Source organism: Vombatus ursinus, unplaced genomic scaffold (genome assembly GCF_900497805.2).
Source record: "Vombatus ursinus unplaced genomic scaffold, bare-nosed wombat genome assembly UNPS02014941.1, whole genome shotgun sequence".
Classification (NCBI taxonomy): domain Eukaryota; kingdom Metazoa; phylum Chordata; class Mammalia; order Diprotodontia; family Vombatidae; genus Vombatus; species Vombatus ursinus.
Genome location: NW_020954719.1, coordinates 2,501,200 through 2,573,288, shown reverse-complemented (window position 1 = coordinate 2,573,288; position 72,089 = coordinate 2,501,200). Strand labels below are relative to the sequence as shown.

The 72,089-nt window shown below is 35.4% G+C and overlaps 1 protein-coding gene across 4 annotated transcripts; it reads right to left on the bottom strand.

Annotated features, from left to right (window-relative positions):
- Window positions 1–13,087: 13,087 nt before the first annotated feature.
- On the bottom strand, window positions 13,088–67,899 carry ERGIC2 (ERGIC and golgi 2). 4 transcript variants are annotated; one of them, XM_027844447.1, is made up of 15 exons: window positions 67,794–67,880; window positions 60,237–60,287; window positions 56,144–56,289; window positions 50,442–50,550; window positions 41,238–41,284; window positions 39,576–39,646; window positions 33,045–33,085; window positions 29,958–30,059; window positions 27,922–28,017; window positions 25,306–25,361; window positions 24,043–24,141; window positions 21,571–21,668; window positions 16,120–16,282; window positions 14,872–14,954; window positions 13,088–14,455 (listed from the first exon to the last, which is right to left on the bottom strand). In XM_027844447.1, the coding sequence occupies exons 3-15, from the start codon at window positions 56,247–56,249 to the stop codon at window positions 14,390–14,392; spliced, it is 1,137 nt and encodes a 378-aa protein (XP_027700248.1). In that variant the 5' UTR covers window positions 56,250–56,289; window positions 60,237–60,287; window positions 67,794–67,880; the 3' UTR covers window positions 13,088–14,389. The 4 variants fall into 4 exon arrangements, with proteins under 4 accessions (XP_027700248.1, XP_027700247.1, XP_027700249.1 ...); XM_027844446.1 differs by lacking the exon at window positions 60,237–60,287 and having other exon boundaries at window positions 67,794–67,899; XM_027844448.1 differs by lacking the exons at window positions 56,144–56,289; window positions 60,237–60,287 and having other exon boundaries at window positions 67,794–67,890.
- Window positions 67,900–72,089: the final 4,190 nt, after the last annotated feature.

Sequence of the window (72,089 nt, the reverse complement as noted above, 5' to 3'; positions counted from 1 at the left end):
GGGGTTAAGAAAAGGGCAGTGGTATGATAGAAGGGAGGGAAGATTAGGGGAGGCGGTAATAAGAAGCAAACACTTTTGAGGAGGGAAAGGGTCAAAGGAGAGAGTAGAATAAACAGGGATAGGATAGATGGAAATATCGTCTTTCACAACATGACTATTATGGAAGTGCTCTGCTTGACTACCCATGTATAACCTATATCAAATTGCTTGCCTTCTCAATTGGGTGGTGGGAGGTGGGGAGAGAGGAAGGGAGTGAATTTGGAACTCCAAGTTTTAAAAATGAATGTTAAAAATTGTTTTTTACCTGTAACTAGGGAAAAAATAAAAAGAACATATTGAAAAAAAAAGAATTACTAAAGCTGGCCAAGATGGCAGAGAAATGGTAGAAACTTGCCTCACTCAAATTCCCTGCCAAATAACTTTAAGTAATGCTTTAAAATGAATCCTTGAGCAGCAGAACCCACAAAAGGACAAGGAAAAATAAATTTCCATACCAAAACAACTTAGAAGGACTGCAGGAAAGGTCTGTCTCAATCAGGTAAAAGAAGAACATAGTCCAGTGAAAATGGTGCTGGAAAAGCTAGTGGGAGGCTTCTAGCCCTACCACAGGTCAGAGAACAAGGCCTCAGCCCTGGCACAGCAGGCCAGCTGTGAGGCCAGCAAGGCCCTGTGCATCAGGCAAGCAGCCAGGCCCAGAGGCCCTGGCCTCTGGTACAGGAAGCTTGGGACAGTTCCCCCTATAACCCAGGAGCAGAGCCAAACTTTAAAATCATGAAATAGGTTGGAAAAATGAGCAAAAAAAAAAAACAAACTTGAGCACAGAAAGTTACTATGGTGACAGGGAAGAAGCAAAACACAAACTCAGAAGAGGACAACAATGTCAAAATGCCTATATGTGAAGCCTCAAAGATAAATATTAATGTGTCTCAGACTCAAAGAGAACTCCTAGAGGAGCTCAAAAAAGATTTTTTTCCCCTCCTCACTCCCACCCCCACTTCAAAAAGGATTTTAAAAATCAAATAAGAGATGCAGCAGAAAAATTGTAAAATGAAATGAGAGTTATGCAAGAGAATTACGAAAAAAAAGTCAATAGCTAGATTTAGGAAGCAAAAAAAAAATGGAAAAGGTGTACAAAAATTCAATGAAAAAAACAAATCCTTAAAGAATAGAACTGGCAAAATGGAAAAGGAGGTACAAAAATCTACTAAATCAAACAACTGCTTAAAAAGCAGAATTTGCCAAATGGAAAAGGAGGTACAAAAGCTAACTGAAGAAAATAATTCCTTAAAAATGAGAACTGGGCAAGTGGAAACTAATGACCACACAAGATGATATGAATCAATCAAACAAAATCAAAAGAAAAAAACAGAAGAAAATGTGAAATATCTTATTGGGAAAAAAAAACGGACTTGGAAAACAGACTGAAGAGAGAAAATTTAAGAATTATTGGACTACCCTGAAGCCATGAATAAAAAAAAGAGTCTGAACATCATATTTCAAGATATTATCGAGAAAACTACTCTGATATCCTAGATCCAGGATGGTAAAATAAAAATTGAAAGAATCCACTAATCACCCCCCAAAAGAGATCCCAAAATGACGTAAGGTATCTATCTAAAACTAACAACAAGCACTATCTGAAATGGGTATAAGCTAAAAGCTTTCCTAAGAGAATCAGAAGTGAAGCAAAGATGTCCAGTATCACCACTATTGGATTCAATATTGTACTAGAAATGTTACCTATAGCAATAAAAGAAAAAGAAATTGAATTAATTAGAATAGGCAATAAGGAAACAAAAAACTATCACTCTTTGCAGATAATAGGATGGTATACTTAGAGAATCCCAAAGAATCAACTAAAAAACTATTTGAAATAATGAACAACTTTAGCAAACTTGCAGGATATAAAATAAGCCCACACAAAAAAATCATCAGCATTTCCACATATTACAACAAAGTCCAGCAGCAAGAGAAAAAAAGAAAAATTCCTTTTAAAATAACTGAAGACAATACAAAATACTTGGGATCCTACCTACCAAGACAAACCCAAGAACTATGTGAACACAATTACAAAACATTTTTCACACTAATAAACTCAGATCTAAACAACTAGAAAAATTAATTGCTCATGCATAGGCTGAGTCAATATAATAATAAAAGTGATACCTAAATTACTTATTCAGTGCCATACCAATCAAACTACCAAAAAGTTATTTTATGGAGCTAGAAAAAATCATAACAAAATTCATCTGGAAGAACAAAAGGTCAAGAATATCAAAGGAATTAATTTAAACAAGTGTGAAAGAAGGTAGCTTACCAGTATAAGATCTCAAACTGTATAATAAAGTGATAATCATCAAAACTATCTGGTACTGGCTAAGAAATAGAGTGGTGGATCAGTGAAAAAGATTAGTTATACAAGACACAGTAGTAGATAACCATGGTAATCTAGTGTTTGATAAACCCAAAGACCCCAGCTTTTGTGACAAGAACTCATTATTTGACAAAAACCTCTGGGAAAACTAGAAAACAGTATGGCAGAAACTAGATATAGACCAACATCCAACACAGTACACCAAGATAAGGTCAAAATGGGTACATGATTTAAACATAAAGAGTGATGCCATAAGCAAATTAGGAGAGCAAGGAATAAGTGTACCTGTCAGTTCTATGGAGAAGGGAAGAATTTATGACCAAACAAGAGACAGAACACGTGGGTAATTTTGATTATATTAAATTTAAACGTTTTCGCACAAACAAAACTAAAGTAATCAAGATTAGAAGGAAAGCAAAAAGTTGGGAAACAATTTTTATAGCAAGAAAAAGCCCTCATTTCTCAAAAATATAGAGAACTGAGTGAAATAAGACAAGTCATTCCCCAATTGATAAATGGTCAAAGGATATGAACAGCCAATTTTTAGTTGAAGAAATCAAAGCTATCTTACAGTCATATGAAAAAGTACTCTAAATCATTATTGATTAGAGAAAAGCAAATTTAAAAAACTCTGAGGTACGACCTCACAACTATCAGATTGGCTAATATGAAAGAAAAGGAAAAGAATAAGTGATGATGGAGATATGGGAAAATTGGGACACTAATGCACTAATGGTGGAGTTGCGAACTCATCCAACCATTGCTTACCAAATCAAGGTGAAGAGAAGAAGAAAATCTGGAACTCAACATGTTTTTAAAATGAATGTTAAAATTTTACTTTACTTGTACTTGGGAAATAAATTAAACACTTTTTAAAAAAAGTATTGTACTACCTGAAAGCCATGATAAAAAGAGCCTACACATCACACTTTAAAAAATTATATAGGAAACCTGATTTCGTATCTTAGCTTTAGAAGGTAAAATAGATATTTGAAAGACTCCACTGATTACCTCCTGAAAGAGATGCCAAAATGAAAACTCCCAGGAATACCACAGCCATATTCCAGAGATGCCAGGTAAAGGAGAAAATACTGCAAGTAGCCAGAAACAAATAATTCAAGTAACATGGAGCCTGTCAGTACCAGACAAGATTTAGTAGTTTTCATGTTAAAGGAGTAGAGAACTTGGATTATATTCCAGAAGGCAAAGGAGCTAGGATTACAATGAAGCAAAAGTGAATATAATCCTTTAGGGGATAAAATGGGTATTTCATGAAATAGAGAACTTCCAAGCATTCCTGATGCACCAGAGCTGAATAAAAAAGCTGACACTGAAACACAAGGCTCAAGAGAAGCATAAAAAGATAAACATAAAAGAGTAATTATAAGGAACTCAATAAAATTAAACTGTTTACATTCCTACATGGGAAGATGGTATTTGTAAATGCTAAGACCTTTACCATTATTAGGCCAGTTAAAAGGAGTTTATATAGGCAGAAAGTATGAATGTGAGTCAGTTATGTTGGGATGATCTTCCTTTCCCCTCAAAAAAACCATAGGAAATAGGAGGAGATGGGGATAAGAGAATGGGAGGATATTAAAGGAGGCAGTGGTCAGAAGCAAAGCAAACTTTTGAGGAGGAATAGGATTAAAAGGAAAAATAGGATAAACAGAAGAAAATAAGATGGAGGAAAATACAGTTAGTAATCATAATTATGAATGTGAATGGGATGAGCTAACCCACAAAATGAAAGCAGATAGCAGAATGGATTAGAAACCAAAATCCAACAATATGTTGTGTACGAGAGATACATACAGAATTAAAATAAAGGACTGGAGCAAACTCCATTGCGCTTCAGCTAAAGTAAAAAAGGCAGGGGTAGTATTCATAACCTCAGAGAAAATAAGAGTAAAAATAGATCTAATTAAAAGATATAGTCAGGGAAACAATATTTTGCTAAAAGGTAACACAGACACTGAAGTAACATCAAAAAATTTTGCAGGTGGTTTCTCTGATAAAGACCTCATTTTTCAAATATATAAAGAACTGAGTCAAATTTACAAAAATAACAACCATTTCCCAGCTGAAAAATGGTCAAAGGAAAGAAAAGGCAGTTTAGGTACACTAATGAACTGATCCAACCATTTTGGAGAACAATGTGGAACTACGACCAAAGGGCTATAAAACTGCATTCCCTTCGATCCAGCAGTACCTACTACTAGGCCTGTATCCCAAAGAAATAAGAGAAAAAGGAAAAAGACCTATATGTATAAAAATATTTGTAGCAGCTCTTTTTGTGGTAGCAAAGAACTGGAAACTGGGAGGATGCTCATCAATTGGGGAACAGCTGAACAAGTTGTGGCACATGATTATGACGGAGTATTATTTTGCGATAAGAAATGACAAGAGGGAAGTGGTCTCAGAAAAACATGACAAGTTCTGTAATCAACCGACGCACAGTGAAGTGAGAAGCAGTTCACTGTGCACAGTAGGAGCAACGTAGTAATGTTGATCAACCATGAAGGACTTGGCTACTCTGATCAATACAATGACCCAAGATAATTCCAAAGGATTCGTGATGGAAAAATGCTAACACACTTCCAGAGAGAACTGCTGAACTTTCAGTGCAAAGTGAAATATGATTTTCTCACTTTTTCTTGGCAATACCGCTAACATGGAAATGTTATGCATTTCACATGTGTAATTGATGTCATACTGCATACTTTCTCAGTGGGTGGGAGAAGGGTGGGAAAGGGAGAATTTGGAACTCAAAATTTTAAAAGAAAACTAAAAATAAATGTTTTTTAAAAGGTGAATGCATTAAAACAATGGTCTCCAAACTTAGATTCTGTATCTCTGCCAGTAAAAACTTTTGAGCACATATCCCTCCAAAGTATATAGGCAACTGAGTTATAAATTACATATATACTTTTAAAAGGAATATTTAAAAAGAAATTTATTTAAAATATTTAAATAATATAACTAAAAATAAATTTAAATAAAAATATTTTCAAAGAAATAAAAGGATTAAACATGATCACAGAGCTAATCAAAGGCTACCGTAAATACTGAAAAATCACTTGAATGGAGAAAGACTTAAGGCAGAAGATTAACTGAGAAGCTAACAGCATACTAGCATAGACAAGAGGTGACAAGGGTTAGAACTAGAGTTGTAGCTGTGTGAGAGGGCAGATGTGAGATGGGGAGACAGAAACTAGATTTGGTAATTGGAAATGTGGATGTGGGGTGAGGAAGTTGAAGTGGGAAGCTGAATGACACCAGAGGTCCAAAAACATGGAAGGTCATGACCTCAAACGTAATAGGGAAGTTTGGAGGTTGGACAGGTTTGGGAAGAAAGGTAATATGGAAAGAGTGACCAACGTCACAATTCACTCACGCCTGCTCACCCTGTAAGACTCACTGTCACACTCAAAATGTCATTTTTTCCAAGTAAAGCCTGCTGCAACCATGAAATTTAGAGGCAGAATATCCTCAATATCACTTGTGTAGTCCCTTGTCTTGATTTATAAGTGTTCTGAGGTGCAGCAGGCTCATGAGGAGTTTGTAAGGCAAAGTCAGAGATAAGTATAGGTGTGCTTGTCTGTGTCAAAGACAAACCCCACAACTGGCTTAAACGTTCTATAATAGATGTAATATAATGTCCTAGTTTTAAATGTTATATGTATTTAAGGGCAGATAAACGCCTAACCCTGTAAACTGCAAACAGTCATATTTAGTAAAAGACTTAAAATAATTCACTTCTGTATTTGGTTATTACTCTATCAATACAAACAGAGGTACTCACAAGTTATAAAGAAAATACGTAAGCCAACATTTTTATTATTCCTATGAAAGTAGGCCTACAAAGGCAAAATTACAAAATGGAATTTAAAAACAAGATAGTTAAAATCTATTGCCCTTGATGCTAACATCACAGCAACCAGGAGACCACTGTATGAGTTGCAAAACAAAATGCTGACCTTCGTATTTTAAGAGCTGTTAAGTAGAAGAGTTAGTGAGGTACTTTGAGTTTCTGTGGATCTTATTGAACTTCTAAAGGCTAAGAGATCTCACTGGGATCTCTATTACTTTGCCCAAAACGGAGAAGTCCAGAGACTTCAGATTTGTATGGCCTAGAGGGCAGAATCATGTTGGTTCTTAGGGGGGAACGCTTAGTTGGTTATTGGGGTTACTGGGGGAAATAACAATGCAAAAAGAGAATAGGATAACTAATTTTGAGTTCCTCATCACTAAAGGTCTTCTGAGTGGGAAAGCTATTAACTGGATTGGGGGGAGGGGACTGGGGGAGGGGAAAGAATATCAGAGGCAGCTTTTCCTGAAGTGGCATGTGAATTTATCCTCTAGAGGATACACAGAAATTAAAAAGCACTTTTTCCTGGCAAATAACCAGAGCTTAAATAAAGATTTCTATTTTGGGGGAGGGGAGACAATGGAAACTTAATTTAAAAACAGTTGACTTTCAGCATGTATTCCTCATATGCTTTTATCTGGAAAACTACAAAATACAAGGGTCAGTTTCTGAAATGTATTTAGTATTATGCAGCAAGTAGACAAGACACCAAGTCAACATTAAAGAGAATTATGCTTTGAGTTGCTTTTTCAATGGTGTTCCTGAGTTTTTCATCTAGTCAGTCTCTCGCCTTTGTTGTTGTTTCAGTCACATCTGACTCTTCCAGACTCCATCTGGGATTTTCTTAGCAAACACACTGGAGTGATTTGCCATTTCCTTTTCCAGGTCATTTTTACAGCTAAGGAATTGAGGCAAACAGGGCTAACTGACTTGCCTAGGATCACACAGAATTATCTGAGGCCAAATTTGAGATCAGGTCCTCCAAACTCCAGGGCCAGCACTCTATCCACTTCACCACCCTCTTGCTCAAGTCATCTCTTTCAGTAATGAAAATTCCTCCAGCTGTGTGACCCTGGGTAAGTCACTTAACCCCAACTGCCTCACCAAAAAAAAAAGAAAAAAGAAAAAAGAAAGAATGAAAATTCCTGAGAAGTCAGGTCAGGCTTAGTAGTTTGTACTGACAGTATGTTCGGTTTTTATCTGTATTAAATTGACTATGCTGAGCACGTTTATGACCTCTGACCTTATTAGCAACATTCTCCAACCAACTCAGGCTCATACTTATAAGAATTGTTCCATATTAAAAGAGATGCTAACAAAACATTGAAGTAAGTTTTGAAGAGATAAAAGCAAAAGAATAACTGAGTTCAAACTATTACTTTTAATTTTTCAGTAGCTCATTAGTCACTTTGTACAACAACAGCATTCAGGCAGCTAGGTGGTGTAAAAGCACTAGCTCTGGAGTCAGGAGGCCCTGAGTTCAAATACAGCCTCGGACACTTACCAACTATATGACCCTGGGGAAAGCACTTAACCTTGTTTGCCTCAGTTTTCTCATCTGTAAAATGAGTTTGAGACAGAATGGCAAACCACTCCAGTATCTTTGCTAAAATCCCAAAAGGGGTCATGGAGAGTCAAACATGACTGAAATGACTAAACAATATTAATAGCTTAGATTTATATAAAACTTATGTATCATTTCATTTAATCCTCACAACCTTGTATAATAGGTACAATTATTATCCCCCTTTATAAATAACTAAGGATGAGAGGTTAAGTGACTTGTTTGTCCAGCTAACAAGACTAGAAGGTAGGTTTATTTTTTTGGACTCCCAAGTCTATTCAGTGTTCTATCACTGAATCTATCTGAACCACATATCCCTCCCATAAGAAGCATCACATTATATCACTGTGATGGTCCCACTTACCTTTCCATTCAATTTCTGACGTCTTGGCAAACAAACCTTCACTTACTGCCATCGCCAATTTCAAAAGATAAGGAGAAACCAAAAGGTTTTTTTTTTAAATTTTCTTTGTCTTGTAGTTTGTTACATAAACTCTTTGCTGCATAAGTAGAACATAGTTTTTTATGATTGTCTAACATCTCTCTCTTGAATTTCAAGAAAATAAATTATAGAGGTAGTGTGGTACAACAGAAAAGCACAGACTCTAAAATCAGAGGATTTAGTTCGAAATCCTGCCTTTGAGCTTTCTACTTTAACCTCTGGGCCCAGTTTCTTCATCTATAAAATGAGATTCAACTGGAAGGCTAAGATCCCTTTCAGCTCTAAATCTATGGTCCCAGGAGTAGTCCATATTCTAATATATCAGGGTTCACTGCATGAACCTGTTTATTCTTTGAATTTTACGTTTTATAGACTTTGAGCCTCTCTCTTTTCTGAGTCTTCATCTTTCCAGATGAAAATAATTCCTTCTAAAGCAGATTGCCTGTCTTTTTGTCATTTTACTTGTGGGGGACATTTTCCAGTTCACATTTCTAGAAACAGAGCGCCTACAACAGTACACAGTTGTCTATTTGCCTTCATTTTTGTGTTGCTAAGCTACGATGGAATATAACGGAATAATAAGTGGACTTAAGAACTGAGACATTGGTTCAAGTCCCAATTCAGACACTTATTAAATATGTGACCACAGGAAGCCTCGTTTCTTAATCTCTAAAAGAGCTGTTACCAAAAAAAGGTCCTTTATAAACCTTAAAGGACTATACATGTAAATTGTTATGGGGAAGAAAGTGCCTATCAGTGATAAGAACTTTTTAAAATAAAGTCCTGCCTGGTTTGGTAGTTACTCAATATTCTATTTTATGGCAAAACATATGGCTCAGAAACAGAGCTAGACGAGACCCCAGAGGCTATCGAATCTAACACCTTCATTTTACAGAGGAGGAGACCAAGGACAGGTATGAAACAAAGATGAGGTTTGAAACCAAATCCTGACTCCAAAGTCAAAGCATGGTCACACTAAATGGCATGGAAGCCAGTAAACAGTTATTGCCTTCTAAGTTCACAGGACAAATCAGTCAAGTGAGATAACTCTACAGCTAAGAATAAGATGATTCTTAGCTATTCTAGTTCATATGAGTTCACTAGCACCTTGTTATTTTATTTGGCCTACATTTCATAATAAATAGATGTGCTCTGTAAACAGAATATTGCCTAGACCTCATACGTTGTTATTTGACAGTATATATAAACACTTTAAACTTAGTCTCAAACTTTCTGATTTTTTTTTGGTCCAAATTTATCTACGCCCAAACTATAGTGAACTTCCAAGGGAGAAGGTTCCATCTACCAAAAATCAACTATTCTGCAACTTAGCCTTTGAGAATGGCCTGGAGGTACTAAAGAGATTAAGGGACTTTCCCAGGGTAATACAGCTAATGTTTATGAGGTTAGGCTAGAAAACAGATCTTCCTGATTTTAAGGTAATTCTCTATCCATACACATGACAATCTCACTCACACTTTTGTCACCTCCTACCTAGTGTTTTGTCATACCTAATGTTAGCTACAAAAGGTAAACAGGAACAACTGTCCTAGGATCCCACCAACAAAAGGGCCTAGAAAGAAGCTCATATTTGATTTAAGGGTCTGGTATCATTAAATTAAAAAAATAAAGAAAACCAGCACTTGGCCATTCACTATAAGTGGGAGTGGTGCCTTTTTAAACTGCTTACTCAGCATGGCAGGGGATGCTTAACTGGAACAGAGTTGAGCCTCCAGATGCAACTCTTCTGATATCCAGGGGAGCACTTTGAGAAAGTGTTCCCCCAATTTATTTGATCCACTGCTCCCAACGTGGAATTACACATAGGTAGGGTGGGAGAAAGACAGAACCAGGCTAGTCCCAAGTATTCATATTTTTAAAAACTAAAATAAAGGATTTATTGGAATTGTGACTTGTTAAAAAAATAAATAAGCACTTGTTTTCATTTATAAAGGTATCCTATAGTACTCACTGCTCATAAATGTTTACTTAGCTGCTTAGGAAAAGGGATACTAAGGCTTTTTTTTCCTTCTTATAAAATATTACAGACACAAGGTTTAACAAGCTTTTAGTCGTTTTATCAAGAGTTCTGCAGATATTCGCTTTCATTCATTTAGGACTGGTATTTTTTTCTTCATACCTCTATGAAAACATTTTTCCCTGAAAACTTAGAACATATACAGCTTTGTGCAAATTAAGTATCCCAGTTCCCTCTTTTTAAAATGAGTAATAAACATAATCCAGTGCTACTAAGGCACAAGTACTTAAAGGTTTTCTTAAACAGTGCTAACTTCCTATATCCATTTTACTCAACCTTGTTCACTAATTCCCAGATAGACAACACTAATAATCCCCCCCCCAAATTTCCCACATGATTTTTTGGTGCCAATCCTTGTTATAAGAAAGGAAAAAATGTCTTTATCCATATGAGGAGTTAGCTCCACATGTAGGAAAAAGGTACATTAAGTATCACATTAACCTTACTAGATTTTACTTAGGTAGTTGTCATGAGAGGGAAGAAGTTAAGGTGTATCTGAAGATTTACTATTTTCTTTTTGTTTAGATCAAAAGGACAAATTAGTCATTTTGATAGTTCACCATTTTATTTATTCACCTAGGTCATAAGGAAGAATTTTTTTTTATTTTTTCAATTCTTCCTACTTTCCCTATAAAACAATACAAACCCCAAAAGCAAACAACTAAAAACAAGGCATTTTGGTCTCTATTCACCAGAGGTTTTTTAAACATCACAGGTTTAAAAAAAATAACTACTGACCCTAAAGAGAAAACACAGGGTTTGGCACAATTGTAAAACACAAAAAAAACTCCAGAGGAAATGATGTACATTGTCCCTTTTTTTGGAAGCATCAAAAAAAGTGGCTGAAGGACGACTGCCACAATTCCAAAAATTGAAGAGGAATGCTGTGTGGGATTGAAACCAAAATATGAAATGTTTAAGTCTACTTTAAAAGGATGGTTTCTTGAAATCTTGTATGGTTCTAAAGCTCAGTTTAAAAATTTTTCTTAAACTACTTATAATGTATACAACTTGAACATGAATCTGAGTTTTAGACTTAAATCAAAAGGGTCAATAGTAGAGTAATAAAAACCACTTCAAGTGTCATTCTTGAATTACTGATAAGTTAAAGAGGAAAACATAGACATATAGAAAACATGCAATACTGTAGGAAATTTGTTAATTTAAAAATTATTTTTAAATAGATTATTAGGGATTAAAACATGTTTGTTCAAACTGATGCATTTTTAATCATATAATTTAATTTCTCTATCTTGTGCTTATATTGTTTATGCTGTGTGATAAGTTTCTAAAAGGAAGATCTGAGGATTAACAGATATAGTAGTAAACTACATAAATGTAAGCAGTTCATTTTTATCCAGAAGAAAAAAAATTTATAGGGCTAATTTTTTGTTTTGAGTCAACATACAAAACTGATGAAGCAAAGAACAAACTGACTTTATGGAAACTGAAGTCTCAAATTGAGAAATTCTCAAACTACAACACATCATGTTAGCAGCATTTTCAAACAGTGGATGATGTTAGACAAAAGTTAATACTTCTGCCTACTTATCTTTTTAGACACTTTTAAAATCTAGGCAAAAAAAAGGATTAATAAACTTCTAAGAACTGAAAAGAAAGATCCAGGTTAAGGGGAAATACAATAGGTATAGGTATAACCACAAAGTGCAAAGGAAAAAACTACTTGTTGAGGACAACATCTCACACATGTATTTTCCTGATTGTAACAACTGCCAAGCAGGTGCCCCAGGCCACTACCTTACAATCCCTTTTCAAAAGGTTTACTTATCTGCTTAGGGAAAAGTCAGTGGGAAAACTGGATTTGATGTGGAGAAACTAACAATTCAACTTTCTTCAGACAGATTTAGTCTTTAAAGCAAGAGCTATTTGCAAAACCTTAAGTATTATGACAGAAGGAAGAAAAATTTATTTAAGCAATTTTTAAATGCCTTAAAAAAAACCCTATATGCCATGTTTCCTATACCCTTGAAACCAAACTGGTGGATCGAGGGTGTTGTGTGGGGGATTTTTCCCTCAAGGATAGAGACACATGAGAGGAACAAAACAACTAAATTCATTTTACTGGATGAAGTCATTCAAAAATTTGTAGTATGATAAAGTTCTGATTTTTTAAAAAGGATTTAAATAAAGCTCACACTACAAACTGTTCTTTAAAATAAAATTCTATTTTGTTACATGACTCCAAAATCCTACGGTCAAAATCTTTTTTTTTTTTTCTGGTGAGGCAATTGGGGTTAAGTGACTTGCCCAAGGTCACACAGTTAGTGAGTGTTATGTGTCTGAGGCCGGATTTGAACTCAGATCCTCCTGACTCTAGTGCCAGTGCACTATCCACTGCCACCTAGCTGCCCCCAGCCAAATCTTTTTAAGAAGAGATAAAATGAGCTAATTAAGGGGTTTTCACCTTTTTTTAATGCATTACTTTTCATGGTAGTACTTTAAATTTCTGCACAGTGCTTGCTAGTGTGAACTCCATTGCAACCCTACACTTGCTTTTCCTGCTATATTAAAAGATTATCCACACTATTTTCAAAAAACTCCCTCCCCCTTCCTTTTTCCCTAAGTATACCAGATAATTCTTAGTTTATCATCTTTTAATATGCCACTCTCTACAAAGCCACCATTTAATTTCCAGTTTATTATAGTAGCATATATCTGATTTGGGCTATTACTTACCTGTAAGATTTCCACATTCCTTTTTCCCTTAATGGTTTGAAATTTGGGAATGAATAAATGCTTCCTCCAAAGTCCTCAAGTATTTATTAAAAAAGGAAAACTAAAGTTTGGCATGTTTATTGAAAAGGAAAATATAGTTTTCAATGGCAGTTCAGATCACAGTCCTCTTTTTACCTTCAATTTCATTGTATTACTGCTATTTTTAATCAGCCTAAGGTTACAGCTACATACTGTATACTCTGCAGAAATGTAAACCTGAGGCCTGACATTCTTAATGTTAATAAAGGAATTTGTTTCTTTGTCCCATGGAATTTTAGGGTTGAAAGTGATTTTAGTTATACCCCATCATTTTACAGAAGAGGAAACAGAAGTCCACGTATGTTACAAATCATATTTCTTCATTTGGTATCTAACAACCCTGCTTCTTTTCTTTAACCATAATGTTGGTTCCTTTTGACTTGCTCTTCAACTTTACATTGCTTGGATAAATTAACTTAAATCAACATAGAACAGATATAAATATAATAAGCCCATGTCTTAATTCCTTTACAAGATTAATTCTCATTAGTATAGATGCACTGTTTTTGATTTGAACTCCTTAAACTTTATATTTTCAACTATAAACTCTCTGCAGAGAAAGGAATTGATCAAATAAGGAAAAATAGCACTTTTTTTTTAAAGGACTAGTTTTCCCTACTACCATCCAAAAGAGTTCTCAAATTTTGTCAGTAAGATACTGCTTAGTTACATTTCTAATCATCAATGTCATCATACTAACTTTCAATTTTTTCTTCCTGGCTTGAGCAATGTTAGATAATTAAAAGATCCAATTATAGCGAAAAGCAATGAAGTCACATTTCTTATTTTCGATCAGTCTTAATTAATGGAATCTTTGTATTAGTATGGCTTAATATTAATAAGGCTGTATCACAGGAACTATTTCTGTTCTTTTCCTTTGTTAACAGCAGGACTAATGACTGATTTTCAATGCCTGAACTAACCTTAGACATGTTTTAATTCCAACATGTCTTTATAAAAATAAAGGGATTCACCATGTCCACTACTTTTTTATTCATAATGCAGTTTGACTTTTTTCTTTTAAGAATCTACCTTACCAATAAGAATGGCCTGATTTTAATGTTGACTGGGCATCTGCTGTGAAAGTAGTAGTTGGGATTTTCTTCACAGAAGGTCTCCTGTTCGGTTCAGTCAGAAGATTGGGCCCCACGACCTCTTCTAACAAATTTGTAACAGACACAACACACACAAGGTTGTCATTTTTTTTTTTTTTTAAGGTGTGATTTCTCCTTCCCATTCATATTTTCTTTTCTTTGAACATATTGCACAATATTTTATTATTAAAAAAAGATTTTCTGTCAGGCAAAAAAGTTTTTCTCCTCTTCTCATGAGGTGCTATGTATACTATTTTTTGTAAGAGGTAAGTGGTTGTTTGTGTGGCCATCCTGAACCTAGAAAATATAACAAGAAAAAGATCAGATTATTAGTTTTAGTACTTGTAAAATGTATCCAATGTAAAAATAGAAACTTTATTTTCATTCAAATTTGGATACATTGGGGGCCCTCAAAAACTTTTGCCTTTTTTTTTTTTGCCCACATCTGTGATTTCACTGGTTTGAGTAGTACTCAAATAAGCAAAATTCACTAAACCAATGCAGATCAACAACTGCTCTATCCTAGACAGATGCCTAAGGCAGAGAAAGGTTAAGTAACATGCCTTAGGTAAAGGGTTACACAATCAGCAAGTATAAGAGGCTAGATCTGCACCCAGATCCTCTTAATTCTGATTCTGCCTTCTCAACTTCTATGTGAAATATATGAAACACAATACTGATACTCAAATGGCTGTTCTACTATTCTTACTTACAGAAGTAACAGGTTTGTAGGCTCCAAGTCTGAAATGACAACAAATTATTTCAACTATGGATTTTCCAATTCCATGTAGCATGCCTGTAAGTTAAGAATAAGCACATAAAAAGTACATTCTCAGAATACACGACTTTTTTAATTAATTCCTGAATTTAAGAATAAATAACAACTAATTGGACCAACATAGCTTAAGGTGTGAAAAACAGTAAATAATTCTATGGATGACACCTTTTACTTACCAGCTAATAAGAATTCAGCATTGTTACTTTCAAGGATAATGGATTTTAAAAAATTATGACGAACAAATAAAGTCACATAGCTCCTAGGCCTCAAAATCCAACTTCTCCAATTACACAATTACACTTATGAAAAGTTACCAAAGTAAAAAAAAACAAACAAAAAAAACATTGGGGGCTGTTTCCATATCTTCTGGGAAGTTGATGATATTGTAACATTACATTTTATGCAAGTGGCAGTATGGTTTTATATAAGGAAAAAATGGTATGCCCATCATCACAACTTAAAAAAAAAACATGATGGGCAGTAAATATAAATTATTTAATTACATGTTATTTTGATTGTTCAATAAGTTAGAAGCATATAATTTAAATTCCATACAAAATTGTATCCTTCCTCTATTAGCATTTCTTATGAAAATTACACAAATTTATCAGGATTACAATCTCATTAATCTTTGTGATAGCAACTTAAGTAACAATGAACTCATGATATATTACCTATTTTCATTACAGGGTGGTTTTCCCAATTAACTCTGAAATTAATTTCTACATCTCCTCTAAATAACACATTTTCTAAAATGATAAAAATTATTATAGGTTGTTGATATTGGCTCAAATTTATATGGTGCTTTTACGACTTATAAAACTTCCTCAAATCAGGCTTGTAAGATAAATTATATAGGTATTAATATCCCCATTTTATAGACAAGAAAACAGAGGATCAGAAAATCTTGTCCAAAGATCACACAGTTTTTGAACCAGGACTTAAACCCAGGTCATAGTATCACAGATTTAGAGCTAGAAGGGACCACAAATGTATAATCCAAACTTTTGGCTTTTTGCTCAAATAAAGAAACTGAGACCCAGAGAAGTGAAGTGGCAAAGGACTTCTGTTGCTAAATCCATTATTCTTTCCATTGTATCATGCTTCCTTTATGACTGTGAATCAACACTTTTTCCCATCATAAACAGCATTCCAAAAATAAGATACAAAAGTGTTATATTACCTGTTGTTGAGAAAATTCCTCCAATAATACCACACAGTCTTACTAAAAACTGCCAGAACGGCATATGTTCTTCAGTCACTGTTACCATAAGGGAACTAAGATCGTATTTCATAAATATCCCAGATACCCCATGGCTTCCTGCTGCATGGTTAATGGCACGTTCCTAAAGCAACCAAATTGGGGCAAAAGATAAAAGAGAGAAAGATAATCTATGTCAACATTATGTAGTCAATTTCTATTGCTTCTTAACTTTTTGACTCATAAGTTAGCGATAAGGAATTCAGGCAGAGAACAGTTCCTGCAAATTAAAAGTGGGTAGTAAATTAGAGAAGAAATTTGTTTCACATCAACCCCTCAGATCTAATGCTGCAATTCGCCAATGCTTCTATTCTATTTCTTCTCCCCTGCCCCAAATAATTTTTAAAGAAGCTTACAATTACTAGATTGCATTTTACTTTGCTTCAGAGCAACTGATTTCATTAGAGAGGGGATGCCCAATGAAGAAACTCCCTTCACAAATGCAGATCAATTAATTAACAAACAATTGGCTATGTACCAAATATTGTGACAAGATACAAAGAAAAAAATGACAAAAATGAAGCCCTGGTCCCTGCCTTCAAGTCACCATGTAAATATAAGGACACAACATGTAACTATAAAAACCATATATAAAATTTTTAAAAAGTAATTTTTTGAGGAAAAGGCATTCTCAGTTGAAGAGGGGGTGAATCATGAAAGGCTTTAAGTAGAACACAGAGCTTCAAGTTAAACTCTGAAATTAACGATTCTAAGAATAGGAAGTATAATTTCATCTATGAGGAACAGCCAATATAAACATTATGGAGAAGGGAGAGGAAATGTTTGTTGTGTGGAAGTGCAACTGGCTAGACCATAAAGTGTATGCAGTGGATTAATTCATAATAACACTGGAAATGTTGTCAGGAATCTAGTAGTTAGGGCCTTTAAATTCCAAACAGAGGAATTTATACTTGATCTTAGAGGTAACAGGGAGCCAAACGAATTTATGGAGTATGTGATCAGATCTCTTATAATTTAAGTGTATTGCAATAGCAGCTGGATGGAGGATAAAATAGAAAAAGGAGAGTCTTGAAGGAGGAGGACTAATAAAATAATCCAGGGGAGAGATGAGAGCCTGATTTATGGTGGTGGCCATGTGAGTTAAAGAGAAACCTGCAAGACTTGGCAAATGATTAGATCTATATGGTAAGAGGTATGACAAGGATGACACCAAGACTGAGGACCTAGTTGGCTGGAAGGATGGTGGTATCCTTGACAAAAATAAGGGGGGATGAGATAATTATTTATTATCATTATTATTATTACTAACATTTATATAGTGCTCACTATATACCACGCACTGTGCTAAGTGCTTTACAATTATTATCATTTGATCCTGGGAGGTGGGTGCTATTATTACCCCCATTTTACAAATGAGGAAACCAAGGCAAATAGAGGTTGATGACTTGTCCAGGGCACATAGCTACTAAGTGTCTGAGGCTGGATTTGAACTCAGGTCTTCTTGACTCCAGGTACACACTATCTACTATGTCACTCAGGCATCCAATTCAAAATACCCAAAAATCTGGCTGAAGTAAGACAAGCTCAAGAACAGAGTCTATAAATAGAGACTATTGAGCCAGAGATGATCTAGGAAATCTGTATAAAGACGATAAACTTTCAAGTTAAGAAGGTCACCAAGCAAATATAAACAAAGAAAATAGTCCCAGAACAAAGCCACGAGGAATGACTACAATTAGGTGTGGTACAATATGGGTGATCCAGCAAAAGAAGCTTAGAAAAAGCAAAGAGAACACTGGCATAAATCCAAATATGAGAGCATCCAAATATGAGAGTAGGAGATGGTCAGCAGTGTCAAATACTAAATACTAAAGAGGTCTGCCAAAATAATTTTCATAATGCAGAGGTTTAATCGTATCATTTGATTCTCAAAATTCCTCAATGACTATGTTATAAAATACAAACTCCTTAATATAATGTCCAAGGCTCTCCTCAGACTAGGCTACTTGTTCTCAAATTTTGTCCTACTCTTTTCTGCTTCCTCCATCTATAGAAAAAGCACTCTCAACCCATCTCTGCTAAACTTCTTCTTCTTCAAGGCCCAGCTTATCTGCTACCTTTTTCATAAAGTCTTTCCAAATATCTATTGCTAGACAGGATCCTGCCCTTCCAAAAATCTCCCATGCATTCTCCTATGCATCAATCATATTCTTGTTTATATTACAATTAATTATCTGTGTATCTGTCTTATTCCTCTTCCTATAGTATGAGCTCCTGAGGGGTAGGTAATTTTTTATTAGCTATATCTCCAGCACAATGCCCTGCTCAATGTTTGTTAAAGTGAAATAAATATTCCCATGTCAAAAAGTCCAATCAAGTCCAAGAGTTTTAATCTCACAAAGCCTACTGATCAAATTAGTCTAAGCGTTAAAGTTTATAATCTGCCACACTTTCAGTAAGACTTCATAGCCAGAAGTATATGAATGTTGAACTCTACATGCCATCACTGAAGTAAGAGAGTATCACTGGAACAAGCTACTTACACTCATATTTTCATTACAAGACATTACAAGAATTTAAGGTAAATAACTATAAGCGAGTTATTCAGATTTTCTGAGTCACCCAAATATCAGGAGATATTTTGCATCTCTTTCTGAATTAAATATAAGCAAGTTTTAAAATTCATCTTTTATCTGCAACACCAGTATTTTTTAACCAATCAATGACATTCCATTGTTTCCATCCCTATATTGTCTCAAAAAAAGTTCATTTTCTAGAGTAAATGCTTTCATTTTGAGTACATTGTTATAGAACTACAATTATCCCTTCCATATCATGACTTTCCCCATAACCACTTTGATATATCATAGGGGGGCATTAAGAAATTAAATGGGAATCTTGGAGTTTTGTAGAAGCCACAGAAAACATGAAAAGTCCAGCAGAGGAGAAATGTATAAAATATATGTATGGTATTATATAACATCAACCCAAATTTTACAATAAGGTACTGTAAACACTCTATAAAAGTAGAATGTGGAAGGGATAACTGCACACTCCTTTTCCATGACCCATTTTAGCTAAGTTATAATTAGTGCAAGGGTTTAAAAGAATCACAATAATGAGGTCAACTCTTTTCCTAAGGAAATACTAAGTAAAATGCGAAATAGGATAATACAATGCCTCATTACCTATTAATATTACTCTCCTAAGATACTACAGCATAATTTAAAACATTACAGTTCAAACTTTTTTTTAAAGGATTCTTTTTTATTACAGGGAGGGAAGGAGAGACACAATCAACACAGGGGTTCCCTATCTTGTCCAGGCTGGAAGTACAGCAGCTACTCACTGGACTGATCCCAATACTGATTCCCATGGAAGCTCCAACTTGATGTTTTTCCTACCTGAGACAGACCTCCTTCTTAGGATGCCAGGTGGCATTCTTCCTTCAGGGGCATACCATATTGGTGCCATACTTAGTGCAGACACCGATTAATTTTTGGCCCTTCTGAAGCTCAGAACTTCTGAAACTCAAGCAATACATCAACCTCCCTCATCAGCAGGGACTACAGGTATGTTCCACCACACCCAGGGAGAAAAAAGCATTTATAGACAAAGCTTAAGAAAACAGTTATCACTGTGCCATGTGGCTGAGTGGTAAGAGAAAATATTTTTTCCAATATTAGCACATCAAGCTAACAAAACATTTATCATTAAGTGGCAAGGCCACTCAGGAATCCACTACTTTATCCTGTTTCTTCTCTAAATAAAACATAACCACTTCTAGCCATGTTTTCACTATAACCTATGTCACTGTAGAGGTCAACTACTTAAAAATCCCTCTTTTACTCACCAGAATGGGTAGAAGAGAAAAGGTATGATTCTACTCAGTTCTTTTTCAGGCCATGCTATGAACATAAGAATGAAAACTTACACGTCTTTTTCCAGCTTCAAGACACAAAGGTACTTTAAAGCAAATCATCTGTTCTCAGATAACTACATATCTGAGGCACTACATATAACTACATATTTAAGGCACTAAAATTAAATTTCAGTTGAAGGTAACCAAAGTTTCTCTATATAAGATCCTATTCTGTAATCTCATCATGGCATACAGGTTATATTGGGTTCGCAAAGTCGATCTATGTCACTAGGATATAAGATCTGGCAGGTCCTATCACAAATCGGAAAGGTTTTAAATATGGGTCTATGTTCATGGAATTTAAAGATCAAACTAACTAACCACAGAAAAGTTCATTAATTACATGGTTGGCCACCAGGTAATGGATTTTTTAAGCCATTTTCCTCCTGGTCCTATTCCCGACTTCCTCTGGACTTCAAAACCATGCCTCTTCTACTGCTGTCCTAGAATTTCACTCAGTGCTTGAGGTCTCATTACCCTGAAACAGTCTATTACTCTGAAGGCCCACGTACCATGGAATATTCCTCCATAAGGCTTGCCCCTCCCCCCCTTCTCCCATTGTGAATTCCTCCTGAAGCCTCAACTTTACAGGAGATAAGGCTGGGCTGCCTTCATTCTTCTCAAGGCTCCTGTTCCTGATTTCCTCTGGATTTCAAAACCTTCACGTGGTACCTCTATTCCAACCACCCCCACCCCTCCACTTTTCAGCTCCCCCAACAGATTTTAAGATCTTTGAAGGCAAGTGCTGACTTTTTGTTGCTATTTGTATCCTCAATGCTTAGTGTGTTCTAGACACATAGTGAGTACTCTCCTTCAACCAGGAAGGGGCTGTGATCTCTGCTGAAGGGCATATACATTTTAAGAATGTTTTAGAGTAATTAATTAGTTGAGATTAAAAAAAAAATTCGTTGTTCTTCAGTTGTTTCTGACTTTGTGTGACCCTATCTGGGGTTCTCTTGGCAAATATAGGAAAATGGTTTGCCATTTCCTTCTCCAACCCATTTTACAGATGAGGAACTAAGGCAAAAAAGCCTAAGTTACTCAGCCAAAGTCACACAGCGAGGAAGTGTCTGAGACCAGATTTGAACTCGTGAAGATAAGTCTTCCTGATTCCAAGCCCAGCACTCTATCCATTGCACCACCTAGCTGCCCTAAAATAAACTACTTAAGATTAAATATAATACAAAAAGTTCTGGATTTACTAAAATTTCTGGATTAACTAAAAGGCATTTTAGGAGGTAAAAAACAAAATCAATTCATTTTTCCATGCACTGAAATTTTACAATGTAACAAATACAGGAAAAACATTTACACTTAGTGTTAAATTATCTACCCAACATGAACACATATTGCTTTTGATACATTTCCATTCTTAAGTTCTGAGCTTAAGAAAAACCTCACTGAAGTTCAAATTTTTCTTCCACTAGAAAAAACAGACTATAAACTAATAATCATCACCAGATCATTTTGCTAGTCTGGAATTAACTTACCCTTTCTGTCACTGAAAACTGGTGAGTGTCTGCTGAGATTTTGTATGTATTGAGTTTTGTTGGCACAACTGTGATAAAGTATTGGAACATCTGGTTGTCTAGAATAAAACAAGAAAAGCTTTCCAGAGAGTCAATCAAAAAATCAATACTTAAATCAAAAAATCAATACTTAAAAAACACCATTCACTACCTATTTTTTCATGAAAGTTAATACCTCCCATCAACTACCAAATAGTAACTAATAAACACTACTTATTTATTAATGACGTACATAAAACCTGGTTAAACAGTTTCAAGGTACCAAAATGATCATCTATATCTCTGGCTGTATACTGTGTAGGCCTGCCCAAGATTATTAGGCCTCTTAATCACTTCTTCATTAAGGGTCAGTGAACCCTATTAGCTCTCTCCGGGAACAGCCTTGGGGCCTGACTTGGGCTATAATTAAAAGCTCTACATTTTTTGCGGGCTGCCTGAAATCCTTTAGTAAATGTGCAGGCCTGACCTATATTTTTAAACAAATCTGAAGAAAAAACTAATCAATTTAGTACGAAAAATGTTTTCTTTTTAAAGCTGCATCAACATTTATACATCATTACAAACACCATGTATGGTGGGTTAAAATACAGTTATAATGGGATTAACACAAAACATAAAAACTTTTAGCTATTATCATGAATATCTTCACATTTCATACATCAAGCAAAATTTAGTCATAGCATTACTAGATAAAAATATGAGATATCTGGGATTATGTCAAGTACTGAATATAATAAAAACCTCTACCAGTTTTTGGAGTCACTGTAAAACCAAAAAAATTGCACTTTAACCAGCCATTATCTTAAAGAAAAAAAAATCAATACTGTCCATGAAAATATAAAAGTAGATAAAAATAAATAACCTGGGCATAACCAATCGTTCCCTCAACCGAGTTATTTGCCCTACTACTTAACATCTGTTTTAGATTCGTATCACAATCCAAAATTAACAAAAAAAACTACTGATTTCTATTTTCAATCACGTTTCAATTAGGTAACCAATATTACATAGCTCCTTTATACTTTCATCATAAAAGCCACTGGCAAAATCAAAGTAAGCCTGAAATAACAAGTATACTTAAAAAAAATTTTTTTGGGGTCCAGATCTGTGATGTCATTAACATAAAGAATTACAGGTAAGAAAATTGCTTCGAGCAATGAAAAATATCAAATGTTTGCAACTTAGAACCTTAGAGATGACTGAGGAACACTGAAAAGATTAAATGACTCACCTAGAATTCTATATGTAGTACATGTGTCAGTGACATGACCTCAAAAAGGCAAGCTGGCTTTCTTATCCACAAAGCCAAGCTGCTTAAAAAATGATATGCAAATCTAATTTTAAGAATTTCATAGTTTAAAATGTTTTAGTAGAAACTATTTAGATGAAGCCTATAGATTCTTACGCAAGCAATCTAGCCATCATTCTGGATCAGGAACCATGAGACCTTGGTTTTAGTTCTGGGTCTGTTTCTATGTAGCAATTCATTTAAGTTTGTTTTCCTCATTTATAAAAGACACAGGGACTTAGTGCGAGACCTAAAAATCTGCGATCCTTTGATAATGCCAAAAATAGTTAGGTATAGCCTTAAGAGAAAAGTCTCAGTTTCAATCTGGCCACTGAGTACTTCACATTTGTCTAACTGTTAATTTTTAGGGGCATTACATAATTTCAACTGTCAGGTACATTACTGAAGATATATATTGTATGGACATGAAGATACATGCAATTTGTGGTTTAGTCTGACATCTTGAAACAATGACCAATGTAAGTTCTCCAATTACATATCTGCTATAATACATATTTAATATTTTTATACAATTTTGTGCTTAAGAGACAACAGTGGTTCAGAGATCCACTAACGAATTTGTAGTCCGACTTCTTTTTTTTAAATACCTGATTTTTCTAAAGTGTAGGTAGTGTATCTATGCCAGAAATACAAAGCCCTATGGATTGAGTGCTACAAGAAATAATAAGAGGTTAGCTAATCTATTTTTCTAACTCTGTGACTACAACTAAAACAGCCCATAAAAAGAAATGAATAAGGTTTATAAAAATTCCACAAGCACTTTTGAAACTAGCAGTGCACTTTTGGACCTTAAAAGTCATAAGTGAAGTGTTTCTTCCCAAACCTTCTGTCCCAGTTCTTATTCTGTCTGTAATGAGCAGAAAACAGCAACATCAATTCAATACAATTTCCACATACCTGAAAACTCTATGTTGTCCCTTTTCTAAACTGAATAATTATAATTTCTTCAGCATTTCCTTCTAAGGCCTGTGTTCTAACCCTTCAAAACTATTCACTGCTATCTTCTACTTTTTTTTTTAAACACATTTGTCATTCAAATGAGGAAGAAATCTGAAATTATGTTATTATTTAAATGACATTAGTTCAATGAATACAAACCTCTATATCTATTATAAAATACTTACGATCTGTAGCAATTTTTTCAGTTCCATCTAACGGATTAATAATTCCTGGAACAAGTTCACCAAAAGACAAATGATCTATTCTATGGGAAAAGTTGTACGCTAAAAGAGAAAAAAAAATACATAAACCATAATATTGCAAAACATAACTTTCTAGAAACAATCTTACAACTCTCTGTTTTGTTTCTGGGAGGGAGACAACTGGGGGTAAATGACCTGCCCCGGGCCACACAGCTAGTTAAGTGTCTGAGGCCAGTTTCAAACACAGGTCTTCCTGACTCCTGGGTCGGTGCTCTGAGTAGGTGCTCACTGTGACACCTAGCTGTCCCCAATTTTACAAGTATTTTGCCCTAAATATAAACTCTAAAAATCTATATGCTCAAAAATAGTTTTATTTAATACAAATTCTTAAACATTTTCAGGAAATCTAAAGAAATGCATAAAAATTTCCTATAAATTATTATAAGCCAACATTACAAATTGCCTTCCAAAGGATAATGCACTTCACTTTCATATCTAAATATCTATTTATCCTGAGTTCAATTTTAAAAATCAACATATCTCCAAGCCCAGTAACTTAAAACTATTCTTTTATAATTGTGATGGTATCTTTTATGCAGTCAAAAAGCAAAACTTCTTAAATCTACTTCCCCAGCAAAAACCAAAAGATCAAACTAAATTTCAAATGGTAGTGTTGAGGAATTTTAGCATTATATTTTCTTCATCTTCAATCTAGTGGTTTCAGTTTTACTAATGCTGTTACACAAATTATTTTAATTGAAATACATACTTAAAATATAGTATACATATTATGGATGCATATATATGGGTGTATACATATGTGTATGTTAGAAGTAACTGAATGAACTTAAAATATAATCATCCCTTGACTATCCTAAAGAATGAAAAGGAAGATTAGTGCATGTAACATGACACAGTACATTTACAGAGGTTTTTGTTGGCTAAAACATATTCTGAATTTAGTCAACAAAACAGAAATAAGAAGTAATGGATTGGTAATCAGTCCTTGGGGAAAAATCCGGACTGAGAAAATGAATCCAAAGTATATATTTAGAGAAATTTTGAATCTACAAAATACTGACTTTTTTTCTCTCTTTCTGATGTCAAACCTAACGAAGGGGTTTGACCCATCTAATGATTTGTCTACATTATTTCTTTTCAATCTTGCATTAGCACCAAAACCAAAATCACTTTTTCTTTTAACAACCCTAACGAATAGGGGAGAAAATATCATAAATATCTTACAGTCATGACTGACAAGTGCTGCCAGGTGTGCATGACCTCGAGGATGTGGAATTGCCCTATGAGGATGAAAAAACAATGATTTTAATGAAAAACAAATTGGATTTTCTCATAAACTAATTACTGTGATTTTTCTTAATGTACAATAAGAGAAAAAAGCTTTTAAATTAAGTTTGACAACTCCCTGGGCCGATACATCCACTCTTCTCAAATGTGGTCTTCATCTAACTACTCTTATCTTATTGCTATAACTTCACTCATGCCACTATTTTGAATTTCCTCAAATTCTCAGCATAGTTCTTTTTCTTTTCCTTGGACCAGCAACTTGAGGCTTTTACTATACTTGAAATTATTTCTTTAAATGAATATAGATGTCTTCCTATAAGTGAAATTATCACTGCAGTGAAATGCTGAAAAGTCATGGCATAAAACTCCCTAAGTGATGAAATGGTAAAAATTCAGCAAAAAAAATTTTTTTTTTCTGAAAGCTAGAATTACTTTAAACTTTTAACTATTTGCCTTACTACCCAGAGTTCTGAGCTGAGATAAAGGGAGGTTTAAAAAAAAGATTGAAAATCAACCAAAAAAATCCAAAAGCAAATTCATAAAGCATATTGTTAAAATAAGAATAAGATTTGTTTAAACACAAAACTTGAAATTACTTTTATTTCTCCCTATTACGTGTCTGCACTGAGCTTCGAAGTAACCAAGTAAAACGAAATCTCCAAATGACAAAACAAGGTTTCAGAAGTCTAGATGTATTTGTTTTTATTTTGTGAAAATGTTACAGCCATTTTTGTTGGTCTATATAAGAAAAATCCTGAGGGTTAAAAATGAGCTTTTATAAATAAAAAACAAAACCAAAACAACTCCAAGAAACAAAACATTCTACACTTTGAGTAGGAAAATCAACAGTAACATTCTCACTGAAGGTTGTAAATTACACTTTTCTTCATAAAAGATACATAATATTCTACATGTTCCACCAAAAGCAATGGTGTAAGTTATAATTTTAAAAAATATAGATATGGAAAAAATCCCTAACTGGGAGAGCTTGTGATAGAAAGCACTTTCCCTCTTCTCAAAGCTCTTCCCTACAAGAAGGGATGCAGAAAATTCCACCTCTTCTTTCTCAAGCTGCTGGGAGCATGTCTGTTTCAAAAGTTAAAACAAAATTTTTAACTTATCTTAAAATATTATAGTTAATTATTATCTTCTAATAATGTTTGTGAAAAACAAGTGTTAATTACCATGGACATTTAAAAAAAAAAGCTATCACATTAATTCTACACTTTGAACCAAGTATATGAGTTTCCTATTTTATTTCTAGTCATATTTAAAATATTTTATTAAAGTAACAGTTGCTCATATCCTAGCAAATTTTTCATGGGGGCTGTTGCAGCATTAAATATGAACAAAATAAAATGTCATATATTTAACATTATAGGATCCTATGAGTACATATGTTTAATGAGGTAAAACCCAAAGTAAATGATTAGATCTTAACTCACTCATTTTACAAACATATAGTTAAGATGAACTTACAGTACTAAAACTACCTAAAAATTCCATGAAACGGGGAAAAAAGCTTAAAAGAACTTTAAATAATCACAAAACATTTATGGTCTGAAAATTTCTAAACTAGTTCTACAAATAAAATGTTTAAATGTCAAGGAAATGTCTTTTAGGTCTGTCATCTGACTTTAAAACACTTTAAAAATTTATCTAATTTACCTAAAGTTCCAGAGAACACTAAATTCAATAGTTAAGAGTGAAATGCCATTATAGCTTTAGGTAGGGTTCAGACCTATCCAGCACTATTACCATCCCCCACTATCAAACACCATCTACCTAGTCCAACCTAAAACCTAAACAAGAATCCTCTCTAAATCTTCCACAGGAAATGAGCATCCAGCTTTTGCTTAAAGACCTCTAATAAGGAGGAACCAACTAGCTCTTTAGGTAACTCATTCCACTTATAATTCTAATTGTTAGGAAGTTTCTTCCTAACCACAAACAAGCCCACATTGTGTTTCTTTGCAGCTTTCAGTCTTGGTACTGGCTTTGCCCTCATAGACTGAAGATAATGATCACATCCCCCCTAAGTCTTCTCTAAGCTAAACACCTATATTTACTTCTCTCAATCCATATATGGCATGAACTCAAGGTTCTTCATCCTGTTATAAATATTCACATACTCACTAAATGTGGCCCCCAGGTTTGATCTGACCAGGGCAGAGGTATAATAGTATCCCTGCCTTCCTAGTTAAGGGTACATGAATCTCTTAATGACAAGCTGAATTCAATTTTGAAATACCAGGCTTCCTGAGATAACTTAATACCCTCTAACCTGACTATTAAAAGATTTTAAAAAGCTTAAATATTTACAATTCTTTTTACTCATGATTCTAAACTCTGAATTTCAACCAAATCTTGTGACAGTGAAAAAGTACATGTTAAAACATACTAATAATATTAATAATGCTTATTTTAATTAAAATACACATATTAAGAAAAGTTGTTAATTAAGCATACAAATGTATGATCAACTTAACACATGACTTATATCCAAATCCCCATTTTTATGTAAAGTATTTTCAATAAGTGAAAAGAACATACTTGCCCACAGTTATGTGAAAATTCCCTGCTACTTTATTGACATATAGATGACCATGAATTCTGCATGCATCTGGAGGTTGTAATGAATTATCTTCCCTGTTAGAACAAGATATGGTAAGACTGCTTAAAGCATATCCATCACAGAAAATAACTCTGCATAAATATGTGAGGTATTTGGGAGAATAGTCAAAAATTTCAGAAAGACCCTAAATTAAAAAAAAAAATTTGTTTAGTGAAAAACTGAACTGTTAGCATTTATAATGAGAAACTTAGAAGTAGGAAAAGATAATTTAAATTGACATTTACATAATACTTTAAAATATGCAAAGTGATTAAATTTATTACTTCATTTGAGCCACACAACACTGTGAGGAAAAAGGAAATTTAGGCTTAGAGAGGTTGTGATATGTCCATGATCACAAAGCTATCTGCTTTTAAGGGTAGGATTTGAGCCAAAGTCTTTCTGATTCTATCCAGCACTCTAACCACTACAGTACAAATGCCTCCAATGTAACACAGATAATAAAAGTCAATCTGAAGTTCTACAATTCTTCATAGCTAAGCAAAAAACTAAGCTACTACTTAGAAACTATGTATAATTGGGCCAATAAAAAAGATGGCATGCATTTTTTACCTTAACTTCCATCACTTTACAGGAAAAAAAAGGAGGGAATATACATGTGTATACACATATGCATAGACATATGAGACAGAGAAATCAATCCGTACTTTTCAAATGGGAATTAGAAGAAAACACAGATCTTACACAAAATGTAATTATCACCACACCAAAGTATTTAGCAAAATATCTGCAGTAGGTAAAGTGCCAGGCCTGGAGTCAGAAAGACTAGAGTTCAAATCCGACCTCAGAAACTAGCTGCACGAACCTGGATAAATCACTTAACCCTGATTACTCACTTTCCTCATCTGTGAAATGATCTGGAGAAGGAAACAGCAAACTACTCCCATAACCTCACCAAGAAAACCCCAGATGGGGTCACAAAGTGTTGGACACAACTGAAACGACTAAAATGTGTACGACTATATACTTCTACAAAGTTACTGGATATTTCAAATCAATAGGAAAAGTAAAAACTAACCCAGTAACTGGAGAATTCATACTGGGAGAACACCTTCCATCCAAAAAGATCTTCACCCCACCTTTGACTTAACAAATAAATCCTTTGGAATTGCCTAAGAGAAGCAGACAGAGCAATTTGGTCTGGGGTCACACTGAGAGTGGATGAGATGGGATCTAGATCCAGGTATTCCTGACTCCAGGCACAGTACTTTACCCCTGGACCACATTGCCTATATAATGCACCTCTGTACTTGTATCTATAAATTAGTAAATCAACCATAGGAAGGTCTCTAGTGTGTTAAATAAACACCTGACAGGAGATCACACCTCCATTTATGTATTTGAGCATACTGTTACAGCAAAACCCTCAAAAGGCCCCTGAAGTATATGAGCATTTGGAATCAGAGAACCTAAATTCAATTCCAAGCTCTACCACTCAACATTATAACAGTGCCCTTTTGGGTCTCAGGTTCCTCCTCTACAAGAAGAGGGATTAGGATCTCCACAGTCCCTTCCAATTCCATAACTATCTTCCCATGAACTCCAAAATATTTTGTAGACTTACTTATTTAGCCCAAACAAAAAATTTCTGAAATGATTAAGGGCAGTTTTATAACAATGATGTTTCTATTATGTTTTCAAATCTTACAAACACAAAATTTTATTCAAGAAATTAGAGATATTGCCCACCCCATCACACAAAAAAAAGTAAATAAAACTATACCATATTCTTTGAATTATAATGAGAAAATGGGTTTGTAAAATTCTTGGTCAATGCTAACATTCCTACTAGTTCAAAAGTAAAGAATGACATCATAATATAAAATTATTCTAGCTCCCATAGCCTTAGACATTAAAGAAAACTGAAAACCATATTCACTCTTTTACTAAAACTCTCTAACAATAAATTCATGAAAACAGTTAGAAAATAAGATAAAACGAATAACCATCTCACCTTGGGGGTAGTGCTGTTGAGGCACTTTTAAAAGCACTTTTGAATATGACATCTTGTAGTGAATGTTCCTCTTGCAGCCTACTCTGAATTGTCTGTAACATTCTAAAAGCAACAACAAAAATTACTGAAAAAGTTCATAAGGCATAAAAACATAAGTAAAATATAACTGAATACCTCAGAGATCATCTGTGACTTCACCAAGATGTGCAAACTGCAATCCCTCTAAAAAATTTCATCATCTGTGGCCAACCAAGTGATAGGCCTCTCAGAGACTCAAATGTATCCAGCTTCATCTTAGGATAAAAAATGTACCACACGTAATCACGTCCATTTTTTAAAACCTTTTCAACTTGTCAGGACCTACTGCACATTGTACTCCTTTGACACAGCAGCCAGTCATAACAACCTGAGTTTGAGTCCTGCCTCAGGCACTCTACTAGCTGTATGACCCTGGGCAAGTCATTTAATCTCTCACAAGCCTGTTTCCTCTTCTGTAAAACAGAAATAATAACAACATCTACCTCACAGGGTTTTTGTGAGGACCAAATTAAAACATGGGTAAAGTTCTGTGCAAACCTTAAGATACTACAAATTATTATTATTATTAACATTAAGAACCAAAGGTCATTTTAACAGGACAGTGTAGCAAAAAAGGAGGGGCTTTATAAGAGGAATCAAAAATACATTCTTCATTAAATGTTCATAAAGTAACAGTTGGCATCCACAGCAAAACTATACACTGATTTAAGAAAATAACTATTTTGAAAAAGACATGTCTTCATTCATTTTCTTGAAAAAACCAGGGAGTAAGGTGTGAGACAGTAGTGGTAGCAGCCATTTGAAAATACAAATGTGGAAATCCTGAAATTCACTATACTAAAGGAGAAATACTCCCAAGTTTTGCAATCCTGCCAGTGTAGCAGAGTCCAGACATAGCCAAGAAAGGGAAAAGCAGACAAGGAAGTTGGGAGAGGCAGTTCCCATCCCAGTCCTGGTCACCATGCCATTTAAAAAAGCATCTCACATGCAAAAAGTTGACAACTCTTATTTCATAACAAAAATATTTTAAAAGCATATTTAAGTCCAGGATTCTAGAGCACAAAAGTGGTAGTTTTTTGGTTCAGTTGTTTCAGTCATGTCTGACTCTTCATGACCACATTTGGGGCTTTCTTGGCAAAGACACTGGAGCAGTTTGCCATTTCCTTCTCTAGCTCATTTTACACATCAGGAAATGGAGGTGAACAGTTAAGTAACTTGCCTACGCTCACAAAGCTACTACGTATCTGAGGCAAGATTTGAACTCAGGAAGGTTAAGTCCTCCTGACTCCAGGCCTATATTTTATCCATTGCACCTCTACCTGCCCTATTTCAAAAACATGCAACAGATATGGTAGCACAAAGCAAAGAAGCTGCATCAAAAAGACTACTTCTAACAAGACTATGCACAAAGTGGCTTATACATCAAGATAACTTATAATACAAAATTAATGATATTCCTATTTCTTAATCAGGTGTGTGAATTTAAGCCATCTTTGATACAGTAACAAAGATAGGAATGAAATATTCCTGCACTTCTCAAGAAGTCAAGTTTACTTCCCACTACTGTTAGGAATACCTATATATCTTTATGTCTATTCCACCTCTATCTCCTATAATTTTGTACCTTTGAGTATACATCAGCAGCCAATTTTTGCCTAACTCAACAAATATTTTTTAAAAACAAGCCTGAAGTATTTATCTTTTTTTAAAAAGGCAACATATAAAATATTTTTTAATAAATTGTAAAAATAAATTTGAATCTTCTACATCTCTAGAACATGCAATAAGATTTTTTCCAGGTGTTCAAGCAGGTAGGAATGAGGTTTAAAAATAAATAAATAAATAAAAACCAGCCAGTTTCTTCACCAGATGCATGCAACCACAGCAAAACAAGTCTATTTAAAATAAGGCAAATTATTTTCATATTTTATGGTTATTTCAGCCTAAACTAGAACTTTAGGAATAAGAAGAGAAGGCCTAGAAAAACTCTAAAAACTGGAAGTTCTTTGATAGAGGCAAACAGAGATTAATTAAGGCATTTGGATATGATGGGAAAATGAAATAGCAGTATAAAAAAGTCAACATACTTCACATTTTGGCATTTTCCAAGTAGACATGAATATGTTCAGATGTTCTTATTAACAACCAAGAACATAACATGCCTTGAGATGTTACTGTTCATTCCAGAACTATTTGGGGACTTCTGCTCCAAGTATATAGGTCTTCCCCCTTGCCAGAATTTTCCAAGAAGCTGAATCTAATTTGGGATCTGACCTAAGGGTCTTCCACCTAGCTTTAGGGTATCTGAAAACTTCTTAAAGAAAGATCTCTACTTCCAGAGTCCTGCTCTTGGCATGATGCAGAAGTCAAGTAAAAACTATCTGGTTATCTTGTTTGATGACATCAAGCTGATGCCAAATCTGCCCCCAGAATACTAAAAGGTGTCTTGCTAACATGCTAGACTTATAATCAGAGGTTAAGTTTGAATGCTAGCCCTGCTGCTTGAAAGGTTGGGACATTGGAGAAGTTACTTAACTGCTCTGGACCTTAGTTTCCTCATGTGTAAAAATAACATGGCTTGGTCTCTTTCTAGCTCTAAACCCATGTGCCAACAATGTTGTGTATAAACCGTTCAGACAGAGTATATAAAGTGTGATGTGAAAGATCTGTCATTCTCAAAACAAGGGGAGGTGGGGAGAAATTACCACTTTCTCTTATTAATTCTGAGTATCAGGCAATTTCAGTTGAACTAGAAATACCAATTTCCAAATACTTCAAGCTAATCTAGAATACACTTAGTCTTTCAATGGCCAACTTTAAAAGGGCTAATCAATGCCCAATGGGCTTTAATTGCATTAAAATCCTAGAGTGTAAAATTTCTATAGACTTAAAAAAGGAACAAAGAACCTTGAAATCACAAGTGATATTCTATAACATAATCTCTTATACAAAGGACTAGTTGCAAGTAGTTTATAATAAGCAAAATAATAATAATAATAATACCCTTACAAGTCAATCAAGAGGTACAATACTTCAGTTACTTATTACCTCTGCCACTCTCTTTGTTGTGGTGAGAGATCAAATATTACCTGTAATAAAGGAAAATAATCAACAGCAAAGTCAAAATCTTTGGTTTTCACAAAAGAAAAATTATTATGGATAGATAAAACACTTTAAAAAAGGTTTTACTGATGTCTTTTGTTTTTATATTAGTCACTCCCAGATAAAATCCCATCATCCATTGCTCTTTTAAATAAATGAACAAATGAATAAACAAATGAGTGAATGAATGAACAGAAATGAATGGACCTTCCTCTTGAGGCTGTTGCGAAGATCAAATGACATAATGCTCATAAAGTACTTTTTAAACCTTTAAAGTATCATATAAGAAGACAGCATAATATAGTGGAATACATTGGTTCTAGAATCAAAGGACCAGAATTTGACTGACACCTCTGACCCTCTCTCTAGCTTAATATTTGTGTGGACAAGGAACTTAACCTTCTTGAGCCTCCCTTTCCTCATTTGTAAAGCCCCATTTGCAAAATGAGGGAACTGAATTAAATAACCTCTGAGGTCCCTTCCAGCAGTAGCTCTATGTCATATGATCAGAAGCATCAGCTTCTTTTTTGGGGGAAGGGGAAGGAGTAGAAGAGATGAAGAGGGAACTATAATTTGCATGGGGTACTAAGAACGGCAATGATTTGCCAATAGTCACAGAGTTCTACTTGTCATTTCTAGGTCTACCAGATTTCAAATCGGGTCCTCAATCCACTAGTCAAAATCTGCTTCTCTTTGTTTTGAATAAAAATTCTATTAATAAAGTAAATGCCATATTGTTTTGGGGGAAATAGACAAAACTAGATGAAACTACAATATTAATCAAAAGGGTGTCTTACATGGATTAAAATCATATAAAACACTGTTAATCTTCAAAAAACCAAAAACACATCAGAGTTTTTGCTTAAGTACAAATGCGAAAAGTACTCAAGTGAGGTTAAAGTTTTATTGTGGGGGAGGGATTTTGGTCTGGCCCCGGATCTCATCAGTGTGAAAAGTGTGGAAACTTAAGTATAGCACCATAATTCTTAGATTTGTAAGTCAGCTAGGGTACTTTTCCCCATCAACTCAAAGTAAAAATTATGGCCACTTAAGGAACAAAAGGAAAAAAATATATACTTTCAATAGGATCTGATGTTTGTGGACATAATTTAATTGTTTGAAATGCTTATTAGATATAACAAAATGTGTCAATTCCACATTACATATTCCATGTTATTGATACCAACCTAGTTTTCTAAGCTAATCTTCCACTACTACTCTACATCATTTCCCACAAAAGACTAATCTAGTCAATACCACCTATATATAAACATTTCATTTCTATACTTTCTGATGCCATTTTCTTTATCAGGAATGCTTACCTGCATTTTTATTTCATGTAATATCTACCCCTTCAAGGCCCTGAGAGAGTCCTCCAATAAGCCTATCAGATCACTCCAGGACACAGTGATATCCTTAACATTTGCACCACCCAGTCAGCATTTAATCATATACTGCCTAGTAATGTTTCTTGGATGTAATCTTGTGTTGTTTAACTACTGTGGAAGCATGCTAAAGTCACCACCCCTCCCTTTTAGAAATACTAATAAAGTATTTTCTAATTATCTTAGTCTGAAGCCTTCAAAACCAATGTGAAAGAGAAACACTCTTATCAGTCTTTTTTCTAACTATAAATTCCCAAAAAAGGTCCTATTCCCCCTCTCAGATCAGCCCAGGAAGGACTCCTCCCTTGGAAGTAAGGCAGTAAACAAACAAGTAAGAAGGCAAAGGACCTTTGACTGATCAGATCAACCTATGAGTAGTAGCTGCTTTCCCAAAGTCCTGAAATAATGATCCACCTAAGAGAAGTCTGAAAAGTCTCTTTTTGAGGAAGTGGGGGTGGGGGAGTGAAGACAAGAGGGAAAGGGAAGGAAAGGGAGATACTGAGGAAAAGACCACAGAGGGGCTGAGTGTTTCTTGTTTTGGGGGGTTTTTTTGGAAAATGATTTCCCAAGGGCATCCCAAAAGATTAAATGACTACTATTCTGTTTGATGAAGCAAAATGTTAGGTTTTATCATATTGTAATACTTCCTCATTAGAATCTTATAAAGGGACTTCCAAGATGATTTATGTGGAAAGATGTCCAAGGGTAGAAAGGAATTCAGTCAGTTAAGATATCACTCCCTAAATTTATTGTCTTCACCAAATCCTTCAATCATACCACCCACCCCTCAGTACTATGTCAGCCTTTACCTCTGCTCTGACTCTACTGTTTCCAACAAAGGAAACTCTTCCCAAACTCAGCCCTACAGTTAAATAGTTCAAGTCACACTGTTTTCTACTTTCAAATTCCTTACCCCCTTGACCACGGCTTGCTAAATTACAATATTACTTCCACCATTCACATTCTCTGTTCCTACTCACATGTTAAGGAACAAAGCCAGAAAAAGTCACAGTTGACTGGGTATAGTACAACTTTACATTTTGGGAGAAGTCATTCACAGATGACTGGGTCCACTATAAATTTATATTCTCTAATTTCAACTGAGAGGATAGGCAATTGGGAAGTCTTACGAATTTTGAGTTAAGAAGAGAAATTTTGGAATAGCATTTATGGGATATAGGATGGAAATTAATTAGGAAAGAATAAAAATCACCTTGCTAAAGGGAGACCCAATTGATGTATACAGGATAAATTGGAGATAACCTCAGAGGGAAGGCCCTAAGAGAGGCTTTTTTGCAGAAGATGGAATATGAAGGAAGCAAGTGAAGCCAGGGGGCAGAGATGAGGAGGGAAGAGAACTCCAGGCACAAGAGACAGCCCATGGAAATGTACAGTTGGGAGACAAGAGTACCTTGTTTGAGATCAGTATTAAAGGATCACGCAGCATATAGAAGGATGTAAAATATGTAAAGATAGGAAGAGGACCTATTGTGAGTGTTTTAAAAAATGGAGAGCTTTATATTTGATCCTGGAGGTAATAGGTAGTCACCAGAGTTAATTAAATAGGGGTGTGATATGGTCCTTTAGGAAGATCCCTTTGATAGATAAGTGGAAGATGGTTTGGAGTGGAGAAGGCTTGAGGTAGTAAGACCAACCAGCAGGCTACTGCAATAGTCCAGGTTTGAGGTGATGAGGGCCTGCACCAGGGTGGTGGCAGTGTCAGAGGAGAGAAGGAAACGTAAAGGAGAAATATTATGAAGGTAAAATCGACAGGATTTGGCAAGTGATAAATTGAGAGGATGAACAGTAAGAGAGAATGAGAAGTTGAAGATGATACCAAGGTTGAGTCATGGGTGACTGAGAGAATAGAGAAAATCTTCAATGTAGGGGAAAGATAAGTTCAATTCCAGACATGTAGAGTTGCGATGACTTTGATAGACTTAGCTCTTCTCAGCAATGCAAGAATCTTAAGACATCTCCAAAAGTCTCAAGATGGAAAATGCTAACCACATCCAGAGAAAGAATTATGGAGTTTGAATGCAGATCAAAGCATACTATTTGCTCTTTTTTTTCTTCTGTTTTGTTTCTTCATTTTTGGGGTTCCTCCTATGGGTTCTAATTCTTTACAACATGACTAATGTGAAAATACATTTAACAGGAATATATATGTAGAGTCTATATCAGATTGTACACTGTCTTGGGGAAGGAAGGAGGTAGGGAGGGAGGGGGAGAAAATTTAAAACTCAAAAGCTTATGGAAGTGATTGTTGAAAACTAAAAATAAATTTAAAAAAAAAAGAGATAATTGGTAACCTTTGGAGGGTTAAGTTTCATTTGAATGATGAGGTCAGAAGCCAGAATGCAGGTTTTGAAAAGAAAGGAAAGGAAGTATAGGAGGATTTCTAAAGTTTGGCCATGAAAAGGAAGAAAGACAGAAGATGACAACTAGTAGGGATGGTAGGATCAAGTAAGGGGTTTTTTTTAAGGATGTGGGAATGTTTTTAGAAACAAAATGTTTCTAAAACATTTTTTCTAAAACAGATGTTTTTAGAAACAAAAAAGGTGCAGGCAGATAGGGAGAAATAAAGGTAGTAAAGGCAATTTGCTAGAGAAGTCAAGATGGGGTGAGATCAAGGGAGTACAGAGAGATATGGTCCTCTCCAGGGAGATCAGCCTATTGTGGTTAAGAATACTGCCCAGATTAAGACATACAGTCCACCATCTGTCTTGGACAGGCATTGCAGATGGACAGTGAGTGGGGCCCAAACATGAACCCATTGGGGTGGGGGACTGGATTACAATTAGGAAATTAGTGCTTTTAAGGACTCCAAGCTGTTCTCTGACACAGAAGACCATCTATATTAAAAGCATTATTTTTTCCAAAACTGCTGGGAAAATAGAGCTATCAAAATTACAGATGATTCAAGGGGAGCAGAAAGATGCAGGTTAAATAGGCTATAGGTTATTACATACAAGGTTATGAAAAGTAACAGATGCACAGGCCAAATACTATAATCGTTTCCATAAATTGCTGAAAGACCTAGAGGAAAGCCTCCAACACACTGAGCAGATCTTTTATGAGGATTTATGAAAGAGCATAGAAAAGAATTGTCCAGGATGAAACACAGGTAAGTTGTAATACACAGTGGTGGTAGGATTCACTACACCAATGAAATCAGATAACCTCTGAAACAGTGTTAATTAACTTTTGTGGGTTTTCTCCCCATCTGCTTCATAAACTTTAAAGTGGTACTATGTGCCACATTTCTATTGTGTCATGAGCTACACATAATATAATGCAGAAAGTAAGCAAGGAATAAATGTAATATCTAAGACCATACTGTCTACATTAAGGATCAGATCAAAAGAATGAACTAGAAGAGATTTCCTATAGAGATTTGGTCCATACTCCTACATTCAGGTAAGCAAACATGTTAACACAAAGACAACAATTTATCTATTCCAGGAGGCAAAAATATTTTTAAAGTGGTATGTTAAAGTGGGAGAGTTTTACTTAGTCACACTAACTCCTAGTGAGGTAGAAATGCATGCTGGCTACCAATTCATGAGGCCAATATCCTTAAAGTAGCAGGGAAGAAAAGAAGTTATGAGTATACCCATCTTCCTTGAGACATCAATATCTTTGAGACAGCCAACTCTAGTCTGTCCTATTTTAAAAAAAAAAAAAAAGAATTCAACTGCTTTTTATAAGTGATAACTTGGCAATCAAGAAATTTAACTTTGTCTTATCATTATCCTTATCAATAAAATGGCATAGTGGAATAAGCTCTGAATTTGAAGTCAGAAAGACTTACATTTAAAACCCCACCACAGCACTTACTACAAACCTTAGTGTACTTATTAGGCACTGAGGACCAAAAAAAGTGCTTTAACATTATGGAGTTTACAGCCTCTTTGAGAAGGTAGTAGCTGTACATAAAAGAATAAAGCATTACACCACATTTAATAAATATTGAAGGTAGTAAATCATGTGAACAAACAAAATCACGAATACTTAATTCCATTTTTAGTTAGGTATGGAAAAAACATGACTGATTTGTTCCTCATAAAAATCAATTATAAAGTTAAAATCAGACTATAAATACAAAATTACCTGCCTTCTCTTCTCTAAACTACAGTGCCCCACTTATTTTAACCTTCTGTCATAGGAATCATTTTTCTGTCCCTTTAATGACCTATTACTCTTCTCTGAACTCATGACAGTTTTCCCATATGTTTTAAGTGTGGTGGCCAAAAGCAGACATATATTTGTGTTTTTTTGTCTATTTTAAGAGGCATACATGGTGGCTCTAATTTGGGAATATTTTCTGACCACAACTGGATACTTCCAGCAATTTAATATTTTTTTCAAATATTCAAAATATAAGAATTTGAAATGAATAATAAATTTTTCCCCAACAATTTTATATGAAAAATAGAGGAGAAAATTAAGTGTTTTTAAAGATGATTTATTTATGGGAATTTTTGGGGGGGGGGTGAGGCAATTGGGGTTAAGTGACTTGCCCAGGGTCACACAGCTAGTGTCAACTGTCTGGTCGGAGACCAGATTTGAACTCAGGTCCTCCTGACTCCAAGGCCGGTGATCTATCCACTGCACCACCTAGCTGCCCCTATGGGAATTTTTAATAGCATAAATTAAAAACTTTAAAGCAATGGACATAACTTTTACTAAACGGAAAAAAATTTCACGTCTATACACAGTGGAGTCCTAGCTAAATTAGTTAGATTTAATCAAATCTACATTCCAAGAAGAGAAATAGTCTACTCTTCTAAACACTGAGAATATATAAAAAGTACTTGAAAGTTTTCAATGAAAAATTTTCTAGTATAACTAAAGAAACATATACTGAACACCTACTATATAGGAAGTATGATGCTAGGCAATTTAGGGAATATAAGTGTTTAAGCCTTCAAAGAATTTGGAACCTGGCTGGGAAAATAAGACAGACATGTGAATAGGTAATTAAACAATATCAGGTCATATAAGCACCAAATATAACATATTCCACAAGAGTTTAGACAGTAAAGAAAATCTGAAACATGTTTTGAAAAAACTGTTGAAGAAAACTTACTGATTCATAAACTAGACCATCCGCAGCTGCAACCATTGTTTCTGCTAAATCCAATACATCAGCTCCAACATCTGTATAAAAGGAAGTATTAACATGTTTGCATTCTATACTCAATCAGAAACAAAATATATAGAAAATATTAGAAAGTGAGAAAGAAAAAATAAAAGACATGGTTGTAAAATCACTTCCTACACTGCTAACATTTTGCTCAAAAGCTACAAATTGCAAGATTACAAGACTCAAAGATCTGCGGTATCTTTTTCATTTCTTCCCTGGTAAACTGATGATGCAGAGATCTATATAATATAAATTTTTATTAAACCAAAGGATATCTAACACACCTATTGAATAATTGTTTTACATGATACCAAATATAAGAATCATATTAAAAACTAAAACAAATGTCTTTTAAATTTTTTAGTCTCTTTTAAGTCATATCTGATTCTTTGTGACCCCATTTGGGGTTTTCTTGGCAAAATACCAGAGTGGTTTGTCATTTCCTTCTTCAGTTCATTTTACAAATGAGGAAATTGAGGCAAACAGGGTAAAGTGACTTGCCTAGGTTCACAGAAGTAGTAAGTGTCTGAAGCCAGATTTGAACTCAAGAAGATGAATCTTCCTGACTCCAAGCCTGCACTCTATCCACTGTGCCACCTAGCTGTCCCTTTTAAATTACCCTTCTGCTTTAAAGAAATATTATTTAAAAATAATTAATTTTGAAAAAAAGAAACGTCTTTTGATATGTGGTATGAAAACACTCCCACATAAGGCAATAGGTACAACCAAGTAAATAAAATATCAACCATTCAGAATCAAACACTGGTACAAAAACTATCACCTTTCAGTGTATAGATAAGTTTAGGTACTCAGCTTCACACATCCCTTCATCAAATACACTAGTATATACCTGACATATCTTCTTATCAACCATAGGATGAGGTCACTGAAAAATAAGAATTGGTAAAGAACTTGTCCAAAATGAAATTTTTTGGGACTTCTCCAATTCCATAATGTTCTCTGATACCTTTTAAAAAAAAAGTCCTCTAATAATGGAGTTTTTACTTCCTGTCTTTTAATCAAGAGGAAACTCAAGCATATTTTCTGTGTAAAGGCTTCCCCATTTTGTGAAACAACCTTAACATGAAAAAAATTGCCTACTTTGTAATACATATATATATATAAATTTCTACAACTTGTACAAGTATCACTAAGAAAATAACCATGGAAACCACAGATGCTAACAGAATCATTAATTTACCACTTTTTTCAAAAAGATCTAGATTCCTGATATAAAGGAGGCCTATACATACAGAGGAGTAAGGTGAAGAGGTAAACAGGTGCATGGAATTTAATTAAAATTTTAAGTATTTCACCTCCCCAATCCTTTTATTTTGATGGTTCCTCATATGCCAATGATATATAACTACACTGGAGGAATTAATAGACTCCCTTCTTTAGAGGAGAAATAAAAGAAAGATTCTATGAATAAAGAGCCAAGTTGAAAATATTTCTACTATAGGAAACTGACAGCAAATTTGAATAATCAAATTAATCATGATGAAAATTAAAAAACCTAACAGGAAAAACAAGAAAGGGAAAATGAAATTGCAATTGTTTAAAATAAAAAAGCACTCTGAGTCATCAAACAGAAGAGATACTTACACTGACACTTCATAGCCACAGTAATATCTACATTTATTCTTAATTTGCTGGAAGACAAAAACAAAAAACAAAAAACAATTCATTGACAAATGCCCACATGCAATAACAAAGGTACATGGAAGTAGTCTGGTATAGTGGAAAGAGTATTCACTGATTTCAGAGTCAGAGGACTGGCAGTCCAAGCTTGTCTCTATCACTTTTAATAGGTGTGTGACACTTTACCTTTTATGGCCTGTTTCCTCATCTTTAAAATATGGGAGCAACTACATGGCTCTAAAGTCCTTTCTAACACTAAATCTATGATCCAGGGTCCTAAGTATGGTTAGATTCAGAAGTACATGGAAAATTTTAGATTTCCAACAGAATTAAATATGGCTGAATTAGTAGTATCTCTAGCATTGAGAGCAAGATAGTTTAAAGTCAGTTATGTTTTGAAATCATTCCAAAGAATTTTTTTAGCTTCACAGGTTTTGGCATTTTTATCTCTAATAATCATAATGGTAAATATAAGAGCAAGAACGCTAGGTAACTCTTAAAAAAGCAAACACATTCTGAACAGTAACCTTCTAAAATAAAGTTCTTTGTAAGTCTATACAATTTAATTCAAATGATAGTGATACAGTTAAACCCCTAGAAAACAAAATATTCCCTGAATACACTTTGCTTTAAAAAAAAAAAAAACTTATACCAAATGAATTATCAAGATGCACTGTAAATAATCAAATAAAAGACTGAACCCACAGTCAAATGCCCTATGGCAGAGGTATTGTCATACCTTGGCCTGCTGGCCAAGTAAGTCAGCAAATTCAGCTTGAACCAGATTAAAATGAAATTGGGAAATGTGTGACAAAATAAATAAAAATACAATAGAACACAGATTATATTAATTTGTGGTTTTCTAAACGAATTTGCAGTCCACAGGGAGTTTCTATTTGAGTTTGACACCCCTGCTCAACACTACGCTGCCTCAAATTTGATACTTTTACTTAGATACATGCTATTATCAGTGTGGATGTTACCTCCACTTGTACAAGTCATAACTATTCTAAGCCTTCTCAATCAAGTACCCCACTGATGTTTCTCCCATCAATCTCTTTTTGTTATGTGCCACAGAAGGACTAACCAACATATTGGTTCTTAATATGAACGGGGTTGAATATATCCAGGCTGTCTATTTATTACTGATTTCTTTCTACATGATCTACATACTTCCCTTTTCATTTACTCAAGTCCTTTCTTTTCTATTACTTCTCATTCATAAGTTCTCTCTTTGTTAATATAATATACTACAACCTGGTTATATCCCATCATGTGTCTTCTCAGTAAAGTCATTTGCGATTTTGATTGTTTTGACATCATAGTAGTACATGATTCACAGCCAAATTATCACTAAGAGAAAACTGATGTTAAAGAAATATTTTTGAAGCAGCAAGCACCTCAAGATCACTGAATGTCAAAATCTAGGTAATATGTGCTTTTCAACGAATACTTTGTTCTTCCAGTGTAGATGGTTAAACTAATATCACTCTTCAGAATAATTATGTATTTTATTGGGGACGCTTTGTTTCTGGGGTTGATGCAATTGGTACATCTTTTTGGCATATCTTTTGTTACTAGAAACATTTGGAGAACCTTGTCATGAATGGTAACTCTTCTTTTGTGGGAGGGGGCCTGGGCAGAACTAGGTAGCACAATGAACAGAGCACTGGACCTGAAGACAGGAAGATTCAAGTTCAAATTTAGCCTCAAACACTTGTTCACTATGTGACCCTGCATGTCACTTAACCTCTGTTTGCCTCAGTTTCCTAAACAGTGATAATCATAGCACCTGTCAGGTTGCTGCGATGATCAAATTAGAAAATACTTCTCAAAGAGCTTACAATAATGATCCAACCATTTTGGAGAACAATTTGGAACTATGTCCAAAGGGCTATAAAAATGTGCATACCCTTTAACCCAGCAATACCACTTCTAGGACTGTATCCCAAAGAGATCATATAAACGGGAAAAGGATCCACATGTACAAAAATATTTATAGTGGCTCTTTCTGTGGTGGCAAAGAATTGGAAATTGACAGGATGCCCATCAATTGGGGAATGGCTGAACAAGTTGTGATATATGAATGTAATGGAATATTATTGTGCAATAGGAAATGATGAACAGGCTGACTTCAGAAAAACCTGGAAAGACTTGTATGGTCTGATGCTAAGTGAAGTGAGCAGAACCAGGTGAACATTGTAGACAGTAACAGCCATATTGTGCAATGACTAGACTTCGCTCTTCAGATCTAAAACAACTCCAAAAGTCTCATGATGAAAAATGCTATCCACATCCGGAGAAAGAACAATGGAGTTTGAATGCAGATCGAAGCATACTATTTGTTCTTTTTTGTTTTTCTTATTTTGTATTGTTTCTTCTTTCTTGTGGTTCCTCCTATGGGTTCTAATTCTTCTTTACAACATGACTAATGTGAAAATGTGTTTAAGAGGAATGTATATGTAGAGCCTCTATCGGATTGCCCACTGTCTTACGGTGGGAGGTAGGGAGAGAAAATTTAAAACTCAAAAGCCTATGAAAGTGAATGTTGAAAACTAAAAATAAATTAATTAAAAAAAAAAAAGGAGCTTACAATAATGCCTGTAACACAGTAAGTGCTTAATAAATGCTTGTTCCATTCTTTCCTTCCTAGACAAGACAACCTAATGAAAAACACTTTCAGAGGACCTGCATTCAACTTATCACCTGTGTGACACTGAGCAAGTCATTTAACTTCTGAGTCTAAATTCCATCACCTATAAAACGAGTGGTTTGAATTAAATGATTACTGATGATTAAATTGAATGATTATTTCAAGTTCTAAATGCATACAACTATGAAATCTTAAGAAAACACTTTCAAGTCTCTGTTTTACAACTCATAAACGCTTAGGATATTGATGAACAAAGTTATCTCATAAGATCATAAACCTTATAAGTTAAGCCATTTATTTTATACCCAGGGTCACACAACTACTTAAATATCAAAGGAAGTATCTGAAACTCGGTTCTTCTGACTGTAAGTCCAGGGTCTTATATACTATGCTAAACTGCCTCTCAAACAGCAGCTCCAAGAACTTAAGAAACATCTGTCATAAAATCTTATATTACTCAAAAACGTGCATAGAAGACACCTTGTTTGTTAAAAAGAAAAAGCCTTCAAAGTCATATTTTATTATATTTCTCAGTTTTATGATTTTAAGATGAATTCTGCTACAGAACAAATGTATAAAGCCTGCCTGGATCCCTTCTCAAATTTTCATCAAAGGTACACTGCAAAAAATAATCACCTTAAGATTTTACACTGATGCAAAAGCAAGCATACAGTTTGGTTGTTGCTGACATCTTCCTGGTCACCTCCCCCTTACCACTCCCTACCCCAACCAAGGAACATCTTCAATCTTTTCCATTCTTTAGAATATTCCCTTTTTTGAGGAATCTTGAAAACTAATCCTATAATGACTTTAAAATTATGACACCTCCAGCCTGGATTTCTTCTATATATATTTGATCAGGATCAGCCATTCCTCCTAACTTTATCTTATGGGCCCAATGCCATGTCCCCATACAGTGAAGTAGTAGAATTCAAAAGCAGATACTATTATCTCTGATATACCAGGTTATGAAAATATCAACCAATCTATTTCATTTCATATCTATTCATTATTCTCCTCCTGAGTCCACTTGCTCTTAGATGATAGCGCTCAGCAAGATTTAACAACTCTCACGCGTAGTTAATTTAGCTTTTTGTAATGTAGTTGTGTTCACTATTTCAGTTCAATTAAACTCAAAACATTTATTATGCATCTATGTATGTATGTATGTATGTATGTATGTATGTATGTATGGCCATTTTTCTAAGCACAAAGATGAAAATGAAATAATCTCTGCCCTTAAGGAGCTTACATCCTAATAGGTTTATAAGAAGGCTATTGCAATAGTACAAGAGAGAAACTGTGAAAGTCTGAACTATCCAGTATAGATACAAATATATAGTGGAAGCAGAATCAACCATCTTGATAACTGATTGCAGTATCTGGTCCAAGTGGGAGAAGGCAGAGAAAGAGGCCTAGGGAGAGTCAAAATGACTCGGAGTTAACGCACCTAAGTGACCGGGAAAAAGGTAGGCAGCTTGATACAATGGAAAGAGCACCAGTTCTGGGGTCAGAGGACCTTGGTTCAAATCCAGTCTCTGATAATTCCTACCTATGTAACATAAGGCAAGTCACTTAACCACCCTTGGCCTTGGTTTCCTTATCCGTAAAATGAGAGGACTGAATTAGATGCATTCCAAGGTTCCTTCCTTAGAAGGAATTACGATCTATGTTCCTACAAAGTTCAAAGAAAGGGTGAATTTAGGGGAAATAAGTTCAGTTTTGGACATACTCAATTTGAGTTTCCAATAGAACACAAGGGTAGAAAGGTACATCGAGTAAGGTAGTTGGCAACAAAGGACTAGAATCAAACAGGAGCAATTACAGCTGGATTTGTAGACTAATGAATTACCAGGCACAGATAATACCAAGAATATTTGAACATAAAGGAAGTGACAAGATCACCAAGGGTAAGAGCATAAATAAAGGAAGAAAGAGATATCTGCTTCTTTTGTAAAAATCTTCCCTGGAAGAGCCTTGAAAAACACCCATTTTTAGAAGGTGGGAAATTTACTGACTGACTGGTACCATCATCCATCAATCAACAAACATTTATAAAGTACCTACTATGTGCCAAGCACTGCACTAGAGACTAGAAATACAAAAGGAAACAGTCCTTGCTTTCAAGGAGTTTATAATCTATCAGAAGAGACAATAAAGACATAGTACAACAAGTTACTAGTTGCTGGATAATGAGGAAAAGTTTCAAGCAGAAGATGGCACTTAAGCTAAGTTTCAAAGGAGAATGGAGATTCTAAGAAGAACAGACATTCTAGGCACTGGAGGATGACAACCAATGCGAAGGCATGAAAACGGAAGACCCTGTAGTGTCTAGCAAAGAAGATTTTAGGAGAAATACAACAGTGCTAAAAGAGGAGCAATTTAAACTGAACTGAAATGACACACAGAACATAATTCCACGGGTGAAGCTAGCAACTGGCTCCCTTCAGTATCACACAGCTTCTGCCACTAATTGCCTGAGACTCAGGATAACAGTTATAGCAAATGACTGCAGGGAGTGGATACAAACTGAACTCATTTTCAGAGACAGTACTGTCATCTCGAGATGGTGAAAAATGAGACGCACAAAGAAGATAGCCTGAACATGATGTTCAATTGGCTCCTAATCTGAACATATGCTCTTTGGCATGCAAGGCTAAGGTCCTCTGATAGGCATGCCAGGAATCTCTGACAGGTGTAGATACCTTTTAATACAGGCCAAAGTGCATTTTTCTCCTTCCTAAAGAAAATATTAGTAATAGGTTTGAGTTTTATGAGTATTTCACAAATTTTTAGTCTCTTACTTCGTGATTCCCAAATCACATTTTCCAATATAATATTCAGGACTATCCCCATGCCCATTTTCACATTGAAGTGACTGAGCATCATAGTTAACTTAGAAGATCTAGTTCAATTCTTCATGGAATTTCTCTATTCCTTCATTTTAGTTGTTTCAGTTGTGTCCAACCCTTTGTGACCCCATTTGGGCTTTTTTTGGCAATGATTTTACAGATAAAGGAACTAAAGGCAAAGAAGGCTAAGTGACTTGACCAGGGTCACAAATCTAGTAAGTGTCTTAAGTCAAATTTGAACTCAGGAAGAGGCATCTTCTTAAATCCAGGCCCAGGACTCTATCCATTGTACCAACCAGCTGCCCCTGGTCATTGTTTTAACCATTTCTTAGTTCCAACATGTTGTAGTTAAGTAATTTTTTCAATCGTGTCCAACTTTCTATTGGTTTATAAACTTTCATTGCAAAATCATCACATGGTATAAATCTGTTCATCATGCCACTTAAAAGGCAAACAGAACAGCAATGTATTCACCAGTGGCATATGGACATCTATTTATCTCTTGCACATTGTGAGCCATAAGCCTAGAATTCTCAGCACATACACATTGTCAGTATATTTCTGAAAGTCAACTTGTGTGGTTTGTTTAGAGGACTACAGTACTAATGATATTGTCACTTAACCCAATGAAGAGCCATAGGCACAAGGGGCAGGCAGGTGAAACTGCTACGAGTAAGTCATGTGATATGGTCAGACTTGCATTTTCCTGTGCTAACTAAACTGTACAGTTTGTCTGCCAACTATACGTTAACATGCAAAGCATTTCTTTCTGATTATGGATAAATATAAAAACTATTCTGCAGGTTTCAAGCTAAAAGTAATTGTGTTCGCTGAACAGCATGGAAACAGCTGAGGAAAGACAGTTTTCAGTGAGTGAAAAGTTGCTGTGAGACTGACAGAAACTAAAAGACAAGTAATACTGGCACAATTTAAAAAAAAAAACTTCATGTAATGGCCACACCCCACTTTTTGCATAAAATCAGCAACGATTATGTGGTGAAATACAGTATTATAAGGGAAGATAACTAAAGGTGCCAGAAAATGATATTTCCTGTTGCCTTTGGGTACTTAATGCAGAAAATACTTCTTTTCTTTGCCTCAAAAAGAATTAATGAGGTATCCTTTCACTTGGTTGCAATTTCTTATTTTCTGATTTCAGTTGCTATGAGACTGTTGATGGAAATGTGACTCAATTCCTCAACTAGATGGTTACTGGACGAAGACACAGATTAAGAGTGCCAGCAGTTAAACTGATATTTCTAGATGATCTAGGAACTATGTAAACATTGGTACCCTGTATCCCTTTTTAAAGCCATGCTACCACTCACTGCAGGAAAAAATACTTTGATCTAAAGAACATTTTGAATTTTTGTCCATCTGATTTGTCACTTTAGTCAAAAATTATCTGTTTCTGTTGGCCCGGTAACAAGCCTCTCCACATCTGACTAAGCTGGTCTTCCTACAGGAGAGAAAATCTTTCTCCTAATTTGTACAACACGTCTTTCTAGCTTGGAAGAAACTGGTATAGGCAGGCTCAGCATCATACTTAATGCCATAATGAAGTATCCAAGGTGTAAAAAATTCCAAGAATGAAAAAGTTAATGCTATCACTAAAAGATTACAATGATACCTTAATATACACACCAGATATATTTCAAAAGGAAAGCTGTTTAATACACAGGCATACCTCAGAGATATTGGGAGTTTGGTTCCAGACCACTACAATAAAGAGAATACTGCAATAAAGCAAGTTACACAAATCTTTTGGTTTCCCAGTGCATGAGTTTTGTTTACACTATACTGTAGTCTATTAAGTGTGCAGTAGTACTATATCTAAAAAATGTACATACCTTAATTAAAAATTATTTTATTGCTAAAAAAAAAATTTCTAACCATCATCTGGCCCTTCAGAGAGTCATAATCTTTTTGCTGGTGGAGGGTCTTGCCTCAATGTTGATGGCTGCTGACTGATTAGGGTGGTGGTTGCTGAAGGCTGGGGTGACTATGGCAATTTTTTTTTAAATCATGTAAAATATATCTCCATATTAGTCATGTTGTGAAAAAAAAAAAAACATGAAAAAAATAAAGTGAAAATAGTATACTTCAATCTGCATTCAGACTCCATCAGTTATTTCTTCGGAAATAGGTAGCATTTTCCAACCTGAGTCTTTTGGAATTGTCTTGGATCATTGTATTGCTGAGAAGAGCCAAGTCAATAGCCGATCACTGCAAAACACTGCTGTTACTATATACAACGTTCTCCGGGTTCTGCTTCCTTCAGTTTGCATCACTTCCTGTCTTTCCAGTTTTTTCCGAAGTCTGCCTGCTCATCATTTCTTATAGTACAATAGTATTCCATTGTATTCATATACCACAATATTTGTTCAACCATTCCCCAACTGAAGGGCATCACCGCAATTTCCAATTCTGTCGCTGTGGCAATTTCTTAAAATAAAACAAAAATGAAGTCTGCCATATTGATTGACTCTTCCACAAAAGATTTTTCTGTAGCATGCGATGCTGTTCGATAGCATTTTACCCACAGGATAACTACTTTTTAAATTGGAGTCAATGCTCTTAAATCCCTCCACTGCTTTATCAACTAAGTTTATGTAATATTCTTCAATACCGTTGTATCTCAGGGAATAGGGAGGCCCAAGGAAAGGAGAGAAATAATAGTTGGGCAGTAGAGCAGTAAGAACAAATGCAACATTTATCAATTAAGTTCACTGCTATATAGGCACAGTTTGTAATGCCCCAAAACAACTACAATAGTAACATCAAAGAACACCAATCAGAGGTCACCATGTCATATATAAAATATAATAATAATGAAAAAGTTTGAAATACTGCAAAAATTACCAAACTGTAATACAAACACAATGTGAGCACACATGGTTAGAAAAACGGCACTAGATAGACACAAACCTTCAATTTGTAAAACAAACAAAAACCACGTCGGCTGCGAAGCACAGTAAAATGAGGTATGCCTGTACCCTCCGGCTCAGAATACTTAAATTTTTTCAGTCCAGGAAAAAGGCTAGAATTCTCTGAAGACAGAATCAAAAGCATTTGAAAAGGAAGGTAGATAATAGCACTTATCTGAATATGACTGACATGCTATGCATTAGAAAATCTGAAATAAGCCAAGTAACAGGAATCTCTGGTTACTTAAATGTGCTACAAAGGCCTATTTTTTGTATCAAAGTATTCTTATAAGGAAACAAATATATTTGTAAAAATAAGAATCCCATACTGAATTTTTGTGCAATCAGAACTGAGCTGTAAATGACTTGAAATATCTAGCTATTTTGACATATTATAAAAAGGATTATTTGGATATATGAATAATAAAGCTGATTAAATGTGAAAAGAGTCTCTTTAAACAGATGCATATTAAATTAGAGAACAAAGAACATTTATTTCTTGGCAGACTAACTATATATAGACCAACTGTGAAAGGTTTAATTCTGATAATATTAATCTAATACTACATGCAACTGAATGAGGGGAGAAGAGGATATGATGTCATTTCCTTAGCAAAATATCAGATGAACATTAAATGTAATTAATTTTATAGCTTTCTATACAAACATATTTTCCCTCAGAAGAACTAAACAAGTATTAATACACTCTAAAAAGATTTCAAAAAGAAAATGTTACCTAGAAAAATCCTTGTCTACTTCATATTCGTACTTCATCCAAGTATCTTGATATACTGAAAACTCCATTATGGTTAACAAAGCCATTGTAGTAAATGCTATTAGAGAAACTAAGAAATTAAGAAAAAAAAATGAGTTAAGTAAAAGAGCATAATTTAGTTAATTTATAGTAAGCTTTAAATGAATATTTCTGGTTTTTAATATACTTTCCTTAAAAATCAGAATATATAGCTTTTGAAAAAAAATCTAAAAACTATTAAATGATCAATATTAATGACTTTCAAATGCATTCATAGACCACTTTTTAACTTTCATTTTAAGGGTTCTTATTAAACTAAATATAACCGGTCAATATGTTTACAAGACCACAAAATTTTCACTCTTCTTTCCATATAACAGTGACAATACAAATTTCCATAAATTAAAATTACATGGGTTATAGTATTTTTAATCTATAGTCTGCTTATATTTTTTTTAATTTTGAGGACATAGGAGGACGGGCAGATATTGTTGTTTTAAATAACTTGCCCTGATTTCTCCCATGCCTTTTAGAAAATTTACATGGCTGAAAGGCACAGAATAGCTCCAAAGCATAACCATAAGACTTTTTCCTCTGCCCTAACATCTGGCAATCACATAAAAATGTTACTCCATATGCAAAGGAACAATACAAAGCCTGACTGAATACATATAATATGTCCATTCTTAGCATGTTAACAACAATAAAAGATCAAGACTGTATAACTGGAATTTGCAGTATTAATTTCATGGCAATGCAATCTGAAACTTTAACAGTATCATAATCAATTTTGTGCTTGTTATTTATGATGTCACTTTTTTTTTTTTTTTGGTGAGGGCAATTGGGGTATATGACTTGCCCAGGGTCACACAGCTAGTGAATGTTATGTGTCTGAGGCTGGATTTGAACTCAGGTGTTCCTGACTCCTGGGGGGGAAAAAAAACTCCACGAAAGAGAAAAGTATAAATACTATCATTCCCACTTTACAAATGAGAAAACTGAGGTACAAGGATGTACATTTAAGGTTCATAAAGCTAAATAAGTTCAGAGCCAAGAGTCAAACCTAGGGCTTCTGACTCTGAGACCAGGGTCTTTAACATGATGCCACAGTTACTCAAAGACTATATCTGAGAAATTTCACTACCATAAATAAGTTATAACATCTTTAATTTATATATAATTATCTATACTTGAAAAGAACGAACAGTTTAAATTTGATTGATTCCTTAATTCATTCACTTAATTATTCGTCACATTACATAATGTGTCCATTATTATAAATACTAGGAGGAAACATGAAGCATAACATATAAAGTCCTTGTCCTCAAAAAGTGAATCACCTTGTTAGAGCTACAAAGCATATCAGATAAGAGAAGATTCTGGGAAGATAGTGGAGTAGGTCAGAAAATTTCAAGCTCTCCATACTTTCCTCAACAAAAGAGATAAAATAGCACTTCAGGGTGAACATACAGAGGTGAAAACAAGTAAGAGTAGAGGTAGAAAAGGGACAATTGGAGAAGATTAGTAGAAAAATCCCTGGAGGAGGCTTCTTCCCCAGAAGAGGAAACACCTCCAGGCTAGGGACTACTTACACAATAAGCCTCAAGCCCTGGGGTTAGCTGGGTAGGGAGGCTGCCTCTGGCCCCAGCCCCAGGAACTTTAACCCCAGGGACAGTGAGGGGAGTTGGGCATCTGAGCTGTGAAAGGGAATCTCTGTTGACAAGGAACACCAGACTCAGCTGTGCTGGGGAGACGAGGTGGGGGCGAGAAGGAACTAGCACACACCTGGTGAGTGTAGAAGCAGTGGGGCGAGATGCCACTGGCTATGGGTACTTACAGCAGGCTAGAGGTCTTGGTTTGAGTTCAAGGTCAGAAGGGAAAACTGAAGAGGATCTGAGGTCAGAGGCACTATCACCCATACCCCAGGACTAGAGGTGATTATAAAAACTAAACTATTACCAAAAAAGAAAAATGCACAGGCAAAGGAGACAGAATTCAACCACAGAGAGCTACTATGGGAATAGAGAAGACCAGGGATCATCTTCAGAGGACAATGAAGCAAGGAAAACTTCTACCCCAAAGAGGAATGTCAAATGGTCACCTGCCCAAAAAGAATTCATTAAAGAAGACAAAAAAAGACTTTAAAAATCAAATGTCAGAGAAATTGAGAAAAACTAAAAAGAAAAATAAGAATAATCCAAGAAAAACAAGATTATGAAAAGAATGTGAACCAATTAGAAAAAGAGATTCATGAATCTTAAGGAAAAAAAACAACTCCTTGAAAATCAGAACTGGGCAAGGGGAAGTCAGTAAAGTTATAAGAGATCAAGAAATAATTAAACAAAATACAAAGAATGAAAAAATAGAAGGGAATGTGAAGCATCTCGTAAGAAAAACAACTGATCTAGGGAACAGATCAAGAAGAAAAAATATAAGAATAATCGGACTGCCTAAAAGCTATGATCGAAAAAAGAATCTTGATACAATAACACAAGAAATAATTAAAGAAAAATGTTCTGAAGCATTAGAACAAGAGCAGAAAGTAGAAATAGTAAAAAAAACTACCCATCACCACCTGAAAGAGATCCTACAAGGAACATCACAGTCAAATTCTGAAACCTCCAACTCAAGAAAAAAACATTACGAGCAACAAGAAAAAAACAATTTATATATGGTGATACCACAATTAGAATCACACAAGACCTAGCAGTGGCAACACTGAAAGACTGCAGGTCTTGGAACACAATATATTGAAGAGCAAAAGAACTGGGCTTCTAGCCAAAAATATCATACCCAATAAAGCTAAGCATAATTCTGAATGAAAAATTTTAAAAAAGGACATTTAATGAATTGTCAGACTTTCAAGACCTTATTAAAAAAAAACCCTAAACTTAATAGAAGATCTGATACACAAGAGCCCAAGAAAAATACAAGCGACAGACTCAATAAGGATAGACTGTTTACCTTTTATGTATGTAAAATGTAAAACCTATGTGTAAAATTGTTATTTGTAATTAGGTAGCTTATAAGAAAAATTGAGGTAGACCTGAGTATGATATGACTTCAAAAAGTAAAACTGTTCAAGAACAGCTAAAAGAGTAATTATCTTAAACAAAAGAGGTACAAGAGGCAGAACCAATACAGAGGAATTAGATGAAGGAGGAGGGGGGCTGGTAGTTCTAGAAACCTACTTTCGTCAGGAATGGATTCAAGAGGGAAAAATACATACACATCTAAAAGAGTATAAAAGTCTTCTAAATTTAGAAAGAAATAAAACTCTAAGAGGGGGAGGATAAAAGAAGGAATCTTTAGAAGGGAGGGTGAAGCAACAGGTTGAAAATGGGATACAAAAAGGTATTTAGATCAACGGTAATGGGAGAAGAAGGGAGGGATTCTTTAGAGTGGAAAATGAAGGAATAGGTCAAAGGGGGTGTACAAAAGGGTGTTTTGATTTATGGGAAGGGGAGGAATAAGGGAGGGATTGTTGTGGGGCAAACAGGTTATGTAATAGGAGGGCAAGGTAGCAGGTAGAAGAAAAGCAATAGGTCAAAGGGTCACATAAAAGGCTGTTTAGATTTAAGGGAATGGGAGGATAAGGGAAGGATTGCTGAGTGAGAGTAGGTTAAGTAATAGGAGGGCAAGGTAGCCAGTGGAAGTAAAATAGAGGAGTTAGGATGGGAAAAAAGAGATACGCACAAACATAAAAACAAAGATTAGGAGTAGAATCTCCTAAGGAAAGGATACGTTTATATATGTATGCATGTATATATGTGTATATATGTATAGGTGTATGTATATATTAACATCTATATATAAATATATCCACGCTTAATTGTAGCTGTGGGGAGGTGGAATAAGGAGGAAAAAAGAACAAAGTAAAAAGTGTACAGCAGAGAACAAAAGAAAACCTACAAGAAAGAAAAGACAGACACTTGGCAACATAACGCACAGTATTTAATACATAGGCTTTCTTAAAATGTAAAGTTATTATTATATACTTGGAATCTTCTACATTCTGCTGTGCCCATGACTGTTTTTCTCTTATTTTATATTTTAAGCTTAACATGTAAGTTTATAATGTTTTTTTATTATGTATTTAAATTTTAGTATTTATCTAAAATTAAAAAAAGATTAAAAAAAGAGGTGAAAGGTAAAAAAAAAAAAACAAAGCATATCAAATACACAGCCTTTTCCTATAATCCCCACTGCCTGAAATGCATTTGTCCTTTTCAGCTATTCAATACTTACCTGTCTTTTAGTGATCGGCTCAAGTCTTATGAAAGCAATTCTGACCACTGCATCTCACACTGATATTTACAAACTCAGCATTTATCTACTATTCTAACTATTTGGCATTTAATCATACACTGCCATTTATATCACTTGTGCCATCTACTGCTGCCATTTAATTTCTATATTTAGGTATGACCCTTAAATGTAATGACCCTGAGCCTCAGTTTTCTGATTTGTAAATTGTGAGTGGTAGTATTTGAACTCTCTCCTTCAGAGAGAAACAAAGCATAAACACATAAAAAATCTAAGTAATAGAAGAATTAAATAGCAATAAAAGATGGCACAAGTGATGTCAATGGCAGCGTATAATTAAATATCAAAAAGGTAGGATATGTCAATGGCAGTGTATAATTAAATACCAAAAAGGCAGGATAGCAGATAAATACTGAGTCCACAGATATCAATATGAGACGCAATGGTCAGAATTGGTTTAATAAGACTTGAGCTGATTAATAAAAGAAAGCTGAAAAGGATCACTGAAGGAATTTCAGGCAATGGGGATTTGGGCAAAATCTCAACAAAAGTGTGTATTTGATAGGAAAAATATTAAAATGGCCAGAATGGCAATTTTACATTGGGAAGTAATGAAGATAAGGTCAGTGACTGAGACCAAATTGTGGATAGCCTTTAACACCACTAAAGCACTAAAGAGTCATAAACTTTATTTTGTAGGCAACAAAGAGTCACTGAAGGTGTCTAAATAGGTGAATAACATGAAAACAAAGGGTGAGAAAGAGTGGAACAACCTAGAAGGAAACAATGAGGAAGCTATTCTGATAATCCAGTCTGACTAATGTCAACTTCTAGTGATTAAAAGGAATTGCCATTTGCCAGCTAATAATATACCCTACTGCTTTTAACTAAAAACTCTGGATAATCCAGGTAGTTAACTTGAAGTCTTTTTTCTTGTTTCTTTGCTTTTCAAAGTACTGAGGCATTACCAAATTTGGAACATTTCCACATTCCCTTGATCTTGCAAACAATTAAATAGTACCCTATTGAGTGTCATATTACATTCCCAAAATGCAAAAAGAGAATAGTGTCTGGGCATTGTTCTGACTTAGTATGTTTTATATTTGAAGCTTAACACATATAATTTTTAAATGATAGCTGGTAAAGCCAATCTAAATCTCAAACATCTGAATTTAAAAAAAATCTGTAACTTCTGTATGTTATACATTAAAATCGTTATCATAAAAACTGCTCTTCTGTAGTGTCAGATTATTGTCAAGTATACTCCAGTCAAACAAAACACATCTTAACTAGTCTATCTTTTCAAAATGTTGCATTTCTATACCATTGATTAGAAGTTAGAAAAGGGTTACAAGGTTTCTATTCATAAGCTCTATGTTTATACAACATCAAGAGTTTAAATTTTCAATGAAACCCACCTGTACCCCCAATTGCTGAAGTCTCTACATAGCTTACAGGAACCTTTGGAAAGGCATCCAATTCTTTAACCAAATTTAAGGTTTTCTTTCGACTCAGTCGCCTCATCTTCAGCAGAATCTTCCACTTCTTCCTTCATATAGCCACTCTACACATACAGAAACACACACACACACACATATATATATATATATATACACACACAGAGTTAGTGAGGGTTCTAAATATTTTTTTAAATCCCAACAAATATTGAATGTGAATGCACTGTGCTAGGCACAGGAAATACAAAAACAATAAAGTCCCTACTCATATAGTATAAACCTACATTACATTTGTATACATATACATATATACATACATACATATATATATAAATTATTCAGAGCTAGCAGAAGAAACCTTAGAAATTATCTACTCCACCTCATTTTACAAATGGCCCAGTGTTACTTAAGGTGACAGATTTGAACCAAAATTATATTTCCTTTTCCACTACACTTCTTCTGGTGCTATAACTCTAGAAATAAACATAAACTGTGGGATGCTACTTCCTAATTAAGGACTGCTAAAATATCTGACGTTGAAAACCAGAGGGACAAAAATCAAATTTTTAAAGTACAACATACCTTTTCTACAAAAAATAAACTCTTTGGAAAGCTTTAATATATGTAAAAATACAAGATTATAACTATAGAATTATAATTTCTAATTACATAGTACCTAATCTTTTAAAAGTCTAATTTTATTAAAAAGTAGCAAGTAGGGAGAAGATTCTAGGAAGATGATGGAGTAGATCAGAAAATTCTCCCACAAGCTCTCCAGATTTCTCCCACAAATGAGATAAAACAGCACCTCAGGGCAAACATACAATAGTTAAAATAAATAAGAGTAGGGGCAGAACAGTGGTCCTCTTGGGACAACTGGAGAAGATCTGAAGAAAAATCCCAGGATGAGGTTTGGTCCCTGTAAAGAACTAACACCTCCAGTTTAATTCCACTTAAACTGCAAGCTCCTGGGTTAGTTGGGTTGGGAGACTGCATCAGCCCAACCACAGGAACTTTTACCCCTAGGGAGAGTGAGGGGATTTGAGCATCTGAGCCAGAAAGCCAGACCCAGCTGTGCTGCAGACATGGTGGGGGACAGAAGGAACCAGCATGCCCCTAGTCAGTGCAGAAGCAGTGGGGTGGGGATGCCACTGGCTGTGAGAACTTATAGCAGGCTGGAGGGCTTGGTTTCAGTTCCAGGCCAGAGGGAAGAACTGAAGAAGGATCTGAGGTCAGTGGCATCATCCTCCATACCCCAGGGCTAGAGGTAATTACAAAAACTAAGCTACTACAAATAAAAAAATTAATAGGCAATGGAGAAAGAATCCAACTACCTATGGGAATAGAGAAGAGCGGGGTTCGTCTCCAGAGGAGGATACTGAAGCAAAGAAACCTCCTTCTACCCCAAAGAGTAACATCAAATGGTCACCTGCCCAAAAAGAATTCATAAAAGAACTATAAGAAGACTTTAAAAATTAAATGAGAGACTGAGAAAATACTTTAAAAAAGTTCAAGAAAAACAAGAAGATTATGAAAAGAAAGTGAACCAATTAGAAAAGGAGATTCAGGATCTTAAGGAAGAAAACAACTCCTTGAAAATCAGAATTGGGCAAGGGGAAGCCAGTGAAGTTATAAAAGATCAAGAAATAATAAAACAAAATATAAAAAAAGAAAAAACAGAAGGGAATGTGAAACATCAACAGATCATGAAGAGAAAACATAAGAATGATTGGACTACCTGAAAGCTATGATCAAAGAAAGAATCTTGATACAAGTATACAAGAAATAAAGAAAATTGTCCTGAAGCATTAGAACAAAAGGGGAAAGTAGAAATACAAAAAAAAAAAAAAAATCCACAGATCACCACCTGAAAGAGATCCCATGAGGAAAACCCACAGGAATATCACAGTCAAATTCCAAACCCTCCAGCTCAAGGATAAAATATTACAAGCAACAAGAAAAAAACAATTTAAATATGGCGGTGCCACAATCAGAATCACAGAAGACCTAGCAGTGGCAATGGCAACACTAAAAGATCACAGGTCTTGGAACACTATATATTGAAGAGCAAAAGACCTGGGCTTCTGGCTGAAAATATACCCAGCAAAGTTAAGCATAATCCTGAGTAAAAAAAAAAAAAAAAAAAAGAAAGAAAGAAAAGAAAAGAAAAAAAAAAGAACATTTAATGAATTGTCAAACTATAAGGATTCTATTAAAAAAAAAAAAACCTGAACTTAATACAAGATTTGACATAAGAGCCAAGAGAAATATAAGGTACATACCAAAGACTAGGTTAAAGGGTATTTAGATTAATGGGAATGGGAGAATAAGGGAAGGATTCTGGTGGGGATAGGTTAAGTAATAAGTGGGCAAGCTACTGCGTTGAAGTAAAGTAGAGGAGTCAGAAGGGATAGGAAATAAGATACAAACAAACAAAATAAAGATCGGGAGCAGAATTTCTTGAGTATTTCTTAGGAAAGTATATAACACTATATGTATGCATAGTATATATGTAAGTCTGTATATATCTATACGTAAATATATTCATGACTAACTGTACCTGGGGGGAAAAGGGGGAGAGAGAAGGGGTAAAAAAAAAGAATAAAAACCACAAAGCAGAGAACAAAAGAAAACTTACAAGGAAGAAAAGAAAAGATGGACAGCTCTCAACACAATATGTAGTATTTATTATACAGGCTTTCTTGAAATGGAAATTTATTGCTATATATTTTAAATCCTCTCCTACATGCCATTGTGCATATGACAAGGCTTTTTAAATTTTTTTTCATTTTGTATTTAGGTTTCAATATTTAAGTTTGTAACAAAAAATTAATTTTAAAAAAGGTAAGAAGTAGTCATGTTCTATCTTCAATACATTTTCCTGTCAATATTCTTAATACTGCACAGAACATAAAATAACACTTTAAAAAGCTGATTTACACACACACACACACACACACACACACACCCCATTACATCAACTATAATGGATTTATGTTAGAAACCAATATTTAATATATAACCATGACCTTCTATAGCTTACAAAAACCAACAATTCAAATACTGTCCCATACCTAGTAGACACTGAATAAATCTAGGTATGGGGCAGTATTTTAAGTACTGCAAGAGAAAAAGATTTAGAAATTACACAATACCATTATACAGTCTAGTTGGGAGTCATAACACAACACAATAAAAAAAAATAATACTTTCACAACAACATAAGAGAGGGAGGCATAAGCAAACTGCTGTGAGGTTGGTGGAACTGGAGAAAAGATGAATAAAAAGAAAAGAATGCTTCCTGAAAAAATTTGTGGTTGAGAGGTAGTTGGCCCATTATAAAACAAAAATACATAAAATGTAATAGCATCTAAATTCATTTTTAAAAGCTAACCAAATTGCAATAAAATATTCATATAATACTTAATTGTAGTATTTTTGTTGTTCTTTTTTCTTCTTATAGGCAAGGTAGGTGGTAATGTGGATAGGCTGGACCAACAGTAAAAAAAAAAAAAAACATCTAAGTCCAAATGTGGCCTCAGACACATACTAGCTGTGTGACTCTAGGCAAGTCACTTAACTTGTTTGCCTCACCTTCATCATCTGCAAAAAAGGGATAATAATAGCAACGATCTCTCAGGGTTGCTGTGAGGTTCAAATGAAATAATAATTGTAAAGTGTTTAGCACACTGCCTGGCACATAAGTGCTATGTAAATATTAATTATTATTATTTCCTGAGCTAGGTAAATCTAACAAAAATATAAACAAAAAGAAAACAATGGGCTGAACAATTGGTATCTTGTGATGAGGTGCTTAAAAATACACACATCAGAAACACAAGGTACCATAATAAAAACACATCCACATTCTAAGGCACAGGAGAAAAAAAAATTGTAATGTAAAGAAAAGCTATATTAAATATATTACAGATGACAATGCCATAAAAATAGCAACAGAGGAAAGCAAAAAGATACAGACCTAAATGGAAACCAATAAGTATCAAAGGACAAAATTATAGAAACTAATTCTATACAAAATAATAAGACAACATACCAAAGTTTTGGGGGTGCAGTTAAAGCAGTCTTCAGAAGAAAAATTTTATCTCTAAAACATTTTTTAAAAAAGAAAAAGAAGAATTAATGAATTAAGTATGCAATTTTAAAAATCAAGAAATTTTAAAAAAAATAATAAAAACAGAAGAAACACTAAAAAGTAGGAGAAAGACAAAATGGAAAACAAACACAAAAAAGCCTAAAATTCTAAAATTAGAACTGAGCTGGCATCTGAAATATCTTTAAAATTTTAATGTAATTTTTAAAAAGAAAAAAAATGGGCTGAGGTGGAGCCAGAATGGTTGGAGTAAAGGCAGGGACTTACTTGCCTCAGCTCTCCCAAACTGCCCTCTAAACAACTTAGAAATAATATCTCCAAATGAATTCAGGACCACCGGAACCAAAAAAGTACAGAGTGAAACAATTTTTCTAGCTGAAGACAACTTAGAAATTAGACCGGAAAAGTCTGTCTCACTGGAGTGAGAATGGAGGGCAGTCTGTAGCACAGGTGGCACTCCATAGGCCTTGGGCAGGACTGACATGGGTCTGTGACTTCCTGAGCTCTCAGCCCACAGACTGGGAACAATGTGCTATCACTGAGTGCAGGACTCTGTTGGATTGTCTATATTGTGGATCCGGGTCACAGGCTCAGAGTGAGAAGGAGTAGCAGCATACCAGAGCTTTCAGTTAGTGGGGAGTGGGGACCCTGGTCAAAGTACCAGGGGAGAAGAGAGCACTGATCACAACTCTCTTTAGATCATGCCACTTTTGAAGAACTGAAAACTTATGGATCCCAGAATTACTTCTGAAAACAGAAGCAGGAAAACCTGAAACTTGGGACAGTGCCCTTTCCACCCCAGGAACAGAGCCTAACTTTAACAAAAAAGTTCAAAGTCAAGAAATAAGCTGGAATAATGAACAAACAACAAAAAAGAACCTGACCGCAAAGAGTTAACATACTTAAAAGTTAGATCAAAATACAGATGACGTCAAAACAACTAAATGCAAAGCCTCAAAGAAAAATGCTAACTGGTGTAAGGCTCAAAAGGAATTTTTAAAATAAAATAACAGAGGTAGAGGAAAAATTGGGAAAAGAAATGAAGGTGATGCAGAAGATTCATGAATAAAGAGTCAACAGCTTGGTAAAGGAAGCTCCAAAAATAGAAAAAGACATATAAAATTTCACTGGGGAAAACAACTATTTAAAAAAGTAGAAAAGAAGGGAGATAAGAGAAGAGAGGGGGACTGACAGAAGGGAGAGAAGACTAGGGAAGGTGGGGGTCAGAACCAAAACACTTCTGAGGAGGGACAAGAAAAGAAAAGAGAGAAAAGAATAAACAGGGAAAAACAGGATGGAAGGAAATAGAGTAATCATAACTATGAATGTGAATAAGATGAACTCACTCATAAAATGGAAGCACATAGCAGAGTGGATTAAAAACCAGAATCCTACTAAATGGTGTTTAACAAGAAACACACTTGAAGCAGAAGAGATACATACAGATTAAAGGTAAGGGATTGGAGCAAAATCTATTACGCATCAGCTGAAGTTAAAAAAACTTAGGAGTCTGATTGCAGATGGAGCATACTATTTGCTCTCCTTTTCTTTTATTGTTTTGTTTTGTTTCTTCTTTCTCATGGTTCCTCCATTAGTTCTAATTCTTCTTTACACCATGACTAATGTGTAAATATGTTTAATATGAATATGTAAGTAGAGTCTATATCAGATTGCATGCCGTCTTGTGTAGGGGAGAGGTGAAAAATGCTATCCTTTAAGAACTCACTATTTGACAAAAATTGCTGCGAAAACTGGAAAAGGTGTGGCAGAAACTAGGCATAGACCAAAATCTTATACCATGTACCAAAATAAAGTCAAAATGGGTTCAAGATTTAGATATAAAGACTGATACTATAACTAAGTCCTTCAGAATTGTCTTAGATCTTTGTACTGCTGAGAAGAGCTAAGTCATTTACAACTGATCATCCAATTACTTTGTACAATTTTCCCCTAGTTCTGCTCACTTCCGTTTGCATGAGTTCATTTATGTCTTTCCAGGCCTTTTTGAAAGCATCTTGCTCATCATTTCTTGTAGTACAATAGTATTCCATCAGAATCATATGCTACAACATGTTCATCTATCTCTCAGTTGAAGGGCATCCCCTCAATTAGAAATATTTTCCCATAAGTACTGTTTTGGATGCATCCCATAAATTTTGGTATCTTACCTCATTGTCATAGTCTTTTATGATATTATTGATTGTTTCTATGATTTATTCTTTGACCCACTCATTCTTTGGGATTAATTCATTTCCAAGTAATTTTTATTCTATGTTTCCATGATCCTTTATTGAATGTAATTTTTATTTCATCATGATCTGAAAAGGATGCATTTAATATTTCTGCTTTTCTGCATTTGGTTGTGAGGTGTTTTTCCCCCCTAATACATCGTCAGTTTTTGTGTAGGCTCCATGTGTCACTGAGAAAAAGGTATATTCTATTCCCACTGATCTATAAGATCAGTGTCTTACACCACATACTACATGCAACAATAAGTTCCTACAGGATAAGTGACCTAAACAAAAAAGTCACAGCCTAACCATAAACCAGAGAATGGAAATAAAGTTGACAACTATGGATAGTGAGAGAACTCTTAACCAAAAAAAGAATGGAAGACATCATAAAATAAGAGGACCTGGCAAAAAAAAGAAAGTTCTGCAGAAATTACACAAACCAATATCTTACAAGACATTTCATAATCACTTCAAAAGGCAAATGGGACATGAATATTAAAGATCATAATATTTTAAAAATTAGGAGAGAAGCAGATCTTACACCTTTCACAGCTCTGGGTAGGAATTCTTAACCAAACAAATGAGAGTCAGTTACAAAAGGCAAAAGATCATTTTGATGACACAGAAGTTGAAACACTTTCTGTTGCACAAACAAAAATCAATACACCTAAGATTAAAAAAAAAAAAAGCGATACAGAAAAATCTTTATACCAAACATCTATAATAAGGGTTTAGAATCTAAGATATAAAGAAATATACAAGACGCACCCCAAAGTCTTTAAGGTTTAAGAGCTTAAAACTGCATGAGGACCTCTAGGACAATTCCCCAATAGACAATCCAAACAATCAATAAACAAGCATTTATCCCTGATCACAAAAATGTTATATTTAATGAGGAAGGCAAGTCCAAAGGAGATAAGTACATATAAAAACACTAATATAGCACAAATACTAAATTAATAAATACAAATATATACAAAGCAGTTAAGCACAAGGGAATTTAGAAGAAAAGGCACTAGCAGTTGAGGGGAATGGCGTTATTGGGAAAGATTTCATACAGAAGTTGAGTTGCATATTAAAAGAAGAAAGAAACACTGAGTGGATGGAAGTATGAATGGACTACATTTTAGGGATGTGGAAAGACACTGGAAAGGCAGAAATATGATGAGAGGAGTTTCATGTGTCAGTAAAAGGGAAGGCCAGTTTGACTGGATCGGAAAGCAAAGGATGGAGAGTAATATTCAATGAGGATATAGCCAATTCATGAAGGGTTGGGATCCAGTTTTTGAAGTCTGGTAAAGACTATGTACACCTTCTAAGAATCATGTTTTAAATGCATAAAATAAAATAGACAGGATTATAAAGTAAGCCAATCATACTGAAATAATTATCAAAACTTCTTTTTTAAAGTTCATGGACTCTTAATAGAAACTTAGGGAATACCTACAGTTAGGGAGAGTGATGATGATGATTAAGCAACTACTACATGCCCAGCACTGGAGAAACAAAAAAAAAAGGGAAAAAAAACCAGTCTCTGCTCTCAAAGAGTTCAACAGTGAAAAATGCAGCAGGCAGGTAGAGAAGGATTAGGACTAAGAAAAGCCCATTAGATTTTTGGCAATTGAGAGATCACTTCTAACTTTAAAGAGAACAGTTTTGGTTGAAGATGAGCTCAGAAGCAGGAGTACAAAGGGTTGAAGAGCAAGTGAGAAGAGAAGTGAAGGTATTAAAGTGTAGGAGTTTGGCTGAGAAAGGGAGGAGATAGAGGAAAAGTGGTCAAGAGATATGAACAAGGAATTCTCAAAAGAAAAATTGCTACCTACTAACAATCACATAGGAGAATGCTTCAAATCACTAATAAGATTAAAATTGATTCTGTATCATTTGCCCTATAAACTGCCTAAGCTATAGCTCTTTGTTCTTGAAATTCAGCAATGGTGTCAAATTCAAACAGAACCAGTGGCCACTACAGCATACCTAAAGACTCCTGCAGGCTGCATATTGACTTAGAAAACCACATAGTAATATTGTTTATGTTTTATTATATTTTTATTTCTTTTGTTCAATATTTCCCGATTATATTTTTATCTGGTTCAGAAAGTACTTGGGAGTAAAGTGGTTGGCACGAGGCCAGGACTACATGTTTGACACCTCCCATCTACAACATTCCTGGCAGAAGGTCACCAAGTCTAACTAAGCTTGACAGTAACAATGGAATTCACCACTTGACAGAGGCAGACCATTCCATTTTTAGACAGCTCTATTTTTAGGAAATTTATCCACATATTATACTGAAGATCCCTGTTAATTTTCATAAACTGATCACAGCTTGCTCTTCTGGAAGTAGCAAAAAACAATGCAAAGAAAACTGGTTTTAGAGTCAGAGGATCTCTGAATCTTATTACCTGTTTGACCTTTATGTGGGTACATTACTTAACTTCCCTGGCCTCAGTTTCCTCATTTTTAAAATGAAAAGATTGAAAGAAACACGTGCAGCTCTAAACCACCAAAAATTCTGAAACCTTTTCCAGGTTTAGGCTTGCTAGATTTTAATTTATGCTGTTTTTACAACACCAAATCACAATGCAATCAACACTTATTTAAAACACAATGTGTACAAAAATGCTAGGCACTAAAAAAGATTTTTTTTAAAATTACATAAAACATGATCCCTATTCCTTACTGTTGTATTTCAATAAAACAAGAACCAAGACATATGACATTTTGCCAAATTTAAGATGAAGGGAGAATAATTTGCAGGTATTCCTCATCTTCTGAAACAGATGTATCCCAATTAACAAACTTCTACTAAGCACTACCTTAGGCAGAGGATTAGATGGCTAGATAGTGTCATGGCAGCAACAAACATGAGTTTGGACAGACTTTGGTAGACAGCGGAGGCCAGAAGGGCCTGGCATGTCCATGTGGTCATAAAGTTAAAAAGGACAACAAAGCACTAACTTATAATAAAAGTTCAAAAGAATCCCAGAATCTCAGCATTGGGTGAAACTTCAGAAGCCATAAAATTCAATTTGTACTTCAACAAAAATCTCCTCTACAATACGCCAAATAAGAATTCACCCAGCCACTGGTTAAAGATCTCCAATGAAAGGCTTTAAGGAAGTCTACTGTGGTAGAAGCAGTATTATCTACCAGAACCCACCACCATAGGAAACAGATACTACATTCCTTTCTTGTGGATAGCACTAATTATTAGGAAGTTCCCCCTGAAATTTCCACACATAGCTCTTACTTCTTGACCTTTGGGATCAAGCAATATAATTCCTCTTCTATGTGGCAAATCTTCAAATGATTTAAGATATACTATTATACATTTTTTAAGATATACTATTATACTTTTCCTAAGCCTTCTTTTCTCCAAGTTCAATACTGCTAGTTTCATTCATATGTCCTTCCTAAAAAATGTGGTGACCAGAATTGAATGATAGGAAAAAGCTTTTAACTATGGAATTACTTGCAATGTGAAAACAGCTGCACTGATCTTTTCAAGGCTTTGTACCAGCCAACAAGTGAGACAACCCCTCACTTCAATCAAAACTGAAGCCAAAGTTGCCCAGAAACTCTGCAAGTAATTGTGATCATCTCAAAATAACTCACAAACATAACCTACTTCTAACTGCACAATAAACCTGACTGAATGCCAATTATGACTTTTGCTATGTAAAATAACTATTCAATTTAAGTAAATTAAATTTTAAATTTACTAAGACCAAATTACAGGAGTACAAATTAACTTACTTTTTTAAAATAATAAATTACAGAAAGAGTAAAAATAGAGCACATGTCGATAATTTCATTGTTACAATTAACATCGCTGAGGTTATAACTATTTTTATAATAACTAAGAAGAGGTTATCAAGTGGAGCACTGACTAGAATGCTGAAACTGGAGTCAGAAAGATCTGGATCCAAATTCAGCCACAGATACTTACTGGCAGCATGACACTGGGCTGCATTTAGTCTCAGCCTCAATTTCCTCATCTCAAATGGGGATAATAGCACCTACACCTCCCAAGGCTGTCCTGTGCATAAAATGAGTTAATATTTACAAAGCACTTTGCAAACCTTAAAGTGTTATGTACTATTATTATTATTATTATTATTAATATGGTAAGATACAGCTATAACTCACATAAACAAAAGTTGTTGGGGGGGGGGGTGTCTCAATAATTGTTAAGCATAAATAAGGCCTGAGACCAAAAATTCTGAGAACCGAAGATACGTGCTAAGATACTGTGGGTGTGTTTTCACCACATACATAAAATGCTCCTACAAAAAGCACTAGACAGACTTGCCTTTAAAAGACACTCAAAGCTTAAGTTAGGACGTGAGGTTTTTTTGTTTTGCTTTGTTTTTTTTGTTACGGGTGAGGTTTAGCCACGAGCTTCTGAAATTCTCTACAAAACGTTGTAGATATCACCGTAGACCTCATAGTAGCAGGAACTACACCACATCTCACAGGGGACGTGTCAGATAAGCTCCTCCTCCACCTTTTTTTTTTTAACCTCCTCCCCTCCCCCCCTTTTCTGCTACCTTTTGTAGGTGGTCTTCCCTCATTGGATAGTAAGATCCCTGAAGGCAGAGGCAGTCCTTCGCCTTTCTTTATATTCCCAAAGCTTAGGACAGTGCCTGGCACGTAGTAGGCGCCACTAAGTGTTAAATTGACTGACAGACCTCCGAGTCTGGAGCTCACTTTGTTCTCTCCAACAGGAGCCTCAAGCACCCGCCCCACCCCCCCTTACAAGGTCTCATAAGCATACGATCTAGAAGCACAACATCCAACCCTGAATCTGACAGTGCACCAAGTGGGACCCGCCCCGAAAAGCCGAGGTGAATGAATCCTGTCAACCCGGGCAGGCGAGCTCGGCGCACGCCTCAAAGAACATGCGAAAACGCCAAAGGGGGGCGTGAGAGAAGCCACCCGGCCAGAACGAGGATTCTCCGGCCACAGGGAGCGAGGAGCTGACGAGTGGAGCCAGGCCGCACTCCCGTGCCCCCGGGTGCGTGACCCACCCGCCCAAGCCTTAGAGGAGCGACCCTGGGCCAGGGGCAGCGCAGAGGCATGGGGCCAGTGACGCCCCCAAAGAGAGGGGGGAAGGCGCTCGGGAACCGGGTTCCCATTCCCGTGCGCGCTGGAAAGGAACCACGGCTCCGGGAGCCGGCCTCACTGCCCGGGCCCGAGCCCCTCGCTCCAGAGCCCCAAAGCGGGCCTCCGCGCAGCGTCCGTAACCTCATGACTCTTTTACCTTATGGTACAGTACACGCCGACAGCCATGATACACGGAAGCCCTCAGCCACTCAGGGTCCCGAGCGTCCGGAAATATCGCGGGAGGTGTAGCAGCAACCGCCGGAAATTTCTTTTTGGCTACGGATGAAGTTCTCGCGATATTCGCCGTGGCCCACAGACCCAGTCCGAAGAGTCAGAAGAGGTGGAGACTAGAGAGAGGGGGGCGTGGTTATTGCGAGCTGTGGGGATGAGGCTTGGGTCAGATGTAGGCACGTGTTCCCAAGATCCAGACAAGGTGAAAAGGCAGAGGCTACCTGTACATAGCCCTGGTCCAGTGTCCAAGTTTGAAAGTGCCATACCAACATCTTCATTATTGAGGCCCTATTCCTCTTATCACAATAGTAAGCTGGCCCCTCCTTGATTTTTCCGGCAAGGCTATTCATGTTGATAAAATTGATTGTTCCAGGCATGTGCAGAAGCCAGGTAGCTCATACCCAACCTAGTTGATTGTTAAATATTCCTTCTGAGCATTTACACTTTTGGAAATTTACAAATACTACAAACCAAAGCTTGGTTTATTGTTCATTTATTGTCACCACTCAATAAAGTAATGGAGAAAATGTTAATAATGCGGATGCAATTTGTGTGTCGTGTGTACATTTTCCTACATAGCAACTGTTAAACATTTAGCATCATTTTCCTAAAATCGACCCAGTCAAACATCGTCACCCTCTGACCTTTCCCTGCAACTAAAGATTTTTTAAGCTAGTAGGGATAGAAAAGAAAAGAGTAGTAAGAGATATCCCGGAAAGAGGAATACAACTGGAGTCAAGAACAGTTTTCCTGTTTTAATATGACATCCTGTACTACATTTCAAATTCCAATCTGGTAATCTCAAACATTTCTACTTCTGCACTTTTATGACTGTGATTTATATTGACATTTAGTTCAAATCCTGCTTCGGGCAATTACTCTGGGACATTGGGTAAGTAACTTTACCCTCTCTATCTCAATTTCCTCATCTTTTAAAATGGAGATAATAATAGCACCTACCTCAGGTGATGTGCTGATAAATGTTTAATTTTAAAAGTTTAATAGCTCTCTGGGGGAAAAATGTATGGCTGACACATTTTAAAGTTTAACCTGTATTATTAGCATTTTCTCCATCACTTTCTTAAATCTAGGCAATCAACAAAACAACACATCAAACCCCGATTTGTAGCATTTGCCAATTTCTTCTCAGAGTTATGGAATGAGATATTTGCAAAATGTTTTGCAAACCTAAAAGTGCTAAATAAATGCTAGATTCAAGCAATATCACAGATCAATCTTTTATTGTTAATGTTTCTATTTTGCTGAAATGTTTTCTTTTTTTTTTCCCCTACCTGATTGTTATGTAAGAATAGCATTAATTTAGATGTGAGGAAATTATGTCCTAGAGGTATTAAGTGATTTGCCGGAGGTCACTTGACTAAGACTAAAACTCAGGTCTCCTGGCTACTAAACAAAAGTAAATTAGGAGATTCTCTTTAACATAAAAAGAAATTAGCGGATCTCAATAAGAAGGGACTTTAAAAGTCACCTTGTCCAAATGTACTTGAACAAGAATCCCCTGTAGAGTATATGATCTTTCAGGGTGATGTTACCACACTGGACTTGGGTAGTGTGTATCCTTTTGATCCTGCAATACACTGCATTTGTGTTAACTTCTCTAAGAGTTTGATAAATTCTATATTGTATTTAGAATGAGGTGGCATAGTCCTATCAGACCACATCTTGTCTTGTGTCCAGGTCTGGGTGGAATATTTTAGGAAGACTATTTGATAAGCTGATACACCTCCAAAAGTGATTAACCAGGAAAATGACACTTACAATAAGGAAATGGAGAAGAAAAGATATAATCATTGTTTTTTGATATTTGAAGTGCTGTAGCACAGAGAGGGATTAAATTGATTTTGCTTTGTCTCAGGCAATAGAACTAGCAAAAATAGGCAGATGTTAAAGAAAGGCAGATTTTGGCTCTATATAATGAAACCTTTCTTAACAGAATCATTTTTAAATGGAATGCACTTGAGAAGCCATAAGTAAGTATTCATTTAAAGAGAGGCTGGGTGTTCATTTGTTGGGGACAATGTAGTTTTGGATTTTACCCTTCAGGTGAGGGATGGACCAGTGATTTCTAAGGTTTCTTCCCACTCTTGAGATTATATAAGGCAGATACAGGCAGCCTGAAGTATAAGAAATAGCTAATTGAACAGCTTCTTTAAGTGATAAGGGTACCACTTAAATTTCTTTTTCAATTTAATTCTGACAGGAGACAACTCCACGAATCAATACAGTAAGCTTTACTAGCTGTGCCTTGACGCTTAGCACTACCAGAGGTCAATAGTGAAGGTAAACAATGCCCAGAGTCCAAAGTACAAGCAGCAGGACCTAAAGGAAGAAATAGGGAAGGGAAGAGACAAGAAATGTCCTGGGGCAGGGGTCTTCCCACCCCCCAGTGGGAACTAGATGATCACAGTGAGTTGGAAAAACTGATTCCTGAACTTCAGTTCAGAGTGGATGACAACCATGCTGGCAAAAGGCAGGAGGTGACTAGCTCCACTGACTAGAAATTTCGGCAGGGTTTTTATAGTGTTCTTCAAGTATGTTCCCCCTCAAAATGGTGGTGGTAATGGTGGGACTATCTCCATGTACAGGGTAAATGAAAGCCCACTCATTGTTTTGACTTTTGCCATCACAATGATGAAGCAGGGCAGGAGATGGTCACTCAATCAGGATATAAAGTCAGGGAAGGCCAAGGCATAGGGAGCAGGGGGCAGGGGGCAAGGTAAGCATGCCTGCTATTACGTTTCCATAGCAAATTAAAACTGCATCACAAGTCAGAATTACAAGATGGCCTCCAGATCACAAAATGGAATCTAAGAAACTTAAAGGGATCATACTGATGGAGTGCTTGGGTGCCTGTGTTTGTACCCCAATTTCTCCCTAGTCTCAGAAACAGTATACCTGGCAATTTCCCCCCAGTTCAAGGACACTATGCCTAACAATTACTCATGAGTGGGCCTCACCAAGACACTTTCTTATCTCTCTCCCTGGTGCAGTTACACAAAGCTGGGTGAGAAAGTGATGGACTACTCAGGCCCCAGCCCTAAGATAATTTCTCTGGAAGCCTCCCAACTTCTTAGTAGGCTCCTGTCCTGTGAGAAAATTTTCTCTTGTTGCAGAGCATTCTCTAATCAGGACAGAGAGAAAGGGGTGCCTGGCTCAAGGATTTCTGTCCCTGGTTGGCCCAAGGACTCTTCCTTCCCCCAAATCCCCAGGGTCCATGCCTCTGACAACTCCCTCATTGTCTGGTATACTCCCTGCACTTTCCCATCCATAACTCCCAAGAAATCTGGACCTTTAGGTTGCCTAATTAGTATCCCTGGCATCCCTTTCCCATGCCCCTTTTCCATATAAACCCTAGCACCATCCTCAGTCTCTCGCAGGTTCCTTAAGAATCTTAGCCCACTGAAAAGCGTAACAATAAATCTTTGCCAACTTGACTCAAAGAATGCTTGAGTCTGTGAATTCATTCCAGACGACTGTACTTCAGTCTTTGAGGGGTCTCAATCTCTCAGACCACAACGATACAGCAATGTACATATCCACTATCTATTGTTTCTGAATTTCCAATCCATGAAATGCTACAGCCACAGGTTGAGAATGAGCCCAGATCTTCGGTGGACAATGAGAAGGAGTACAGGCCCTGTGCCCAGAAGCAAGTCCATGGATACAACAACCTACCAATCTTCATGTCTCCAGGCCTTAAATGAAACCAGCAAGGCTGTGTTTTGTTTTTTTTTTACAAGTGGATGTTGTAATTTTTTCCTTTCTCTTTTTCTTCCTCTTTCAATTAACCAAACTGTTCACATAGAAAAGGAGAAGTACCTTACACTTCCTTCCTTCTTGCCTTCCTTCAGTTGTCAGTTTGGGTGGTGTTCTGGTTCTGCTGATTTCACTTTGCATCAATTCATATAAATATTTCCATAGTCATCCTATGTATCACTTCTGGCTGGTACGAAGTAATTGTTTTGGGGCAAATGGAAGCTGCCTTTCAGGAAGATGCCTAGCAACCTTTCCTTAGAGAACATGGCAGGATATAAAAGGCTTAGGGCACTAGTGCACCCTCAATATGAGATCCTGTCATTTGAAAGGCTGGACATGGAAGATTTGTGGCCTGGACTCTATCAGCCTTTCCTCGGGGATACACTGTGTCCTGGAATACCCATGTTTGACACTTGACCATCCTCTTAGATGTTCTATCAATTTT

Coding starts and splice junctions, on each gene's coding strand:
- ERGIC2 (XM_027844446.1), bottom strand. CDS start 56,249: ATGAGGCGACTGAGTCGAAAGAAAACCTTAAATTTGGTTAAAGAATTG. Junction 30,060..33,044: donor CAACAAAGAGAGTGGCAGAG/GTAATAAGTAAC, acceptor TGTTGCTTTTAG/AATGTTACAGACAATTCAGA. Junction 21,669..24,042: donor TGAAAAAATTGCTACAGATC/GTAAGTATTTTA, acceptor GTTTTATTCTAG/ACAACCAGATGTTCCAATAC.